Raw genomic sequence first — 72,089 nt, 5'->3', positions numbered from 1 at the left:
AATCGTTTTCCTTTGTAGTGGTTGCCAAAGCAGTTTACTCAAGATTACCTCTCAAACTACATGATTGGTGGGCATGCATATGTTAAAGTATTTCTACTAGAACACAGTGATTATCTAGATGTTTTCATGAAGACCGTGAAGGATGGGCGGTCGGCCATCACAAGGGGTTGGACTAGAGTCGTGCATGCCTTCTGCATGGAGGAGGGCACAATATGGGAATTCCGCTTCACCCTGTTCAGCAACCAGAATATAGTTCGCCTCTTTCTTTACCATCTTTAATAGTACAAGTACACAACTGTGGTTCATAATTCTTTATTTGGTTCTTATGTAATTCTTGAACATATGTACCTATGAATCGAATAATGCATTGGTTGTTTGAACCTGATGGATATGAATAAAGTTGTAGCATACATTCAAATCCAAATCCAAATCCGGTACAATTTGGAAAAGCAACAATTAAATTAGGGTGAAATTATGCTCTCGAGGTTGTTACAGCACACACGGTTGGTAAAACACAAATGTTTGTGATATGCACCATAATCCGAGATGGTTCACAGAGAGGAAACGTGTGCAAGCATGCACACAATTGCCGTTTGCAAACCGTCTGCGATGTTAGACAATATCACAAACGGTGCGGGCAAACTAAATGTTTGTGTTAGTTGCCTTATGGTACACGATTCGCAACCATGAACTGTTTCTAATGAAGTATGCATCGTAAATGTTGCACCATAGGATAGCGTGTGCGATAGTTGTCGTGTACAACGATGTTATGACGGACCGACGTTTCGTAATCCTGTCCAACACTCGTACGACGATTAGCTAATCTTCTTAACGGGCAACCGTTTCTGATGAGCCACGCATCATACACGTTATATAATAGTGAACTGTTTGTGATGGTCCGCGCATCGTAAACGTAGCATCACAGAATACCGACTGCAATGGCTATGCGAGAAGAAACGAGTAGGAGTACTGTAGGGGCCCTATCCCCGACGGTTTCTGGGTCATGTGGGAAGGACCCCTATCGCCCACAAGCACTTGGCGACGGTTCCAAATGCCGTCACAGAAAGGGGTTAAAAACTGTTTGTTTAGGACCGACGCGCACTAGTGTACCCCTATCGAAACCTATAGAAATCGAGCCGATACGCTTTGCGTGTCAGGGATAGGCAGTAATTTCCATCTCGTAGATTTTGGTTTCAGGCGGTTACTATGACTTTCCCCGCTTCGTTCAAATTTTTGCAGAGCAAGAGCACACATTTACCGTGCCAACTCAATTCGAATCTAGTTTGTATTCTATTTTTGTTCGGGCAGGATCCATTTTTGATTGGAATGATATTCTATATACATCATTTTTATATATACTTTCAAAAGCACATCAAAGAATTCTGCTCCTTTATATGTATAATATGATTTACAAATACAATGATCTCAAAATTATAAGGCTTAATTCAAAAAATTTAAACCAAATTATGTTCTACTAAAATGTATGGATCAGTAATATCTACATATTAAATAACATAGATGCACGCGAATTCATATGAGTATGCATGTTTGATAGATCAATTTTGGTTCGAGTATGAATTACATGTATCATCTCGAATTCAAATATTTGAATCCCTTTTATGTTGACTCCCTTCACACCCATCTCTCTCGCATGCTCCTTCACGTAGCTATCACTCTCTTTTCTCCATCTCACCCGCACGCTCACTTCATGTTTCTCCTATCTTCGCAAACATGGTCTCTCTACGTCTCCCTTGAGAAGTGTCACACTCTCCCTATCATTATACATTACACGGTTTTCATTATCTTTCATGTCTCTACCATTCTCTGGTATCACTAGGTACCTAAGCTATCTTTTTCACTGCCACATGCACAGTCTCACTCGTCTTTCACTTTGTCTTTCTCTCTATGGGGTTCTCTCACACTCTCTATATGTCTATAGATATGACTCATACCACTAAAATTACTCTCCCCTACAGACACAACATTTGTTGCGGACTCCTTTCCGTCTCCATCCCAGTTATAAAACTGACATTATTCATTTGTTTACCGATCAGACAAACTCCCACCCCCTTCACACACACACACAACTCCTGCTTCCACTCCCCTTCCCGAGTACCGTCTCTCTCTCACACACAAAACTCTCGCTTTTGCACCCCTGACTTGTATTTCTCTCAGAAACATTGATCGACTAGCCTCCAGATTGGTTTATACACCCGCACACTCATCCTTCCACTATCGCGTACATGTCTGTCTCGCGCTCCTTGTATCTATGTAGATTTTTCGTCCGTTCTTGAGACACGCCCTCTCGATCGTGCACACACACACACTATTGCCTCATTTTAATCTGATACCTCTCGCACACACACTCTTTGTGTCTTTGTCACACATGCACTTTGTCCTCCTCCTCTCCCTCTCTCTCTCTCTCTCTCACAACACACACACATGGGCTTTTTGCCACAACTAGCAAGATGCCCATGCGTTGCACGAAACATCAAGATGCACTTGTATGATTAGTTTATCTTGTGGGAGAAAAGGATTAATGAGGGAAGGCCTTATTTGCAAATGTGGAGAGGGGTGTGGGTATCTTTTTGCAAAATTGCAAATGCGGATCATCACCAACTATGCTTTTTATAAGAGTAGAGATAAAAACAGAGTTGGTGATGATGGTGTGCCTGCCATCCTACAATACAGGCCGTCTGATTTATATCTGATGGATAGGAAGGAAACTATGGCAATTTACCCGCACTCCTCTCCACATTTGCAGATAAGGCCTTCCCTCGTTCATCCTTTTCTCCCACAAGATCGTGATGTTCCGTGCAACAACATTCCTCCCTTATCTCATCAAAACCGCCAAAGGAATATATTTTGAGTGAAACATAACATATTTTTAGTGATATACGTATTTCAAAACTATACTCTTTTTTCTATCAAATCGGTGAATATGTATTAATCTACTTTGATCGTGTGGCAACGCATTGGCACATTGCTAGTAGTTATTACTCCAGTATAATTTTTTGGAGACCAGACAAATGGTGGAGTACATATATGAAGAGAAGAGGCGCATGCACGCAGTCGGTCTCTCGCTGTCTCGCACACATGAGAGTTACATAAAGGCGCCATTAACAAATAAAACCATAAAACCCTAGGTGCACGATTACTGCATGCGCGGGTACCGGGTACGTGGTGGAGCGCACCTTTGTAGGAATAGTCAGCTCATGTGATAATTTCATCCATAGGAGTTGATGGTCGGGACCACAGGTGAATGGCCTGGAGGCGGTGGCTCGCCAGTTGCCACGGATCAAGTAGCCACATTGTAGCGACCCGATCCCAATGGACCATTGTCTTTGTGCTTAAGTGTCATCCCTGGATCGGTATTGCTGACACGCACAGTACTCGAGGATTTATTCTAGAGTTCAATCACACACTTATTACATGAGTGTCTCAGAAAGAGTACTTATTACAATAATATGGCTGAAGGCCATCTAAATAAGATAACTGAGGAAGCTTCGAAGATAAATGAGTCCATCCAACTGCACGGCAAAACTGAGTGCATGACAACAACCTATCGCACCTTACTCTTCGTCTGAAAATTCTGCAAGATGATACATTGTAGCCATGTAGGTCAGCACATGGAATATGCTGGCAAGATAACACCATAGAGCAATGAACAAATAACATCTATCACTACATGCTTATTTGGCTGGTGGAGGCTCTACGGTTATCATTTCCATAAAGCTAATTTTTTCCTACAACAAAGGAATATATTTTATTTAACAAAAAGTTTGATGAAATTATTGAGAAGGTACCCCCAACTCAGTCCCAAATTAACACTTAATAACCCGACAAATTCATTAAGTAGAGTGATGAGATCAACATAATAATTCAAGTACCAGATACTCAAGATGTCCATAACCGGGGACACAGCTAACCATGATTAGTTTATACACTCTGCAGAGGTTTGCGCACTTTTTCCTCACAAGACACGATCTCCTCCATTGTATTTCTCGCACTGCATGATGTTTGAGAAACGGATGACCGAGACACAGTCTTTCCGAAGAGGTCACCTTAACCGATAGATAGGTCGGTACACCTACAATTCCCCTACATCTGCTAGCCCATCATGGAAAGGATTCCCACAACTTACTCAACTATACTATAGCCCATAATGGCTTGTGGCTGCACACGGAAGTTTCTAGCATGAATAATCTTATGATCCCTTTGAGCCCGGGTGCCATCCCATAGGATGATCACACGGGTACCCCGGGATCTCCTAGGACAACACTGGATTCCCGAGGTGCCCACAACCAATCCACCCAGATTTGTATTAAAGTAGCCACCTTAAATCTCCCTTAGTTATAAATAACTCTCTCACATATTTCATGAATCTCACAAACCAATCCACGTCTACAAGCATATCATAGTAATATAGGCATAATGTATAACAATACCCAGGGTTTGATATAAGACAATAGGTTCCTACCTCATCAACTACTTCCGAATACCCACATGTTATCAAAAACCTACCGACGCAATGTTTGAAGGTTGAAACTAATGCATAAAAAACTGGGTAATAAGAGATATGATCAAAGTTTTACTTGCCTTGCTGACGATCGGAAAACCCTAGAGATTCGTAGTAGCAAGCCTTGCACTCCGGAAACTCTATCATGAGCAAACAATAGCATACATAAGCACTCAAGCATAAGATGCAAAAGTAAAACCAAAAGTAAAGATCTAAACTGAAAGTTCAAGTGAAGAGCTTCAATTTGCAAAAAGAATCAATCGAATCAGAGTTACGAAACTCAAACTATGATCAAAAGAATTTGAATTTAAATCTACTTGAAACCAAATTTTAAATTTCCAAAATCATGTTCAAGTTTATTATCTGGACAGAGGGGAATAAGACAAAGATATTGGCGCTGGTTTCACTGGATTTGGATAAACGAGCAAAAAGTAGTGAGGGTTTGAAGATCAGGGACTAATCAGTAAGAAAAGTATTCGCAGATAGGTCCCTGGCCGAAAAATAAAACTAAAAAGAAAAATCTAACAAACGAACATCCGCTAACAGAGACTAACAAACGAATTCGTTCATTAAAAGAGCAAATCGGGTGAACGTTCGCTAATTAGCGAAATAAAATAAAATAAAACGATCTAATATAAAAACCAAAAAACCGAAGAAAATCGATCGTTTTTACCGATTCTCGCGGGTCCAGCCGGCGGCGGCGATGGCGTTCTCCGGCGGTACGATGGCTCCGGCGCGGCAGCGGGGCAGCGACGGGGAGCGGCGTGGTGGCACAGGGAGCGGCCCAGTACGACGCGGGCGGTGCGGTAGTGGGCGGCGGCGCGATGCGGCAGGGGGCAGCGTCGGCTTGGGGCGGCGGGGCGGCGGCTTGAGGAGAGGGGGGTGGCGGCGACGGTATTTAAGGAGGCCCGGGGCGAGGCCGAGGCGGCGGCGGTGCGGACTCCCGGCCGGAGTCCGGCTCCGTCATGCGGCGGCGCACACGGGGAAGGCGGCGGCGGAGCGGGCCGGCTGGGCTTCGGCCCAGTCGGTCGAAGGTTTTTTTTAAATAATTTCGCTGAAAAGGAAAAATCTAAAATAAAGTAAATAAAAATCCTAAAATCCCAAAAATAATTTTCACGGTCCTATACTAATATTTAGGACCACATGAACATTTTTATGGGCTAAAATGTTGTTTTCAAAGATGCAATTTTTCCTAATTTAATCGAATAAAAATCTCAAATAAAATATATATTTTTATTCAAAATTAAATTTCCATTAGTTCCTCTGTTTTGAAGAAGTCATATTATCTTCTCTCATTATTTTATTTTATTTTGAGATAACTAGAAAAATAATTTCAAATAAAAATCACCTTGATCCAATTTACCGATTTTGAAAAATTAAAAAATGAAATTTTATGAAAACCTTCAGCTCTCTCACAAGGTCCTTGAGTTGGTTAAGGTCTCTAGGATCAAAATGTCCTAATAAACCAAATTCAAAAATGCAAAGAATGATGGATGCATATGATGACCTAATGATTAACATCCAAATTGAAAGTTAGAATGTTACAAACCTACCCCCCCTTAAGATGAATCTCGCCCTCGAGATTCGGGTTGGCTAGCAAATAGGTGTGGGTGGTCTTTCCGTAGGTCTTCTTCTTGCTCCGAGTTGGCTTCTTACTCGGTATGGTGACTCCACTGAACTTTGCAAAACTTGATGACCTTGCTGCATGTAACTCGGGTGGCAAACTCAAGAATCTTGACGGATTTCTCCTCGTATGTTAGGTCACTCTCCAACTGAATTGCTTCCAGGGGCATAGTATCTCTCAGAGGAATATCGGCCATCTCTGCATGGCACTTCTTCAATTGGGAAACGTGAAACACATCATGCACTCCTGACAATCCTTGGGGTAACTCCAACTTGTAGGCCACTTCTCCCATATGTTCCAAAACTCGGTATGGTCCTACAAATCTTGGGGCTAACTTTCCCTTGACTCCAAATCGTTTAACTCCTCGAAGTGGTGACACACGGAGATATGCTCTATCTCCGATTTCATAGGCTACCTCCTTGCATTTAGTGTCAGCATAACTCTTCTGCCTGGACTGAGCTACCTTCAGTCTATCATGAATCAACTTAACCTTCTCTTCACACTGTTTGATTAAATTTGGTCCGAACAATTGACAGTCTCCAACTTCATCCCACATCAATGGTGTCCTGCACCTCCTTCCATACAAAGCTTCGAAAGGGGTCATCTTCAAACTAGCCTGGTAACTCTTGTTATATGAGAACTCTACATAAGGCAAATTATCATCCCAACTAGATCCATAATCTAGCGCACAAGCTCTCAACATGTCCTCCAGAATCTGATTGACTATCTTGGTCTATCCATCTATCTGCAGATGAAAGGTTGTACTGAACTCTAGCCTGGTACCCAAAGTCTGGTGTAGTTGATTCTAAAAAATCGAGGTAAAGTGTGTTCCTCTATCTGATATGATGGTCCTCGGAACTCCATGCAGACATACGATCCTGGTCATATATATCTTGGCCAACTTCGCGCTCGTATAAGTGGTTTTCACGGGGATAAAGTGAGCCACTTTGGTCAAGCGATCAACTACTACCCAGATGGAATGGTAGCCTGATCGTGTCCTGGGTAATCCGGTGATGAAATCCATGCCAAGTTTATCCCACTTCCATTCCGGTATCGGCATAGGCTGAAGTAATCCTGCTGGCTTCTGGTGCTCTGCCTTAACTCTCTGACAGACGTCACATACTGCTACATACTCGGCAATATCCTTCTTCATTCCTGTCCACACGAAACATTCCTTCAAGTCCAAATACATCTTGGTGTTTCCGGGGTGAATCGAGTATGGTGAGTCATGAGCTTCCTGAAGTATTAACTTCCTTATCTCTGGGTCATTGGGCACATAAATACGATCCTCAAACCATAAAGTTTCGTGTTCATCCTCACAAAAACCTTTGGCCTTTCCTTTACTCATCTTTTCCTTTATCTCCGCAATCTCCTTATCAGTCTTCTGGGCTTCTAGAATCTTTCCCAACAACATGGACTGAACTTCCAGCGCTGCAACAAAACCTCTCAGAACTATCTCCAAATGAAGTTCTCTGAGATCTTCAGCTAACTCTTGCAGTAATCCTCCGGTCATGAGAGTATTAACGTAACTCTTGCGGCTCAAAGCATCTGCTACAACATTGGCCTTTCCTGGATGATAATGCAACTTCATATCATAATCCTTTATGAGCTCCAACCATCTCCTCTGCCTGAGGTTCAACTCCTTCTGTGTGAAGATGTACTTCAAACTCCTATGATCCGTGTATACATCACAACGGTTTCCAATAAGAAAATTTCTCTAGGTCTTGAGCGCATGCACTACGGCTGCTAACTCAAAATCATGCATGGCATAATTCAACTCATGAGGTCGAAGCTTACATGGGGCATATGAAACAACTCTTCCGTCTTGAATAAGTACACCTCCAAGTACCTGGCAAGAAGCGTTGCAATATACTTGGAAGTCCTTGCATATATCCGGAATAATTAGCGTCGGGGCTGTAACTAAACATTTCTTTAACTCCTGAAAACTGGCCTCACATTCTTTGGTCCATTTGAACTTGGTGTCCTTCTTCAATAACTCCATCATGGGCTTCGCAATCTTGGAAAAATTCTTAATGAATCTCCGATAATATCCTGTGAGTCCAAGAAAATTGTGTATCTCTCCAACTGAGGTGGGTGCCAACCACTCAGTGATAGACTGAACCTTGGAAGGGTCTACTACTATACCTTCTCCAGATATGACATGTCCGAGAAATCCAACTTCCTTCAACCAAAACTCACATTTGTTGAACTTGTCATATAGCTGATGTTCCCTAAGCTTCTCAAGAACTAAGCGCAAATGTTCCTTGTGTTTTTCTTCATTCTTTGAGTATACCAATATATCATCAATGAACACCACAACAAACTTATCCAAGAACTCCATGAACACCTTATTCATCATACTCATAAAGTAGGCAGGGGCGTTAGTCAAACCAAAAGACATGACAGTGTACTCATATAGCCCGTACGTTGTGGTAAAAGTTGTCTTAGGTATATCCTATTCTCGGATCTTCAGCTGGTGGTATCATGATCGAAGATCGACATTGGAGAATACTTTATCTCCCTACAGCTGGTCAAACAAATCATTGATCATCAGTAGTGGGTATTTGTTCTTGATCGTCACCTCATTCAGTGCACGATAATTCACAACCATCCTCAAAGATCCATCCTTCTTCTCAACTAAGAGCACTGGGGCTCCCCACGGCGATGAACTTGGTCAAATGTAACCTTTCTCCAATAACTCCTTAATATGTTTCTTAATTTCCTCCAGATCATTTGCGGGCATCCGATACGATCTCTTAGATATTGGTCCGGTGCCTGGTAACAACTCTACCAAAAATTCTATATCTCGATCTGGTGGCATGCCTGGTGGTTCCTCCGGGAATACGTCGGGATAATCCTTGACAACTGGCACTTCCTCCTGAATAACTCCCAAAAGTGAATTTACATGAGTCCTCCTTGGCACATGCCTAGATACATGATCCTTTTACCCTCTGGGGTGGTGAGGAGAATTGACTTACTAGCACAATCGATATTTCCTCCGTACATTGATAGCCAATCCATGCCTAGTATCACATCCAATCCTTGCGACTCCAAAATTATTAGGTCTAAGGGGAAAACATGCCTACCTATGGTCAATGTTAACTAAAAACATCCTCTGCTAGCCATATACTCCGCTCCAAGTGAGCTTACTAACATAGGTGTCTCAAGGGATATGGTGGGCAACTTAAACTGATCCACAAATCCCCTTGATATGTATGAATGCGATGCAGAAGTGTCAACAAGGACAATAGATGTAAATGACTTAATCAAAAACTTACCAATAACTGCATTGGGATGCTCTTCAACTTCCTCCATGTTGACGTGGTTCACCTGCCCTCTGGTGAAAAGGTTGGGCTTCTTTCCAAAGCTTCCATTTCCATTACCATTCTTTAACTCAGAGCAATCATTGGCGTAGTGTCTAGTCTTCCCGCACTCGAAACAGCTAACATGGCTCAAATCCTTCTTGGCGGGTGTTGCCGGGTTGGAACGGCTCTGACTGTTGTTTCCTCCATTCCCATTCCCATTCTTAGGGCCACTGTGATTATGTGAACTTTCTCCATTGTGAGAATGGCCTCCATGGTTATGATGGGTATGTCCTCCCGAGTTTGGGGTAAAACGATGCTTCTGCTGAGCTCCCAAGTTGTACTTCCCTTTTCCATACTTCTGTTTGCAGTTCTCTATCTGATGTTGCTTGCCTTCAATCATAAGAGCCCTATCTACCAGCTCCTTATAGTTGGTGAATGTTGCCACCATCAACTGCATACTCAGCTCGTCATTCAGCCCCTCCATAAACTTCTCCTGCTTCGCAGCATCTGTGACCACATCATCTGGGTTGTAGCGTGCTAACTTGTTGAACTCCTCCACGTATTGTGCCATAGTACAATTTCCCTGGCGTAAGTTGCGGAACTCACGCTTCTTCATGCTCATAGCTCCTTCTGAGACATGTGCAGTGCGGAAATGCTTGCTGAAACTGATCCCAGGTGACATTGGCCACAGGGAAAGTGATTGTGTAATTCTCCCACCATGAGGCTACTGGTCCATCCAGTTGATGTGCGGCAAACCACACCTTCTCAGCATCTATGCAACCTATGGTGGTCAGCTCCCTTCCAATCTTGCAGGGCCAGTCATCAGTAACAATCGGCTTAGTGCTGCTAGAGAACACCGGCGGATTCAACCTTAGAAAATGGGCTAAGTTGTCCACTGGAGGTGGTGGCAGTGGGTTGTCGTTTTTGTTGTTGCCTTGGTTCTGGACTAGCAACTGCATCAAGGCATTCTGATGTTGGATCAACTGAGTGAGCTCCGGTGGAAAGGCGAATGTGGGGTCACGTCTCAGAGGCATCTGATAGGTTTAGACGGGTGAGATCAGAATAGAATGAGGTCTAAAGAGAGATTTCACTACCCATATGCACATGAGACAAACACATTCATTTCACACCACTCAATTCAAACAAGATGCATACAATTAATCTAAGCTACCGTTACAAAATCTCATAGACTATTATTATATACATGGGAGAATACTAATGGTAATATGGTGGTTGACTAGAAATTTTGATCGGTGGAAGATTCCATGATATCTGCTCCAGCTTCATCTTTATAATCATCATCGCTGTCGGGGTTGGAGTTTGTGTCGTCTAGTATGATGTAATCTTCTGAAAGAATGTCTACTCCAGGTTCAGGATCCCCTTGAATATCCCTAGCTTCTTCAGGTCTTCATTCTTCTCCAGTAGTATATCAATTTCTTCTTCATATCCATCGCATGTAGACTTGAGTTCTTCCTCTAGCTCCATGTTCCGGGTCGTCACCTTCATGTTTATCATGTTGGCACACATCTAGTTCTCATAGCGTCGAATGTGATGGTTCAACTCCTGTATGTAGGCTGCAATGGATCTATCCTTCCTGGTATGAATCATCTCCCATTGCTCATCTCAACGTCCTCATATCTAATAGATGGTGTCCTTAAGATCCTTGTTGTACACCTCTCTGATGTGTCCAATGGCGATGTGCGTCGCCATGCTCTTTCCTAAACTCCGGGTTGGGGCATCAAAGAAAAACTCAATGGGCTCAGTAACTGGCGTGAACGTCCTTCCGGGAACACGAACTTGAATCATCCAGCGCTCCTCTTCTGGTAAAGTGGCGGTGTAGGTCCCGGTAAAGCTTGGTATGCCGATGTTTAGGTACCTAGTGACTTCCTTCAAGTGTCGTCCGAAAGTGGTGTCGTCATCCTATTGAGTGAACTTATTCCTTGGGTCCGCCATCTATAGAGTAGAAATGGAGAAGAGTTAGAAATGATTAGAGAAGAGTATCCTATGGCTTTTCCTAGTGGTTGCGTCCTATAGTCAACCTGGCTCTGATACCATCTTGTAGCAAGCCGATCCCAATGTACCGTAGTCTCTGTGCTTAAGTGTCATCCCTGGATTGGTATTGCTGACACACATAGTACTCAAAGATTTATTGCAGAGTTTAATCACACACTTATTACACGAGTGTCTACGAAAGAGTACTTATTACAATAGTATGGCTGAAGGCCATCGAAATAAGATAACTGTGGAAGTTTGAAGATAAATGAGTCCATCATACTCCACGGCAAAACTGAGTGCATGACAACGACCTATCACACCTTACTCTTCGTCTGAAAATTCTGCAACATGATACGTTACAACCGTGTAGGTCAGCACATGGAATATGTTGGCAAGATAACACCATAGAGCAATGAACAACTCACATCTATCACTACATGCTTATTTGGCTGGTGGAGGATCTACGGTTATCATTTCCATAAAGCTAATTTTTTTCCTACAACAAAGGAATATATTTTATTTAACAACAAAGTTTGATGAAATTATTGAAAAGGTACCCCCAAATCAGTCCCAAATTAACATTTAATAATCGACAAATTCATTAAGTAGAGTGATGAGATCAACATAATAATTCAACTACCAGATACTCAAGATGTCCATAACCGGGGACACGGCTAACCATGATTAGTTTATACACTCTGCAGAGGTTTGCGCACTTTTTCCGCAGAAGACTCGATCTCCTCCATTGTATTTCTCGCACTGCATGATGTTTAAGGAATGGATGACCGAGACACAGTCTTTCCAAAGAGGTCACCTTAACCGATAGATAGGCTGGTACACCTACAATTCCCCTACATCTGCTAGCCCATCATGGAAAGGATTCCCACAACTTTCTCAACTATGCCAGAGCCCATAATGGCTTGTGGCTGCCCATGAAAGTTTCTAGCATGAATAATCTTATGATACCTTTGAGCCTGGGTGGCATCCCATAGGATGATCACACGGGTGCCCCGGGATCTCCTTGGACAACACTGGATTCCCCAGGTGGCCACAACCAATCCACCTAGATTTGTATTAAAGTAGCCACCTTAAATTTCCCTTAGTTATAAATAACTCTCACATCTTTCATGAATCTCACAAACCAATCCACGTCTATGAGCATAGCAAAGTAATATAGCCATAATGTATAACAATACCCGGGGTTTGATATAAGACAATAGGTTCCTACCTCATCAACTACTTCCCAATACCCACATGTTATGAAAAACCTACTCATGCAATGTTTGAAGGTTGAAACTAACGCATAAAAAACTGGGTAATAAGAGATATGATCAAAGTGTTAATTGCCTTGCTGACGTTAGGAAAACCCTAGAGATTCGTAGTAGCAAGCTTCGCACTCTGGAACCTCTATCATGAACAAACAATAGCATACATAAGCACTCAAGCATAAGTTGCAAAAGTAAAACCAAAAGTAAAGATCTAAACTGAAAGTTCAAGTGAAGAGCTTTGATTTGCAAAAACAAGAAATTGAATCGGAGTTACGAAACTCAAACTACGATCAAAATAAGTTCAAATTTAAATCCACTTGAAACCAAATTTTAAATTTCCAAAATCATGTTCGAATTGATTATCTGGACAAAGGGGAACCAACGAAGATTTTGTTGTTGGTTTCACTGGATTTGGATAAACGAGCAAAAAGTAGTGAAGGTTGAAGATCAGGGACTAATCGGTAAGAAAACTATTCGTGGATAGGTCCCTGGCCGAAAAATAAAACTAAAAAGAAAATTTAACGAACAAACGTCTACTAACAGAGACTAACGAACAAATTCGTTTGTTGTAATAGCAAATCGGGTGAACGTTCGCTAATTAATGAAATAAAATAAATAAAACCGATCTAATCTAAAAATCAAAAAAACCATAGAAAACTGATCGGTTTTTATAGGTTCTTGCGGGTTTGGCCGGCAGCGACGACGGCGTTCTCCGGCAAGGTCGGCGAGGCAGAACGGCTGCTCCGGCGCGGCAGCGGCTCGGCGGCTACAGCAGCGGGGAGAGGCGTGGTGGCGCGGTGCGGCGCGGCAGTGGGCTGCGGCGGCGGGGCGGCGGCTTGAGCAGAGGGGGATGGCGGCAGCGGTATTTAAGGAGGCCCGGGGCGAGGCCAGCTTGGGGAAGGGGTGAGCCCGAGCCGGCGGCGGTGCGGACTCCCGGCCGGAGTCCCGCTCGGTCACGCGACAGCGCGTGCGGGGAAAGCGGCGGCGGAGCGGGCGGCTAGGCTTCGGCCCAGTCGGTCGAAGGTTTTAAAAAAATCGCCGAAAAGGAAAAATCCAAAATAAAATAAATAAAAATACTAAAATGCCAAAAATTATTTCCACGGTCCTATACTAATATTGAGGACCACATGAACATTTTTCTGAGCTAAAATGCAATTTTCAAAGATGCAATTTTTCCTAATTTAACCGAATAAAAATCTCAAATAAAGTTCAAATAAAATATATTTTTATTCAAAATTAAATTTCCATTATTTCCTCTGTTTTGGAGAAGTCATATTATCTTCTCTCACTATTTTATTTTATTTTGAAATAACTGGAAAAATAATTTCAAATAAAAATCACCTTGATCGAATTTACCAATTTTGAAAAATTCAAAAATGGAATTTTATGAAAACCTCCAACTCTCTCACAAGGTACTTGAGTTGCTTGAGGTCTCTAGGATCAAAACGTCCTAATAAACCAAATTAAAAAATGCAAAGAATGATGGATGCATATGATGACCTAAATATTAACATCCAAATTGAAAATTGGGATGTTACACACGTTTAAAATATCATTTTATTAGCTGGGTGAGAGTTCTGATTTTCAATGGCGCATTATAAGTACTAAGTAGATTTTAGAACGATTGGTATGGAGTGAAAATGGAATTCATAACTACTACCTCCTTGGCGTATGGTTGTATGGGTTTATGTTGTGAGATGTTGAACCTGGTAGTTCTAGGGAAAATACAATGGTTTAGATGTTGGTTTTTAGTAATGAAAATAGGAAGGGGTAAACCCTTCTTTGATAACAATACTACTACCACTGTTCTAGTTTACTAGTCCCCATCGTATTTTGGGTCAAAGTTTGTCCCCAAATTTTACTTGTAAAATATGAATGGAAAACAATATTTTGTTATACCCAAACAAAAAAGGACTGGATGAAGTGATTGCTATAACACAAACGCGACCTCTCATAGCGCAGGCATTGAACCGGCGCGCCGGCCAAGAGGGCCCCACTCGCTGCAGGCCCGACTGAACACACCTCCTTGCCGCATGCAACCGGCTTCAGACTGCCCCGCCGGCCTCTATTGAATCCGCGCGTGTGCCAGCAACACGTCCTTCCGCGAGCCGGCCGGCATTTTAGAACACAAAAAATGACCAAAATATAATTAATTATGCATGGTCTTGACTTGTTGTGATCGCACTGGTAGCAGGAACTAGAGATTTTTCTTTATTTATAACTCTCCTCACATTTTTTTGGCTTTGAAGTGAATCATGGTTGTGGACATTATCTATGAATGTGCAGATATCTGTGAACATGAGTTTGATGTGGAAGTTGAACTTGGAATGTTGGGCTTGCGCGTGAACTGTACCATATCCAATGCTTGGTCTATTATTGTTTGGAAAGTAATTGTTGTTATTACATTACCAGAAAAAAATATGTTGTGCCACATCAATAGATGCACGGACATCACAATAGGCATGCTGACTGGATAAACATTCGAACTTAGCTGGTATGAAGGAAAATTTGTACTGACAACGGTTTTAGATAGCAGGAGACGCCTAGCCTGCTCTTCTATGCTAGCTTATTTTCTGGGTTCTTCCATCTCTTCTTTGGCTTGGGTGAAGAGAGCATCTGATTGCTCCTTTCGCTTCTTCAGTAACTCAGCTACATCCTCAAGGGCTGCTGCATGCTTTCTTTCAGTATTTACTAGAGCCACGAGGACACGAATAGTTCACGACTCCACCTGGCTTGTGTGTAATTCAGCATCATCTGGGTATTTTCACCTTGTGTCTAATCCAGCATCATTAGGGAACTGGCACCTTGTGTGTAATCTAGCCTCATTTTGGAAACATGATCTCGAGGTTGACCATACTTCCCTCCTCACAGGAACTGCATCCTGACATGAAGTTACTTCTTTTTTAGATCAATACTCAGAGCAACCCAGATCCATTTAGTAGAAGCCAGATAAATAGGACTCGGAGAAGTGAATTCAAAAGGAAAAATATAAAAATAGACTACAAGGTGAGAACACCCACTTCCTAAATCAAGCTAAAACGAAAGCATTAGGACGATTAAGACTCTTCTTATTACACATCGAAGAACACGAGGCTAAGAGAAACTGAAACTACAACATATACACATCGAAGAACACGAGGATAAACGAAAGTAATTTAAAGGGTGTTACTTACCAAAGCTCGTTTTACAGGTTCAGCGCAGCTCCTCTTTAACTTGCCACGCTCCTTGAAGATGTCCCCAATATCCCGTGTTTGGTCTTCATTGCTCTTCTGCATGTTCGCACTCGTGGTTTTAAAATCTCGATATGGAAAGAAAAATATACTACATAGTAATACTCACGCATCTTCTGGGCAACATTAAAGCACTCGTCTGCCATGTTAGAGCACCTCCAACAGAAGCGTAACGCGCGGCACTTTAAAAAAGCGTTTACAGTGCCGGAATAGCCAGTTTTTGCGGGCCTGGAGTGCTGAGATCGAGAAGTAGAGATAGAGAGTAGAGACATAGATAGTTCTCTGCATAGATATTGCATAGATATAAAAAATAGATAGTTCAACTACTCCTTGTCGTCCGACTCCTCCTCGATGATGTCCTCCTCCGATGTCTCAATGTAGGCGTGAAGATACCGATCGTCGTCAGATTCCCAGGGCGACGCTACTCCTAGCCTCATGTTGAATTGAGCGTCCGGTTTTCGCATATGCTTGTCCTTGTGATAGGCGGCTCGCTCCGCCCTCCTCTTCTCCCTCTCCGCCCTCCTTTACGCGTAGAACTAGTGCTTGTTGATGCTGTCCTGTGGGAAGTGTTGGCACCACAGCGCCATGGCTTCCTCGTCCATCTCAGTGATGCCGAGACGGTGCTCCTGCCTCCGGTTGTCGCGATGATCCTTGTCGGTGATAAGCCGCGGCAGAGGCGCGAGCTCCTGCGCCCGCTCCCGCATCGGCACATTGGGGAAGTTCAATGTTCTATGAGGCCATCGGAGGCGCCACACCGCTGTGTGGTACGCGCGGGTGGCCTCGTTGGCGGTGTTGAAATTGTGGAGGCCGAGCGCATCCCACGGAACCGGATCTCGGCGGAGAAGCCGCCGGAGGGGCGCGCGCGGACGCCGCGGTATCCCCAAGTTTCCCGGCGATGCGGCGGGGTGAGAGCGGTGGCGAGGCGCAGAGTGGGGAGAGACCGGTGGCGAGTCATAGAGCAGGGAGAGAGCGGTGGCAAGGCATAGAGCGGTGGGAGCGCGTTGGGTTTTATAAAGTGCGCCGGACGCCGTGCGCCAAAATTAGCGCGTGCCCGGCCGCTTTTTCCCCCATGCGTGCGGTCCTTTCCCGACGTCCCTGCTATCTCTACTCTCTTCTCGACTGTTGTATTTATTCTGTATTTAATATTTATCTCTACTTCTCTACTCTCTACTCTTGTAAAAAACAGAGTTGGTGATGATGGTGTGCCTGCCATCCTGCAATATAGGCCGTCTGATTTACATCTGACGGATCAGAAGGAAACTACGGCAATTTTGCAGAAAGATACCCATAACCCTCTCTAGATTTGCAAATAAGGCCTTCCCTCATTCATCCTTTTCTCCCACAAGATAAAGTACTCATAGAAATGCATCTTGATTTTCCGTGCAACGCATGGGCATCTTGCTACTTCTAAAAAACTTTCCATCATTTGTCACACTACTGGTTGCAGATAAAGAACCTACCCAAGCACAGCGTGATACAGGAGCGACGCACAATTACAAGCTGATATTCTGTTCGATAATGGAGGCTATAACCAATTACTTTTACGGGAACAATAGCAACTAGGAAATTTGAAGGGTAAGTATGAACAAAATTGGAACTGCACATGTACTACTAAGTGATTCAATACACACATTACCAATTGAGGAGGAGGACGATGGTCGCAGCGGCCTCTGTGCATCATGATCGGCAACGGGAGTTAGTTCATTGTCCACGACAGTGGTGCTTCTACGCTTGGCGTCGGCTTTCGGGAAGCAGATCCGAGACCGTGGAAGACAGTGTTGGGAAAGAGGCTCCGTGTACGACGACGGTGGACTGGCTCCAGTGTGGCTTACAAGATCATCGATGAGGCAGATGCGCTGCGGTGGATGAGTGTGCCGATGTAGAAGGGGTGGAGCACGAAGGCTGCAGTCCCATGGAGAAGTCTATTTTGTAGTGGGGATAGAAAACGGCGAGTATTCAGGTGTACTACTCTGGCTGCCGGGGTGGGGTTGGCTGGGTAGGGCGAACCTGAAGTTACGAAAATAGCCCCCTACCAAGCATCATCCGTAGGCCTGTTCCAAAGGCTATGATGGTAACTTCGCACTGCTCGAATCAGGGTCGCGGGAGATTTTCCCGCCGACCTCAAAATTTTGTGACACTGAACTCCCCGTGTGGCGTGTCGGGTGATTGGGTTAAGCAACTAGCGAGTAGTACTAGTAGTTAGTAGTACTGGTAACTACTAGTACTCCCTCCATTTTATTAACTCTGCATATTAGGTTTGACCGAAGTCAAACTTCCTAAAGTTTGACCAAGTTTATAGAAAAATATGAACATTTACCATAACAAATGTGTATGATGTGAAAGTACATTCTATAATGAATCTAATGGTATTTATTTGTTATTGTATATGTTAATATTTTTTGTTATAAACTTTCTGAGAGTTTACAAAACTTGACTTTGACCAATGCTAATACGCGGACTTAAATAAAAACAGAGGGAGTACACATTTGTTTTATTAGTTTGTAGTGAATTAATCATTTGTTGTAATTATGAAATAAATATATTAGGCTACTGACTTCGAATGTAATGGTCTATACAATTCAATAGTTACAATCCTTGCTGAATTCCAAGATGTATACGAGGTCTATAGTACTTCATAATATGCTCAAACTCATATAATCCTAGTGAAATGAGAATCTAAATGCATTTCATAGTTATTACTTTGTAGGATGCAACAAAACCAACCATAACTCTACATCATCCATTATAAAAACAACATTTTGAACACATCCCAATGTGTGAATGAAAGTGTAGAGAGGGATTGCGAAGATGGAGCAGATAGGGCGGGAAAGATTGTATGTATGTGGACAAGAGTAGGAGACAAACCTAACGAGAGAGAGAAAGAGAGAGGAAGAAGTTAGGTCTGTGAGAAAGATGGAGACATGTGATATATATGAGATGCGTGTGCATCCGGATTCTGTACACGTGGAAGGGGAAGAGACAACAGGTTTGATGAGGGAGCTGGAAAAACATGGACGAGAGGGGAAGGATCTCGTGGGTTGAGGAATTGATAAATTTGTGTCGGAGAGAGAAGGATTGGTAATTTTGTGCGGGACAGAGAGGGGGGAGGAGTCAGTTAGCCGTCGTCACATCATCCTGCTTCCAAATGGCCCCGCATTCTCTTGTGCAGTGTGGTCACCGTCTTCGATATCCTCAATGCCCTCTTTGAAGATTGAGGTGTTGTGCATGCTGGGGTGCGAAGAAGAACAAGTGAGAGCAGTCGCCATATAACCTTGGATGGGGATGAATTGTGTGCTCGGGGGAGGGGGAGTGTGTGTGCGGTGTGTGTGTGTGTGTGTCAGATATTGAGAGAAATCAAACCTATGGAGAGAAATGTGTGTGTATGTGACGGAAAGCTACATGCTAAATAGGGTTTTCACGAAGAGATTGTGCATGCGAGATAGAGAGCGATGTGCGGGCCTTGAGGTGGTCAGCGGCCGGGTGAGGGTGTCAAAATGTGTGCGTTGATGCATGTGTTACATGCGATTGTGCGAGGGACGGACGAATCGAGAGAGATGGTTGTTGTGTTACTGATGCTCCCCTCTCTCTCTCACACACACAAGTACAAATAGAAGACTGTTCTCTCATCTATACACAACATATCGGCATCTATCCATGTCTCACTCATGCATGATCATTTGCACATTCACACCTCTCTATTTCTCTATCACACGCACACCGTCTCCACATTGCCCTTCCTCCACAACACACATATGGACACATACACAAGTTCTTTCTCAGTCACACACACAAAATCAGTATTAAAAAACTAGGGTGCACCTAAAACGTCCAAATCCAAAACAACACAAACTGGAGCTAAATTCAAATATATGGAAATATTGTAGCGTCAAAAACTTTTCCAGGAAAAAAAGTTGAGTAATATTCAGGGATTGTTTTCACACACACAAAAAGGTTCGGTGGATGTCCTTCGAGCGCGACACGGTGATGCACCGTTCGATCGACCGCACGGCTGCGGTTCACGCGCTTGCACAGGATTCCGTATCGTGGCTATGGTAACTAATATAAGCGTTGCCTCAGTCTAATGTTTACGTGTACTAGTACGGTTTTCTTTTAAGTTTGACCAACCCTATATAAAACTAAACTAAGCTCCCATATGCACACTCATCAATATGTCGCTGCCGCCGTTGCGCATGCCAGCGCTCGCTTGCAATGGCCAACCATTTCTCGCCCATCACTGCCGTGTCGCCGCCATCCCTGTGCCATGAAGCCGAAGGCTCCCTCTCTCACGTCGTCTGCAGTCCCTCATCACGATGCCGCCGCGCTGCCAAGCATGCGAGCAGCTAGTGGAGCCGTGTCTATGCACGCAACATACGAAGAGGAGGATGAGCGCGTGCTCCAGCACGTCAGCGAGGAGGAACTAGCGTGTCATTGTCGTCTCCGCCCATGTGGAGGAGGCGCACATGGTGGCTGTCGCGGTGGAAGCCGGTCGCGCCCGCGCCAAGCCCGCAAACCAGGTGTGGACGCGAATCTACCTTCAAGACCTTGAATGCCACCTGGATCCTGCAATTCGAAGGAGCAATTTGGGCCAGTCGACTCTTGTGAGCCATTGGATGCAACATGGATGGCCAGAAGGGCTTCCTCAACCTTCGAAATTGATGCACTGTTCATCTTCTCTCTCAGGCATCGAGCCGTCAGCCCGCCACATGCCTAACCGCCTGTAGCCGCCGCCCCGCCTTCCCCTGAACCGCCTGCGACCGCCATGCTCCCCCCACCCCCGCCATCCGTTTAACCCCGGGCATGATCCATTTTTTCTGGCGAACTACATTCCATACCACTACTGCAAGATGCTGCTAACGCGGCACTACAATCAGAGACCCTTCGATAAACTATGTGCGATGCAATAATCACAAACGGTGGTGTATGAAAACCGTCAAAAAAGGTGCAAAACATTTGCGATGGTGGATGCATCAAACACGATTCAGATTTTAGTTGCGTGTGTGATGAAGGGCATATGGTTAAGTTCAATTAATTATTTGTCATGAGGAGGGACAAAAGAAACAGGCAGCAAGATGAAGGCGTGTGCGATACACAGCATACGGTTCACTCAGATGAACTGTTTGTGATTAGGCAACACAAAAGAAACGGGCAGCCATCTGAAGGTGTGTGCGATACACAACATACGGTTCACTCGGGTGAACTGTTTGTGATGAGGCAACACAAAAGAAATGGTCAGCTAGATCAAGGTGTGTGCGATATACGGCATGCGGTTCACTCACATGAATTGTTTGCGTTGACATAAGAGAACAGAAATGGTTCAACTTAACAAGATGTGTGTGTTGTGCGATGGGATTTCATGCGGTTCACTCGGCCCTTGTCGTCAGTGTGTGACCTCTGTGGCAACCGATCGCTCCCCAGGTGCCTCTTCGTGTACCGTGGCAACCGTCCACTGACTCTTCACCTTTCCCTCTCGATTTGGAACTGTTGTCGCATGCTAGCTATTCCTCCCTCCTCCATTTTCCTTCACCCTTCCTTCTGCCATGGTTTGATCGTCTTCTCCATGGAGGGAACAAGCCGGAAACGACCCCGTTATTCTTGCCCAATCTGAATGATGACGCAGTGGAGGAACTCATTGATCGATGCGATGTTGTTGTGGTTTTGTCACGGCAGATGTCCTCGTGAAAGGACTTAGTCATGGAGACATTGCTACGGGTTAGCTTAAAGGGGTTAAAGTGGATAAAGTATGCAAGAGTTTATACTGGTTCGGATACGGCCACGTGTAATTTAAATGCAGAGATCGTCCCGGTTTCGACTGGAGCTGATATGGAGCGATGTATATGGAAATACTCACAGTTAAGTTACGAATATGAGCAACCACTAGTAGATAGATGCATGCATGTTGAAGCTTTGCAAGCGATGTGCGTCAGGAGAGTAGAGAAGCCTGTTCAGGTTGGGATGATAATTGCTTCAGTGTTAGACTTTCATGCATTAAGAGGAAACAAAGAAAAAGAATATTTCAATTATCTTGGTAAGCCTGATTTAGATGGAGGAAAGGAGTCCATGATGGATCTTGTTTGTTGGCTTGCCAGGAATAGTTGCTACGTGAGAAGCAAGTACATAAAATATTTTATATTCCTTTTTTTTTACCATGGAAGGAACGTGTGTGGAAGGGATGCTTGATACGTGACCGATCTTCCTTGAAAGAATGTGGCTGGGGTCCACCTGTAGAAGACATGAGCACTTATTTATTACATAGTAAAGTCTTAATGCAGGGGTTTTCTAGGGTGTGTCGTTCGGTTGTAAATATTATATTGCTAATCTATAAAGCAAGAAATATACTAGGTAGTTAAGAGTCCAAATACTATTGTACACGTACGAAGAGTTTTCTTGGTTAGTCAGCTTGCTTTCCAAGGTATGCCATTTGGGTCGGCTATTAAAGCCTAGGTTGTGCGTCATGTAATACAGGTTATTTTTATATGAAATAGACACCATGTGTTTTTCAGGGTGGACACCCGTATCAAGTTTTGGAGGGATCTTTAGAAAACCTCTCTGTTGCGATTTCTGTTCGTGGAACTTGTTTTGCGCATGAGTACCTTCATCGAGATTGGTTTTCTCATGCTGGGCTGCAAGGTTCAAACCCTCTACTTCGTGTACATCACGTGCGCGGGCGAGAGGTTGCTACTTTTAGTGGTGGAGTGTCGTGAAAGATCGGGCCGCAACAACAGACCAGATCTCGCAACGAGGTTAGGTCTATATCAGGTGGTATTCAGAGCAAGGTTGTTCACGGCACTGTGCGGAAGATGACTGGATTATCACTGAAGCTAAGCTATGGATTTCAACTAGAGGAGGAAGGTCGATGGGATGGACTTTTTCATACTCGTGTTGTGGTACAGGAGATATCGTGTGCCATGACAATCGACCACATGAGTTTGATCAACGCGGTAAGCATTAAGATGGTGGAGAAGCTAGATCTATCGGTGACACCACGAGCACAACCATACTTGTTTCGTTGGGGTCATGAAGTGCTCACTGTCACGCACCAAACCAAGGTACCGTTTTTGTTGGGAAATTATTTTTGCGAGATTTTCTGCGACGTGATTCCGGCACCTATGATTTTATGTCATTTATTATTGGGCGAGCCATGGTACAAAGAGCATGATGTGGTGTATGATTGTAAAACACACATATATACTGTCAAGAGGGGTAAGAAGTACAGCATCGTGCCAATGGATGAGGAGCGTTTTATTTCTTGGAGAAAAGGACATCTTGAGAAGATAACAGAGCATGAAGAAGAAGAAGAAAAAAGGCCGAAGTTCCTGAAATTTTTGCGGCCGTCGTTCAATCCACAGATCAAGATATTGCAAAAGAGATAGACTCAAAACCGGGGATGGTTTCATTTCAAGGGGGAGAGGATGATACGGCCACGTGTAATTTAAATGCAGAGATCGTCCCGGTTTCGACTGGAGCTGATATGGAGCGATGTATATGGAAATACCCACAGTTAAGTTACGAATATGAGCAACCACTAGTAGATAGATGCATGCATGTTGAAGCTTTGCAAGCGATGTGCGTCAGGAGAGAAGAGAAGCATGTTCAGGTTGGGATGATAATTGCTTCAGTGTTACACTTTCATGCATTAAGAGGAAACAAAGAAAAAGAATGTTTTAATTATCTTGGTAAGCCTGATTTAGATGGAGGAAAGGAGTCCATGATGGATCTTGTTTGTTGGCTTGCCAGGAATAGTTGCTACGTGAGAAGCAAGTACATAAATATTTTATATTCCTTTTTTTACCATGGAAGGAACGTGTGTGGAAGGGATGCTTGATACGTGACCGATCTTCCTTGAAAGAATGCGGCTGGGGTCCACCTGTAGAAGACATGAGCACTTATTTATTACATAATAAAGTCTTAATGCAGGTGTTTTCTAGGGTGTGTAGTTCGGTTGTAAAGATTATATTGCTAATCTATAAAGCAAGAAATCTACTAGGTAGTTAAGAGTCCAAATACTATTGTACACGTACGAAGAGTTTTCTTGGTTAGTCAGCTTGCTTTCCAAGCTATGCCATTTGGGTCAGCTATTAAAGCCTAGGTTGTGCGTCATGTAATACAGGTTATTTTTATATGAAATATACACCATGTGTTTTTCAGGGTAGACACCCGTATCAAGTTTTGGAGGGATCTTTAGAAAACCTGTCTATTGCGATTTCTCTTCGTGGAAATTGTTTTGCGCATGAGTACCTTCGTCGAGATTGGTTTTCTCGTGCTGGGCCGCAAGGTTAAAACCCTCTACTTCGTGTACATCATGTGCATGGGCGAGAGGTTGCTACTGCTGGTGGTGGAGTGTTGTGAAAGATCAGGCCACAACAACAGACCAGATCTCGCAACGAGGTTAGGTCTATATCAGGTTCGGCCCCTTGCGGTGAAGGTAAAAGCCTACGTCCAGTTGTGATGGAATTGCTTGGGTTTCGATGACCAGGGAGCGAACCCGCTTTGCCTGGTTCTCGAGTTATTGTTTGTTGTCCCTAAACCGCCGCCGGGTCGTCCCTTTATATACAGAGGTTGATGCCCGGCGGTCTACAGAATCCCGAGGCCGGTTCATAAACGTGCCGGGCTCGGTTTCTACCTTTCCTTGCCTTACAATATAAGTTACATATCATATGGCGGTTCACATCTACGGGCCCTAATCGCCTTTGGGCCCTAGGCCTTCATGTTAGATCTCCTCCGTAAAGCGCCATCTATTTCATCTTCATGGGCTTCTAACATGACTAACTCCATGTGAACATAACCCAGCCCTCATGGCCGGTTTATACTTAATAGTAATATCCCTAACATTAGGCCCCAGATTGATTTGAACTTGTTCATGTCAATCTTCGACACTTAGAAAAATTACTCCTTTTGCACCTTGGCATAGATCTTGTAAACTGGCGTGACGTCATCCTCCAGATTTGCAGTAAACCGTCGTGACGTCACCTGTTCATTAAAGCCGAAGATACCCTTTATTAATGAGTATCCAACAATCGAGGCGGCAACCTTGTTATATATATATATATATATATATATATATATATATATATATATATATATATATATATCCATTTTTGGGCTCCTCGATTCCCGCGTCTGTCACTTATCTCTTTGCCTTATAAACAGGGTTGAGGGTCCCTTTCTTTTTCCTCCTATTGCCTCTTCATCTCTTCTTCCACCTCGCGACGCCTCTGCATCCGAGCGCCGCCGCCGTCGTCGAGCTTCGCCTCTGCCTCACCGTTGGCCACTGCATCAACCTGATCGCACCAGAAAAACATGGCGCACCTCCGCTGCTTCAACAATTTCGGTAAGTCTTTCCCTCTTTCCTCTGTAGATCTACTTAGGGTTCACACGGGTTCATGGTGTTATTCTCTTGTTCTTTGTCAGTTCATACATAGCAGACTTCAACTTTGATGTGTTCCGTCCAGTAGCTAGAGAGGTCTTTTATCTTAGCTATCAAACCATGCCTTCTATGTATAAAACCGATCTGGACTGTTGCAAACTACTCCAGAACCAACTTTTTAGGTCTAAATCTTTTTCTTTTCCTGACCTATGGTAGATCCAAAATGCCAATGCGAACTTGTAAAACCTGTTTTTCCTCACTTAGTCATTTTTGCCTCAGATCTATACCTTCCTCATCTGCGTAGGCGGTTTATCCTTTTAGAAAATAATCCATCATATGCCATTAGTCCCCTTGTAAATCGCTCGTCGCTTTACCATTTATAACAGCATCAGCCTCCGGTTTAACAATTTTGCATGCTTGAATTCCTTTTTCTTAACCTGTTGCACTTTATGCTTTGTCAATCCTGAATCATAAACCGGCATTAATCTTTTCCAGCTCTTCACTTGCAATGGCCAAACAATTTTATGCCTGTAACTGGGTCCCCTCCCGGGTTACTGAAGAGCAACTGGATAGATTTGTCAAAATTGGCACCCTACTGAAGCGGAGTGTAATCCAATGGCAACTTCCCAGTCCAGAAAACCCTCCTACCCCCAGAGATGGCGAAGTAGTAGTATTTGTTGATCACATGAGTCGTGGCTTTAAACCGCCCGGGTCCAAGTTCTTTCGTGATGTGCTTGCCAATTTCCAGATCCATCCAACTCTGTGTCCAATGTTTGCAACTTTCAAGTATTTTGTGAATCCTACCTGCAAGAGGAGCCAACTATTGAGCTATTCCGAGACTTTTTCTATTTGAACCGCCGTACTGAGTTTGTAGACGGGCCCAATACCGAACTGGGCGGCGTTTCAATTCAGAAGAGGAAAGATGTCAGTTTCCCTCATGCCAAACTCCATAGCCATCCTAAGGACTGGAACCAGACTTGGTTTTATTGTAAAGATACCTCTCCTGACGATGAGAATCCTCTGCCAGGTTACCGTCCTCACCGGCTTACCAACACACATTCATTTCCGCAACAGTTGACCACCAAAGAGCGGGCTACATATGCTCCACAACTCTCCAAGCTTAGAGCCTTCATGGCCAATGGTCTAACAGGAGTTGATTTTGTTCGCTGCTGGATTTCATGGAGTATATTCACTTTAAGCCGTCGCCCCAGTTTAATGTGCGAGTATACTGGTGACTCAAAAGAATCTCAACGTCATGTTGATATTCAGCTGACAGAAGCTGAAGTTACTGAAGCTGTGAAGAAGATACTGAATGAATCGGAGGCTGCCTGTAGCAGGACCGGGTTAAGTCCCTACTACACTTTGAATAAACCGCCAGCTATAAGCATTGCCTCACTCCTACTTGTACTTAATCTGTGTAATCTCCTATAACTTTTGTCAATTCTTTTAACAGGGTGATGACCCATTTTGGAAGAAGAAACCTCAAGAAAAACTGGTTAAAACTCCTCGACCTAAGACGAAGGAGGTCAATAGGTCTGCCAAGAAGAAGGTGGTTGAATCCCCCGGGATGAACCTCGACGAAGACCTCGCTAATCCGGAGTCATAGGTAGAACTTGACTCTCTTGGTTCCCTTTTCATACACCTCATTGACAATGATTATTATAAGGATGACGCTGAGGGCAGCCAGGCTGACGATGCAGAGGTAATTACTCTTCCCTCCAGTTCAGACACTCCGCCAAAACAGAAACAATCCGGAAAATAAAATTTTCTCACCCCCTTGCTTACTTGGACCCAAAATTTCTTTTGAAGAAGCAGCAGCACGAAGCTCGCCGCACAACCCGTCACAGCGGCCAAGTAGTCACTTCGGCCGGTTTACCGAACACTCTGGTTCGGAAACGTCGACCTGAGGTCTCACCCACTTTTGATACTTCTTATCCCAAGGCAGGTTATTTCCGACAACCTCTTAATCCATCCGATTCAAATTATCACAGAACACCTCATTCATCATCTGCCGAGTCGACGGCCACACAACTCCCTCCTCTTAAGACAGTTGCTGGGTAAGTATTTTAACTGAATCTTTTGATGCTTTTATACTTGCATGCTATATTAAACCTTACATCTTTTCCTTTCAGAGCCAAGGCTAGACCCAGCAAAAAGGATCAGGAAAATAAACCGTCTGACGACCATGTGGTTGTTGAACCAGAGAAAATTTGAGAACCGGAAGGTCCAAATGTTGACATCATGTTTGATGATCCGCCCCCTTAAGATCATGATTCTGATGAACAAGTGGAAGTTGAAACAGCAGACCATGATGATAAACCGACGAGCCTGGTCCGTACTAATGATGGACCGTCTAGTCCAGTTAAGGCTGCTGATATCCCGTCAACTCCAGTGAAGGCTACCGGTGATAAGCAAGATGATGTTATCATCACTGGCGTTGGCCACACCTCCCCCGGCAACCCTGTTGCGTTATCAAAACACGGCGCCAAGGAGGAACATTCTGCTATGGGAAAAGGCAAATGGAGCACCGATTTATCAAGCTATGCCCACCTCAACGCCCAGGAACTCCATTCTGGTTTTTTAAACCGTCTGTACACAAAACGTGACTACGAAGCCGGTTTAGTGAATCTGATGAAAGAGCATTATGAGGTAATTACATAACCTTTTTCTCTCTTAAGTCGAATTGTAAGTACCTACTCTAGTAGCCCCCAAGGGCGATTTATGATGGCAATCAAAAACCGGGACTTTGTAATATCTCAACTCTGCATACTTATCCTCCAAGGGTTGGTTGATCCTTTAAAAATGAATCGGTACTTTAGCATTGTAATCCTGTAACTTTCGCCTCTGTAGTCCCCAAGGGCTGGTTTATTTTTCCAAGGTAAACCGGGAGTGTAACCACTGTTACTTTGAACAGATGTACATTAGCCCCCAAGTGCCAAGAATAATGCTTGTATTACATTTGGGACTTCAATTTTTTTCTGATAATGAAGAAAATAGGCATTAGCCCCCAAGAGCAAAGTGCATAACTTGTTATGTGCTTGCTACTTCAAATATATACAGGCCACTGATGATATGTCTTTTCTTTGTAGGCTGAGCTGAGCAAAAAGGACACCCAAACCGCTGATCTTCAAGAGAACATTAAATCTCAGTAAGAAGAGGCTTCTAAAGCAAAATAGGAACTGATCAATGTCTTAGCAGCCATGGAGAAACTGAAGGAGAACTTTCAGAAGGACCAGGCGGATTGGGACACAGACAAACCCGCTTTAACAAAGAGAGCCGAGGACGCAGAAGCAGCTCTTAAACCGGTGGTCGAAGAGCTGACCGGTTTAAAGTGGCAAATAAACGCTATGACCTCTGTTGTATTTGGTAAGTATCCTCAACTGATGTTTTCCAATTCATTTTATCTCATCAGTTACCGGTTTACTGATGCTTGCAATGTCACAGGAACCCGCATTACCCATCTGGGCTCTGACATGCGGATGAAGCTGAAGGCTGCCTATACATTGATAGAGCAGTTATATTCTGGAGCCCAACGGGCTATTTGCACCGCTGCTCATAACAAGCCTCCTCCAATGTTAATAAAAGGAAGTATTGAGAAACTTTCAATGTTGCCTGCCTGGTTGGATGACCTTAAAAGATCAGCTGCAAGGTCAGGCGCGCTGACTGTGCTAATCCGGGCCAAAGCATGGATTCCAGATCTTGAACCGTCGGATATTGGCAAAGGCTATCCTGGCGTGAAGGACGATAGTGCATAATTTAACAATGATGATCTCAGAAGGCTGACAAGGGAAATGCGTCCTTTAGTGAGCAAATTGGCGGAAGAAACGGATCTCTCTCACTATCAGCCGGTTTATGATGCTGATCAGAAAAAATATCCTGCACTCACACATGATGTAGAAGATCTTGTTCCGCCAATTCGTAAGCACACTTATGCCCCTGACATTGATCCTTCCAACCTTATAAGTGAAGAAGCCATGTTCCAAGCCTTAACTGGAACCGATTGGGCAACCATTGATTTCCAGCCACTGGGTAGGGAGGAGCAAGATGCCCCAACACAAGATGATCCCCAATCTTGAAGTCGTCCTGGTGATGAATCCTAAACCAGAGGCCGGTTTAGCCAGTTGTAGCCTACCCCTCTTGCTGGAATAATTATTCTGTATGGGAATGAAAGCGCCTTGTAATAGGCTAGTTCAAACACTTGTCTGTTATGCCATCAAGCATACTTATTTTGCTTGATACTGATAACTCGCCATGCTTTTGGGATCTATTATGTGCGTAATTTTCCGTGGCTGTATTTTAACTTATTCCTGCATACAAGAGATTGAAACTGTCCTGGCGGTTTACCGCTGGACGGGTCATGATGCCCAAATATATAGCCTAGGTGTAGAACCAAGGCTATATTTAAAAACAACCAGATATAAAATAGATGATACCTGTTACATTGAATCACCTCGTTGGTTGACCAATCTGTTGTTATAATAAGGGTGATAACACCAATCTGGAGTATTGATGACTCCTTCCATGTTTGCCGATTTAAGATAAAACTGTGTCGGGTTATGATAAACACCGGTTTATCCATATAATACTGGTGACTTGTAGTCAAAACCAGACCGGATCAACAAGTGCCGGATTATAACTGATCATGTACTGACAACTTAGCGCTGAAAGCCATGCTGGGTTTTAATAAACGCTGGTTTATCAGAAAATATTTATGAATCTTATCAAAGGAAAGAAAACTTTGCAAAAAACACAAGAAGAATATGCAAGGCTTTTCATGGGATGCCAGACCCTAAATCGCGGCTTTTCATGGGTTGCCAGGCCGCTGAGTTAAACCATTTTTAAAAGCCTTTTAAGATGGACCTCAATCTTTAACCAATCATCATTTTAACTTTGACAAGTTCAGGGTCTATGAGATTGACTTGTCAAACATTCGACGGGTCATTCCAGGTTTACCTGGATGGAGTGGCTTACTTAAAGAGGCAGGATAACCCGGGGTTTTAGGTGAATACACCTGGCTTTCAAGCCTGGCTTCATAGCCTATTGCAAGGGTGCAAACTCTTTGTTCTTTGAGAAGCAAAGAGCCCCCAAGCAACATTTGAGCTGTGTTCGGTGGGTGCCTATGTTTGAGTTGTGCTTTTGCAACACTCTCTTTGGCCCCACATAATTTCCTTTTGTCCTGAAGCCTGTCAAGAGGTGTAGCTATGGTGTGAATACAACCAAGCCCCCTAGTGATTTCCCTTTGGCCTTAAGCCAATCAAGAGGCGTAGCTATGGTTCGAATACGACCAAGCCCCCTAGTGATTTCCTTTTATATGTGTGTCTTTATAAGCCGGATCAGTAGAACTCCAATTTATAAATAGAAGCCCCCATGTAAACACACATGATGTAAAAATAACAGAGACCCCGCTTTAGCTGAGGCTCCGGTTCATTATGTTGATCATAATATATACATTGTCATAATTATGTACATAAGAAGAGCCTGTGGCTCAGGTATAGTAAGGCCGAAGATGAGCCATATTCCATGACCGCTGGGTCTCCTCCTCCGATTTACATGAGTCTTTGTGCTCTCGAACATCGATAAGGTAGTATGATCCATTGTGCAGATTTTTGCTGACCACAAAAGGTCCTTCCCAAGGTGGGGATAACTTATGGATATCAGTCTGATCCTGGATGAGCCGGAGCACCAGATCGCCTTCTTGAAAAGTTCTAGTTTTAACCCGGCGGCTGTAATAACGTCGCAGATCTTGTTGATAAATCGTCGAACGTGCTACTGCAAGATCATGCTCCTCATCTAACAGGTCCAGTGAGTCCTAACGTGCTTTCTCATTATCAGCTTCAACATAAGCCGACACACGGGGCGAGTCATGACGGATGTCACTAGGGAGAACCGCCTCTACTCCGTAAACCATGAAGAAAGGCATGTAACCCGTAGATCTGTTTGGTGTGGTGTTGATACTCCATAACACGGAAGGTAATTCCTCCACCCAACAACCCGGCGTCCGCTTTAAAGGAACCATAAGCCGGGGTTTGATACCTCTCAAAATATCTTGATTGTCCCTCTCTGCTTGACCATTAGATTGGGGGTGAGCCACTGATGAGACGTCAAGCCGGAGGTGCTCACGTTGACAAAATTCTTCCATAGCACCTTTGCACAGATTAGTACCATTATTAGTTATAATGCTGTGTCGAAAACCAAACCGGAAGATCACCTTTTTGATGAATTGAATCGCCGTGGCCGCATCACACTTACTGACTGGCTCTGGCTCTACCCACTTGGTAAACTTATCAACCGCCACCAGTAGGTGGGTATTCTTATCCTTGGACCTCTTAAAGGGTCCAACCATATCCAGCCCCCAAGTTGCAAACGGCCAAGTGATTGGAATCATCCTTAATTCTTGGGCCGGAACATGGGTGTGGCGTGCAAACTTCTGACAACCGTCACACCTTTTTACCAAATCCTCAGCATCAGCATGAGCCGTCAACCAATAGAAGCCGTGATAAAAAGCCTTAGCCACCAAGGATTTTGAACCGGCGTGGTGAACACAATCTCCTTCGTGGATCTCATGCAAAATCTCACAGCCTTCTTGAGGAGACACACAATGCTGAAACGCCCCTGTTACGCTGCAATGATGCAGCTCCCCATTGACAATGGTCATGGACTTGGATCGCCGGATTATCTGCCGGGCCAAAGTTCCATCGTCTGGTAACTCGCCCCGGTTCATGTATGCCAGGTATGGGACCGTCCAATCTGGAATAACATGAAGAGCCGCCACCAATTGAGCCTCCGGGTCAGGCACAGCCAAATCCTCCTCCGTAGGTATCTTAACTAACGGATTATGCAGTACATCTAGAAAGGTATTAGGTGGCACCAGTTTACGTTGAGAGCCTAAGCGACTTAAAGCATCTGCCGCTTCATTCTTTCGCCGGTCTATATGGTCAACCTGATAACCCTTGAAATGACCAACCACTGTGTCCACCTCTCGTCTATACGCCGCCATGAGTGGATCCTTGGAATCCCAAGTACCAGACACCTGTTGAGCTACCAAGTCCGAGTCACCAAAGCACTTAACCCGGCTCAAATTCATCTCCTTGGCCATCCAAAGACCATGGAGCAAGGCCTCATATTCAGCTGCATTGTTAGTGTAAGGGAACATTAAATGGAGAACATAACAAAACTTATCACCTCATGGGGAAGTGAATATGACTCCAGCCCCCGAGCCCTCCAATTGTCTGGACCCATCAAAATGAAGAGTCCAATAAGTGCTGTCTGGCTTTTCCTCCGGTGCCTGCAACACTGTCAAATCATTGATGAAGTCCACAAGTGGTTGGGATTTGATTGTTGTGCGAGGCGTATATTTTAATCCGTGAGGTCCAAGCTCAATAGCCCATTTGGCAATCCGGCCAGTTGCTTCTCTGTTTTGGATGATATCTCCCAAGGGGGCTGAACTGACCACTATGATAGGATGACCCTGAAAATAATGCTTGAGCTTCCGGCTTGCCATGAAAACCCCATACACCAGCTTCTGCCAATGTGGGTATCTCTGTTTGGATTCAATAAGCACCTCGCTGATATAATAAACCGGCTGTTGAACCGGATACTCCTTTCCGGCCTCCTTGCGCTCTACAACAATAGCCACACTAACAGCCCGGGCATTAGCAGCCACATATAGCAATAAGGGCTCTTTATCGACCGGAGCCGCAAGGACATGTGGCTTGGCTAACTGTCTCTTCAAGTCCTCGAATGCTTCATCAGTAGCATCACTCCAAAAAAAGTCATCCGTCTTTTTTAGCATCTGATACAAGGGGATAGCCTTCTCCCCAAGGCAACTGATAAACCGGCTTAAGGCTGCAATCCGGCCCGCCAAACGCTAAACATTGTTGATACACGCTGGTTTAGCCAGGGATGTGATAGCCGTGATCTTCCCCAGATTAGCTTCAATGCCCTTGTTAGATACCAGAAAACCCAAGAGCTTGCCTACCGGTACACCAAAGACACATTTGGCCGGATTAAGCATCATCTTATAAATCCGGAGGTTATCAAAAGTTTCCTTCAAGTCAGCTATCAATGTTTCCTCCTTACTGGACTTCACCACAATATCATCCACAAAAGCATGAACATTGCGCCCAACCTGTTTATGAAGACAATTCTGGACACAGCGCTGATAAGTCGCCTGGGCACTCTTGAGCCCAAAGGGCATAGATACATAGCAGAAGGCTCCAAAGGGAGTTATGAAAGTTGTCTTCTCCTGGTCCTTAACTGCCATTTTGATATGATGATAACCAGAATAAGCATCCAGAAAACACAAATGGTCACAACCTGCCGTAGCATCAATAATTTGATCGATACGAGGGAGGGCAAAGGGATCAGCTGGACATGCCTTGTTCAAGTCTGTGTAGTCCACACACATGCGCCAAGTACCATTTTTCTTAAGTACCAGCACCAGATTAGCTAGCCACTCAGGGTGAAAGACCTCCACAATATACCCTGCTCCCAAAAGTCGGGCTACCTCCTCACCAATAGCCTTACGCCTCTCCTCATTGAAGCGGCGGAGAAACTGCCTGACCGATTTAAACTTAGGATCTATGTTAAGAGTGTGCTCAACGAGTTCCCTCGGTACACCTGGCATGTTAGAAGGTTTATATGCAAGGACGTCCCGGTTCTCATGGATGAACTCGATGAGCGCGCTTTCCTATTTCGGATCCAGGTTAGCGATGATGCTTAACTACTTGGATGAATCGCCAGGAACAAAGTCAACCAGCTTAGTCTCCTCAGCCGATTTAAATTTCAGCGCCGGGTCATGCTCTGTAGTTGTCTTTTTCAGAGAAGTCATTTCTACAGGATCAACGTCGTCCTTATAAAAATTCAGCTCCTCTGTGGCACAAACCGACTCGGCATAAGCCGCATCACCTTCTTCACATTCCAAAGCAATCTTCCGGCTCCCATGCACTGTGATCGTCCCCTTGTGACCCGGCATCTTAAGCTGCAGATAAACATAACAAGGCCTTGCCATGAACTTAGCATAAGCCGGCCGTCCGAGCAGGGCATTATATGGACTCTTGATTTTCACCACTTCAAAAGTCAACACCTCTGATCCTAAATCATGATCATCTCCAAAAGCAACCTCTAAAGCTATCTTGCCAACTGGGTATGCCGATTTACCAGGCACCACACCATGAAAAACGGTGTTCGAAGATTTAAGATTCTTATCTGTCAACCCCATGCGACGGAAGGTTTCGTAGTAAAGGATATTGATACTGCTTCCTCCATCCATAAGCACCTTGGTGAACTTATACCCCCCCCCAACCTGAGGTGCCACCACCAAGGCCAGATGACCCAGATTAGCAACCCGGGTGGATGGTCCTCTCGACTCCACAAAATGGGTTGTTCAGACCAGCGCAGATAACGAGGTACCGCCGGTTTTTATGAAGCTTCTGATCGCGCTTACATAATCTAGTGGTGGAGATATGGTACTGCCCACTATTCAACTACTTCGGATTGCTCTGATAACCCGATTGTTGCTGCTATTGATTCCCCTGATGGTTATAACCTCCCTGATTGCCATGACTGCCTTCACTGCCATTTCCGGTTTGGTTGCCTTGGAATCCTGAACCGGAGCTGCCACCACCATAACCCGGCCCATGGAAACCGCCTCCTGAACCGCCGGGCGGTCCATTGTCGTATTGAAAGAGATTTGAATTTTTGAACTCCCGCATAATGAAGCAATCCTTCCAAAGATGTGCAGCTGGCCTCTCCTTCGATCTGTGCTTTGGGCAAGGCTGATTTAATAGGCGCTCAAGATTGGGGCCTGACCCTCCACCCAGCTGGGGCGGTTTACCCTTACGCCTCTGACCGTTATCCTGGGTGTTGGTGTTAGCCACAAAGTCCAAGCTATTATCCGCCTTGCGTTTACCGTTGTTCCCATGACCTGCCGGGTTATGCTGCTGCCCTTTGGTGCTGCCGCTCTTCTTTCCCTTCCCTGTCTTGTCGTCATCAGACTCGGGGTCCTTGGTACTATCAGAGTCGGCATACTTCACCAGAGCCGCCATAAGTGTTCCCATGTCATTGCAATGGCATTTGAGCCATCCTAACTTCAGCTTCAGAGGTGCAAACCGGCAATTACCTTCGAATGTTAAAACTGTTGGGTCAGCATTAATGCGGTCTGATGAATGCAAAATCTCTGAAACCCGACGCACCCAGCGGGTTGTTGATTCTCCTTCCTCCTGGACACAGGCAGCTAAATCCACAATTGGCATGGGCTGCTTGCACGTATCCTTGAAATTCTGGATGAACCGGGCCCTTAACTCGGCCCATGACCCAATGGAGTTGGCCGGCAGGTTTTTCAACCATGTGCGAGCTGTTCCTTCCAAAATCATGGCAAAGTATTTGGCACACGCCGCTTCATCCACATCCAGCATCTCCATTGCCATCTCATAACTTTCCACCCATGACTCGGGGGATAAATCGGCAGTGTAATTCGGCACCTTGCACGGGCCATTGAAATCCTTGGGTAGCCGTACATTGCAAAGTGATGGGACGAGACATGGTACCCCGAAAGAACTGGAGGTAACCCCTGGTTCCACCGACGTTGTTGGACGAACCGAAGTGAGTTGGCGGGCCTCATGATGTGCTGCTAACTCGGCCTCTCGACGTGCCCTAGCGTGATCCACTACATCCTGAGCATTACTGCCGCCACCCGCCGGGTTATGGCCACGGGGTGGATTACGATTCTGCGCACTGCTTGATACGGCTGGTTCATCGATATGCCTGTTGTAGCTCTGGCTCGGGCGGGGAGTAGAATGAATCCTTTCACGGCTATATGACTAAGCCTGCTGCTGAGTCAAGGCCGTCTGAAGGAGCTCCCTAGCCCGTTGTGTTTCAACTACTACTTGGTACTCGCCATCAATCGGGAGAGCCACCAATCGTGAAGCGGCAGCAACGATGTTATCCAACGGGTTAGAGTAATGACCCGGAGGCGTCGAGACATGTCGTGATGGGACATTGTTCTGACGAGGCTGGGGGGTGGATCCATCGCGCGCGGCTGAACCGGTGCCCCGGTCCCAGGCGCCTCCGCCCGGGTTACCACTTGCTGGTTGCTGGTGCCTGCTCCTGGCGTGTTAAAGAGATTTCTTGCCTCAAAAACCGGCGGAAGGTGCGACCGGTATCTTCTCCTCATGACATCATCTGACGCACTCTGATCCAGCATAAGCCGGTAAGCCTGAGCCTCTAACTTGGCCCGCTCTGTAGCCATCCTGGTGTTCTCTGCCGCCAGGTCTGCTTTAGCCTGAGTTATCTGATCCATCACCTTTGCAATCTCCGTGTTGTGTTGATCCCAGTTTACCCCGTCAACCTCTACGGCCAGTAATGTTGCCAAAGCATCGAACAAATCGGAAAAAACCTGAGCCGTAGGCGGCGTAGAGCCCCCTGCTCCTGCTGGTGTTGCGGCTGCTAAACCAGAAATCACTGCTGCGGTGGTAGAAGAGTGCGGTGCTGCTTGTGTACCGGCCATGAAGACCGCGACCCGACTCGGCGGATCAAGGGGGTCCGGAATACTATCGCCATCGGAACCACCACTAATCCGACCATCCTGCAGCTGATATAGTGACTCTGTCTCTCCGGTTGAAGACTTGTCATCAGAGGAGACAATAGTTTCGCCACCAGATGCCAATCTATCCTCATATTCTACTCCATGGATGACACCTACGAAGGCGCACTTTACGGTGGGCTGAACCTGGGCAGATCTTGCATGCTGAGCCGTCTCGATGATGTTGGTGCAGATGTCTGGCTCAGGGCCCGATTCGCCGATCTTGCCGATGAAGACGTGAATCCCGCCAAAGGGGGCCCGGTACCCATACTCAATTGAACTGGCCTCGGGGCTCCATCCTGCATCATCGATGTAGACTTGGCGCGACGACTCTTGGTCATCCGGCCCACAGCGTATCCCTTGAGTCCTTTGAAGCTTCCCTTCAAGAACTTGAAACCATCGTGTGATGGCCCCATGGTGGGCGCCAACTATCGTGGTTTTGTCACGCAAGATGTCCTCATGAAAGGACTTAGTCATGGAGCCATCGCTACGGGTTAGCTTAAAGGGGTTAAAGCGGACAAAGGATGCAAGAGTTTATACTGGTTCGGCCCCTTGCGGTGAAGGTAAAAGCCTACGTCCAGTTGTGATGGAATTGCTTGGATTTCGATGACCAGGGAGCGAATCCGCTTTGCCTAGTTCTCGAGTTATTGTTTGTTGTCCCTAAACCGCCGTCGGGTCGTCCCTTTATATATTGAGGTTGACGCCCCGCGGTCTACAGAATCCCGAGGCCGGTTCATAAACGTGTCGGGCTCGGTTTCTACCTTTCCTTGCCTTACAATATAAGTTACATATCATATGGCGGTTTACATCTACAGGCCCTAATCGCCTTTGGGCCCTGGGCCTTCATGTTAGATCTCCTCCGTAAAGCGCCATCCCTTTCATCTTCATGGGCTTCTAACATGACTAACTCCTTGTGAACATAACCCGGCCCCTCATGGCCGGTTTATACTTAATAGTAATATCCACAACAGACGTCATCATCTCGGCTAGCATCGCAGGTTCGTTCAAGACCATTCTGGACTCAACTAATAACATCCTTACAAGGAATCCAAGGGTCCAGGAGCGGTTTGATGTCCCCTATCTTCTTCGTCGTGACCCTGCTGACTGGCGCGGGGACCAGGGAAGCCTCGCCTTGTGTAAGTTGATGTCGCTTGATAATGATACGTATGATGTTAAGATGACATCGCTTGAGGGCAAGGCATGCCAGGCGCAAATTAAGATCAGGTTGTTTATATTGTGTACAACTGCGAGTTGGAACTTGTGAATGTGTACACTCATCACCGGGTTCCACTTCGAAAAATCTCAGACGACTGCCCAGAGGTTGAGTACACCGGTATTCTATGTAAGTTCAAATACGATCATGCTGACTGTCGTTGATGGAAGATAGCAATTTGTCGATTTCCCAACCGCTCTTGGGGTTATAGGAATGTTTGTGTTGTTGCTATTTTTGACAAGCTTGTTGTCGTCCTTCATGGTTCGACTCGATGGATATTGCTCAAAATTCAGTTTCTATACACGAATGAGTACTGTGATGCAATTCAATATGAGGGTCTTGTGTTTTCTGCCACCACTCGTGGCACTATTTTTGCATGGAATCCTTATGATTTCGATACGTTTGTCTTCCACCATAATTATAATTGTTTGATCCACATGCATGCGGGTTAGCTAGTTTCCCTTTACTAATTAACCTTCTTGTGTTTCCAAGGTCCTGTGAACATTCCACCACCTATACTTGAAAATTTTATTCACAAGCATGAGGACGAGCAGGACCCATATACTCAGTGGAGCCTGACAACTTATTCCGATGGATCACCTCTTCTTGTCTGTATACAGGGCACTATTGATGTTACTGAGGAAGCATTTGTTGTCTTGTATGGTCGCACTCTCCGGACCTATTCCAACATCCGTTGCAGGGTATTCAGGATGAGTACTAGTGTACTAGTGCCAACACCTTCTCCCTGGTTCAGTATTGAAAGTCTTGGAGGAAACTCGCTCTTCCTTGGACAAAACTATCCAATGATGGTGGAAGGGGATCCAGCTCCTGTTGACACAATATTACTACCATTTATGAGAAGCGACTATATCTATACCTCGGACATTACTATGCTTCCCTACCATCCCAATATGGGTCCTGACATAGGCCGCTTCAGCCTCGATGATCAGTCATGCGTTGGTCTCGAGATTGACAGTAGCTGGCCCTTCCCAGAGAATCACTTCTGGTTCAATGCAAGCATTTCCCACGCTGACGAGTGGTTGAGCTGAAGTTCATTTCATCGCTTTGTTATTTGTTGTGTGAAAAAAAACTTTACTAGAATGTTTTGTTGGAAATGATCTATAATCCAACGTGTATCCTCGTTGTCGTTGTGGGTTGATGACTTGTTGTATGTAATCAATGGCACATTTGCATATGCGTCCATGAACTCATGCCTGCTAGTGGTGTCCATATGAACAGTGCTAGTGATTTTAGTTGCAAAAATTAGATAGTGCTAGTGATTTGTAGCTGCATATTTTCACAAATCGCAGTGTTACAAGGTTGACTAATGGCAATGTTACTAGATAAACAAATGTCAATCTTTCTAGTTTGACAAATGGAAACATACCCAAAATGACAGAATGCAAATATTACCCAATTGTTTGTACGTGGTTGCACACGGGTCATGCAAAACAACCGTTTGTGTTGAAGGGATGCAGAAATCCTGCTCGGCACATTTTCCCTTGGCTTCCTGGGGAAGCTGTCGGTTTGCATACGGGTGTTCTAACTAAAACATTTGCGATGAGTGTTTTATATTTAATAACCATTGACGTTTTTTCAAAAGAAAATGGTTTGACAAGTATGTACATTAAGAGAGAAAAATGCAAGTTTTTCAAACCATATCTTTCATTTAGTCACACTGCGAATTTATATTCATATGATCAAGAATTTGAGATACAGTATTAAACCCCAAAAAACTATTTCTGGCGGTAGCGGAGGCGGCGTGTCGCGTCGTCGTTATCGTTGTCGTCCTCCGGGACGCCATTGTTGAAGTCTTCAAGGCAGCACAAAATGTTCTTCACTTGTAAATCAAACATCATGTCATCGCGCGATCGACGGGCGGGGCGTGGGAGGATGAAAACTGGCACCGCTGAGAGGTAGCGGTCGATGGCAGCGTTCCATGCCGTTGAGGGGGGGCGCACGGGCACGGCCATGGGCGCAGCGGGTGCAGCCAAACGCACGGGGACTGGCACCGCGGTGGGTAGAGGGGCGCGCACGGGCGCGACGGGTGTAGCCAAATGCACGGGGCGGCGCCACGGTGGGTGGAGGGGCGCGCAGTGGCACGGGCGCTGGCGCTGGCATGTACACGAACTTGCACGGGTCCGCAGAGACCTCGCGGACGCCCTTGGCTTCCAGCTCTGCGATAGTGCTTGGCGACCAGCCCGTCAATGCTGTTGGGATGGTCGCTGGCGCGGGAGCGGGGATGGGAGCTGGGACGGGAGAGGGGGTAGCAACCGTTGCGGCCACCTCGTTCTGGGCCATGTACATGAGGCCCCATTCCTCCTTATTTTCTATCTCCTCCGGCTCAGATTCGACTTCACCAAACTTGAAGGCTAGTGGCAGATGATCATTCTGCATCATGGCGTTGGTGGAGGTCTGCGGGGGGAGGGGAATGGGAGGTGAACAGTAAGGCCGCCCGTATTAAACAACGGCTCGGGCACCATTAATGCAGAGGAAGGCGGGCGGCCATGGAAGTCAAAGGGCTCTCTTCCCAGTGAGCCTGCGCAGCATACAGCTCGCACACTTCCCGGTGAGCATGTGCATTGGAGGACAGCTTGCACGCCTCTCGGTCAGCCTACGCACCGGACTGCGCTCGCACTGTTGGGGAACGTAGTAATTTCAAAAAAATTCCTACGCACACGCAAGATCATGGTGATGATATAGCAACGAAGGGAGAGTGTTGTCTACGTACCCTCGTAGACCGAAGAAGAAGCATTGACGCAACGTAGAGGAAGTAGTCGTACGTCCTCCGGTTCAACCGATCCAAGTACCGTTACTCCGGCACCTCCGAGTTCTTGACACGCGTACAGCTCGATGACGCACCCTCGATCTCCGATCCAGCAGAGGCGCCGAGGGGGAGTTCCGTCAGCACGACGGCGTGGTGACGATCTTGATGTTCTCCTGTTGCAGGGCTTCGCCTAAGCACCGCTACAATATGACCGAGGTGTAATATCGTGGAGGGGGGCACCGCACACGGCTAAGGAACGATCAATGATCAACTTGTGTGTTCTAGGGTGCCCCCCTACCTCCGTATATAAAGGAGGGAGGGAGGAGGTGGCCGGCCCTAGGGGGGGCGCGCCATGAGGAGGGGGAAACCTACTCCAAGTAGGTTTCCCTCTCTTTTCCTTATCTTATTTGGAGGGGGAAGGAAAGAGTACTAGTATTAGGAAGTAGTACTAGTAGTAGTAATAGGAAGAGGGGGAAGGAGAAAGGAAAGGGGGGGCCGGCCCCCCTCCCCAATTCGGATTGGGCTTGGGGGGGCGCGCCCCCCTCCCTTGCTCCTTCTCTCTTCTTCCTACATGGGCCCAATAAGGCCCATATACCTCCCGGGGGGTTCCGGTAACCTCCCGGGGCTCCAAACTTCTCCGGAACCTTTTCCGATGTCCAAATATATCCGTCCAATATATCAATCTTTATGTCTCGACCATTTCGAGACTCCTCGCCATGTCCGCAATCATATCCGGGACTCCGAACAACCTTCGGTACATCAAAATACATAAACTCATAATATAAATGTCATCGAAACCTTAAGCGTGCGGACCCTACGGTTCGAGAACGATGTAGACATGACTGAGACACATCTCTGGTCAATAACCAATAGCGGGACCTGGATGCCCATATTGGTTCCTACATATTCTACGAAGATCTTTATTGGTCAAACCGCATAACAACATACGTTGTTCCCTTTGTCATCGGTATGTTACTTGTCCGAGATTCGATCGTCGGTATCCAATACCTAGTTCAATCTCGTTATCGACAAGTCTCTTTACTCGTTCGTAATACTTCATCTTATAACTAACTCATTAGTTACATGCTTGCAAGGCTTAGGTGATGAGCATTGCCAAGAGGGCCCAGAGATACCTCTCCGACAATCGGAGTGACAAAACCTAATCTCGAATTATGCTAACTCAACATGTACCTTCGGAGACACCTGTAGTACTCCTTTATAATCACCCAGTTACGTTGTGACGTTTGGTAGTACCCAAAATGTTCCTCCGGTAAACGGGAGTTACACAATTCTCATAGTTACAGGAACATGTATAAGTCATGAAGGAAGCAATAGCAGAATACTAAACGATCAAGTGCTAAGCTAACGGGATGGGTCATGTCAATCACCTCATTCTCCTAATGATGTGATCCCATTAATCAAATGACAACACATGTCAATGGTTAGGAAATGTAACCATCTTTGATTAATGAGCTAGTCAAGTAGAGGCATACTAGTGACTATATGTTTGTCTATGTATTCACACATGTATCATGTTTCCGGTTAATACAATTCTAGCATGAATAATAAACATTTATCATGAAATGAGGAAATAAATAATAACTTTATTATTGCCTCTAGGGCATATTTCCTTCAGTCTCCCACTTGCACTAGAGTCAATAATCTAGATTACATAGTAATGATTCTAACACCCATGGAGTCTTGGTGCTGATCATGTTTTGCTCGTGAGAGAGGCTTAGTCAACGGGTCTGCAACATTCAGATCCGTATGTATCTTGCAAATCTCTATGTCTCCCACTTGGACTTGATCCCGAATGGAATTGAAGCGTCTCTTGATGTGCTTGGTCCTCTTGTGAAATCTGGATTCCTTTGCCAAGGCAATTGCACCAGTATTGTCACAGAAGATCTTCATTGGTCCCGATGCACTAGGTATGACACCTAGATCGGAAATGAACTACTTCATCCAGACTCCTTCATTTGCTGCTTCAGAAGCAGCTGTGTACTCCGCTTCACATGTAGATCCCGCCACTACGCTTTGTTTAGAACTGCACCAACTTACAGCTCCACCGTTTAATAAAAACACGTATCCGGTCTGCGATTTAGAATCGTCCGGATCAGTGTCAAAGCTTGCATCGACGTAACCATTTACGACTAGCTCTTTGTCACCTCCATATACGAGAAACATATCCTTAGTCCTTTTCAGGTATTTCAGGATGTTCTTGACCGCTGTCCAGTGATCCACTCCTGGATTACTTTGGTACCTACTTGCCAAGCTTATTGCTAAGCATACGTCAGGTCTGGTACACAGCATTGCATACATGATAGAGCCTATGGCTGAAGCATAGGGAACATCTTTCATTTTCTCTCTATCTTCTGCTGTGGTCGGGCATTGAGTTTGACTCAACTTTACACCTTGTAGCACAGGCAAGAATCCTTTCTTTGCCTGATCCATTTTTGAACTTTTTCAAAATTTTGTCAAGGTATGTACTTTGTGGAAGTCCTATTAAGCGTCTTGATCTATCTCTATAGATCTTGATGCCCAATATGTAAGCAGCTTCACCGAGGTCTTTCATAGAAAAACTTTTATTCAAGTATCCCTTTATGCTATCCAGAAATTCTATATCATTTCCAATTAATAATATGTCATCAACATATAAAACTAGAAATGCTACAGAGCTCCCACTCACTTTCTTGTAAATACATGCTTCTCCAAAAGTCTGTATAAAACCATATGCTTTGATCACACTATCAAAACGTTTATTCCAACTCCGAGATGCTTGCACCAGTCCATAAATGGAACGTTGGAGCTTGCACACTTTGTTAACACTTTTTGGATCAACAAAACCTTCAGGTTGCATCATATACAACTCTTCTTCTAGAAATCCATTCAAGAATGCAGTCTTGACATCCATTTGCCAAATTTCATAATCATGAAATGCAGCAATAGCCAACATGATTCGGACAGACTTAAGCATCGCTACGGGTGGGAAAGTCTCATCGTAGTCAACCCCTTGAACTTGTCGAAAACCTTTTGTAACAAGTCGAGCTTTGTAGACAGTAACATTACCATCAGCATCAGTCTTCTTCTTAAAGATCCATTTATTCTCAATGGCTTGCCGATCATCGGGCAAGTCAACCAAAGTCCATACTTTGTTTTCATACATGGATCCTATCTCAGATTTCATGGCCTCTAGCCATTTTGCGGAATCTGGGCTCATCATCGCTTCCTCATAGTTCGTAGGTTCATCATGGTCTAGTAACATGACTTCCAGAATAGGATTTCCGTACCACTCTGGTGCGGATCTTACTCTGGTAGACCTACGAGGTTCAGTAGAAACTTGATCTGAAGTTTCATGATCAATATCATTAGCTTCCTCACTAATTGGTGTAGTTGTCACAGGAACCGGTTCTTGTGATGAACTACTTTCCAATAAGGGAGTAGATACAGTTATCTCATCAAGTTCTACTTTCCTCCCACTCACTTCTTTCGAGAGAAACTCCTTCTCTAGAAAGGATCCGATTTTAGCAACGAAAATCTTGCCTTCAAATCTGTGATAGAAGGTGTACCCAATTGTCTCCTTTGGGTATCCTATGAAGACACATTTCTCCGATTTGGGTTCGAGCTTATCTGGTTGAAGTTTCTTCACATAAGCATCGCAGCCCCAAACTTTGAGAAACGACAACTTTGGTTTCTTGCCAAACCATAGTTCATAAGGCGTCGTCTCAACGGATTTTGATGGTGCCCTATTTAACGTGAATGCGGCCGTCTCTAAAGCATAACCCCAAAACGATAGCGGTAAATCGGTAAGAGACATCATAGATCGCACCATATCAAGTAAAGTACGATTACGACGTTCGGACACACCATTTCGCTGTGGTGTTCCAGGTGGCGTGAGTTGCGAAACTATTCCACATTGTTTCAAATGTAAACCAAACTCGTAACTCAAATATTCTCCTCCACGATCAGATCGTAGAAACTTTATTTTCTTGTTACGATGATTTTCTACTTCACTCTGAAATTCTTTGAACTTTTCAAATGTTTCAGACTTGTGCTTCATCAAGTAGATATACCCATATCTGCTCAAATCATCTGTGAAGGTGAGGAAATAACGATATCCGCCACGAGCCTTAACATTCATCGGACCACATACATCTGTATGTATGATTTCCAACAAATCTGTTGCTCTCTCCATAGATCCGGAGAACGATGTTTTGGTCATTTGCCCATGAGGCACGGTTCGCAAGTACCAAGTGATTCATAATCAAGTGATTCCAGAAGTCCATCAGTATGGAGTTTCTTCATGCGTTTTACACCGATATGACCTAAACGGCAGTGCCACAAATATGTTGCACTATCATTATCAACTCTACATCTTTTGGCTTCAACATGATGAATATGTGTATCACTACTATCGAGATTTAATAAAAATAGACCACTCTTCAAGGGTGCATGACCATAAAAGATATTACTCATATAAATAGAACAACCATTATTCTCTGATTTAAATGAATAACCGTCTCGCATCAAACAAGATCCACATATAATGTTCATGCTCAACGCAGGCACCAAATAACAATTATTCAGGTCTAAAACTAATCCCGATGGTAGATGTAGAGGTAGCGTGCCGACCGCGATCACATCGACTTTGGAACCATTTCCCACACGCATCGTCACCTCGTTCTTAGCTAATCTTCGCTTAATCCGTAGTCCCTGTTTCGAGTTGCAAATGTTAGCAACAGAACCAGTATCAAATACCCAGGTGCTACTGCGAGCATTAGTAAGGTACACATCAATAACATGTATATCACATATACCTTTGTTCACTTTGCCATCCTTCTTATCCGCCAAATACTTGGGGCAGTTCCGCTTCCAGTGTCCAGTCTGCTTGCAGTAGAAGCACTTAGTTTCAGGCTTAGGTCCAGACTTGGGTTTCTTCACTTGAGCAGCAACTTGTTTGCCGTTCCTTTTGAAGTTCCCCTTCTTCTTCCCTTTGCCCCTTTTCTTGAAACCAGTGGTCTTGTTGACCATCAACACTTGATGCTCCTTTTTGATTTCTACCTCCGCGGCTTTCAGCATCGCGAAGATCTCGGGAATAGTCTTGTTCATCCCTTGCATATTATAGTTCATCACAAAGCTCTTGCAGCTTGGTGGCAGTGATTGGAGAATTCTGTCAATGACGCTATCATCCGGAAGATTAACTCCCAGTTGAATCAAGTGATTATTATACCCAGACATTTTGAGTATATGCTCACTGACAGAACTATTCTCCTCCATCTTGCAGCTGTAGAACTTATTGGAGACTTCATATCTCTCAATCCGGGCATTTGCTTGAAATATTAACTTCAACTCCTGGAACATCTCATATGCCCCATGACGTTCAAAACGTCGTTGAAGACCCGGTTCTAAGCCGTAAAGCATGGCACACTGAACTATAGAATAGTCATCAGCTTTGCTCTGCCAGACGTTCTTAACGTCGTCAGTTGCATCAGCAGCAGGCCTGGCACCCAGCGGTGCTTCCAGGACGTAACTCTTCTGTGCAGCAATGAGGATAATCCTCAGGTTACGGACCCAGTCCGTGTAATTGCTACCATCATCTTTCAACTTTGCTTTCTCAAGGAACGCATTAAAATTCAAGGGAACAATAGCACGAGCCATCTATCTACATACAAACATAGACAAGCAAAATACTATCAGGTACTAAGTTCATGATAAATTTAAGTTCAATTAATCATATTACTAAAGAACTCCCACTTAGACAGACATCTCTCTAGTCATCTAAGTGATTACGTGATCCAAATCAACTAAACCATGTCCGATCATCACGTGAGATGGAGTAGTTTCAATGGTGAACATCTCTATGTTGATCATATCTACTATATGATTCACGCTCGACCTTTCGGTCCCCGTGTTCCGAGGCCATATCTGTATATGCTAGGCTCGTCAAGTATAACCTGAGTATTCCGCGTGTGCAACTGTTTTGCACCCGTTGTATTTGAACGTAGAGCCTATCACACCCGATCATCACGTGGTGTCTCAGCACGAAGAACTTTTGCAACGGTGCATACTCAGGGAGAACACTTCTTGATAATTAGTGAGAGATCATCTTAAAATGCTACCGTCAAACAAAGCAAGATAAGATGCAAAAAGGATAAACATCACATGCAATCAATATAAGTGATATGATATGGCCATCATCATCTTGTGCTTGTGATCTCCATCTTCGAAGCACCGTCGTGATCACCATCGTCACCGGCGCGACACCTTGATCTCCATCGTAGCATCGTTGTCGTTACGCCATCTATTGCTTCTACGACTATCGCTACCGCTTAGAGATAAAGTAAAGCAATTACAGGGCATTTGCATTTCATACAATAAAGCGACAACCATATGGCTCCTCCCAGTTGCCGATAACTTCGGTTACAAAACATGATCATCTCATACAATAAAATATAGCATCATGACTTGGCCATATCACATCACAACATGCCCTGCAAAAACAAGTTAGACGTCCTCTACTTTGTTGTTGCAAATTTTACATGGCTGCTACGGGCTTAAGCAAGAACCAATCTCACCTACGCATCAAAACCACAACGATAGTTTGTCAAATAGACTCCGTTTTAACCTTCACAAGGACCGGGCGTAGCCACACTCGGTTCAACTAAAGTGAGAGAGACAGACACCCGCCAGCCACCTTTAAGCACGAGTGCTCGTAACGGTGAAACCAGTCTCGCGTAAGCGTACGCGTAATGTCGGTCCGGGCCGCTTCATCTCACAATACCGCTGAACCAAAGTATGACATGCTGGTAGGCAGTATGACTTATATCGTCCACAACTCACTTGTGTTCTACTTGTGCATATAACATCAACGCATAAAACCTAGGCTCGGATGCCACTGTTGGGGAACGTAGTAATTTCAAAAAATTTCCTACGCACACGCAAGATCATGGTGATGATATAGCAACGAAGGGAGAGTGTTGTCTACGTACCCTCGTAGACTGAAGCGGAAGCATTGACGCAACATAGAGGAAGTAGTCGTACGTCCTCCGGTTCAACCGATCCATGTACCATTACTCCGGCACCTCCGAGTTCTTGACACGCGTACAGCTCGATGACGCACCCTCGATCTCCGATCCAGCAGAGGCGCCAAGGGGGAGTTCCGTCAGCACGACGGCGTGGTGACGATCTTGATGTTCTCCTGTTGCAGGGCTTCGCCTAAGCACCGCTACAATATGACCGAGGTGTAATATCGTGGAGGGGGGCACCGCACACGGCTAAGGAACGATCAATGATCAACTTGTGTGTTCTAGGGTGCCCCCCTACCTCCGTATATAAAGGAGGGAGGGAGGAGGTGGCCGGCCCTAGGGGGGCGCGCCATGAGGAGGGGGAAACCTACTGCAAGTAGGTTTCCCTCTCTTTTCCTTATCTTATTTGGAGGGGGAAGGAAAGAGTACTAGTATTAGGAAGTAGTACTAGTAGTAGTAATAGGAAGAGGGGGAAGGAGAAAGGAAAGGGGGGGGGGCGGCCCCCCTCCCCAATTCGGATTGGGCTTGGGGGGGCGCGCCCCCCTCCCTTGCTCCTTCTCTCTTCTTCCTACATGGGCCCAATAAGGCCCCAATACCTCCCGGGGGGTTCCGGTAACCTCCCGGGGCTCCAAACTTCTCCGGAACCTTTTCCGGTGTCCAAATATATCCGTCCAATATATCAATCTTTATGTCTCGACCATTTCGAGACTCCTCGTCATGTCCGCAATCATATCCGAGACTCCGAACAACCTTCGGTACATCAAAATACATAAACTCATAATATAACTGTCATCGAAACCTTAAGCGTGCGGACCCTACGGTTCGAGAATGATGTAGACATGACTGAAACACATCTCTGGTCAATAACCAATAGCGGGACCTGGATGCCCATATTGGTTCCTACATATTCTACGAAGATCTTTATCGGTCAAACCGCATAACAACATACGTTGTTCCCTTTGTCATCGGTATGTTACTTGTCCGAGATTCGATCGTCGGTATCCGATACCTAGTTCAATCTCGTTATCGACAAGTCTCTTTACTCGTTCTGTAATACTTCATCTTATAACTAACTCATTAGTTACATGCTTGCAAGGCTTAGGTGATGAGCATTGCCGAGAGGGCCCAGAGATACCTCTCCGACAATCGGAGTGACAAAACCTAATCTCGAATTATGCTAACTCAACATGTACCTTCGGAGACACCTGTAGTACTCCTTTATAATCACCCAGTTACGTTGTGATGTTTGGTAGTACCCAAAATGTTCCTCCGGTAAACGGGAGTTACACAATTCTCATAGTTACAGGAACATGTATAAGTCATGAAGGAAGCAATAGCAGAATACTAAACGATCAAGTGCTAAGCTAACGGGATGGGTCATGTCAATCACCTCATTCTCCTAATGATGTGATCCCATTAATCAAATGACAACACATGTCAATGGTTAGGAAACATAACCATCTTTGATTAATGAGCTAGTCAAGTAGAGGCGTACTAGTGACTATATGTTTGTCTATGTATTCACACATGTATCATGTTTCCGGTTAATACAATTCTAGCATGAATAATAAACATTTATCATGAAATGAGGAAATAAATAATAACTTTATTATTGCCTCTAGGGCATATTTCCTTCACGCACACCTCTTGTTCAGTCAAGTTCAAGCAGCTGTCCGCACGGCACCTCCTACAACCATTAAAACAAAGACACGTGGCATCACGTGAATGGTTAACAGAACGCACACGGTTTGAATTATACAAACGTTTGAGATATTAAAGTGGCAGCTATATTTTCAAAATGCCTTTGTTGGCTGTCATTATTCGAGTGCACCTTCTCTCAAAATAGACACGAAAAATACCATATCATGTCGGTGCCATTCCATGATAGCAGGCCAAGTTTCATGAATTTTAGACTAGTTTTGGATTTACTAGAATTTAAAAACCAGGCATCTCAATGTTTTGCCGGCAATAAACGGTGCCCTGGTGTTTGAAATTCATTCCCATTTCTTGCATGGGACCTAAGCATGCACCCAAGGACACAAATTTGATTTTTCAACCAATTTATATGCACTGGAGCATGTGCATGTAGTTCAGATTTGAATTATGCACATAAATGCATTGAAAACTCAGTTAATGCATAAAAATGTCCAAAAGAACCCCGAAAAATCACAAAAATTGCCACAACACTCCTGTTGTTCTATGTTGACACGAGAAAATTTTTGGAAGCAATAAGAGGCAGTGGATATTGTTTCGTCCCCAAAGGTGGGACGTTCCCTACCGAAACCATGATGCTTGTTGTGAGAAGCTCTGGTTTGTGAGAAGCATATACCCAAACCTGCCCCAAACGGGACAAAAATTTTACCACAACATGTTGATGCCGCTTCATGAAAGCATGCCAAGTTTCATGAATTGCAGACGAGTTTTGGATTTACTAGCATTTAGAAACGAGGCATCTCAATGTTTTGCTGGCAATCAACGATGCCCTGGTGTTTGAAATTCATTCCCATTTCTTGCATGGGACCTAAGAATGCACCCAAGGACACAGATTTGATTTGTCAACCAATTTATATGCACTGGAGCATGTGCATGTAGTTCAAATTTGAATTATGCACATAAATGCATGGAAAACTCAGTTAATGCATAAAAATGTCCAAACGAACCCCGAAAATCACAAAAATTGACACAACACTCCTGTTGTTCTATGTTGACATGAGAAATTTTTTGAAAGCAATAAGAGGCAATGGATATCATTTCGACCTCAAAGGTGGGACATTCCCTACCGAAACCATCATACTTGTTGTGAGAAGCTCTGGTTTGTGAGAAGCATAAACCCGAACCTGCCCTAAATGGGACAAATTTATTTAACACGACATGTTGATGCTGCTCCATCATAGCATGCCAAGTTTCATGAATTTTAGACGAGTTTTGGATTTACTAGAATTTAAAAACCAGGCATCTCAATGTTTTGCCGGCAATAAACAGTGCCCTGGTGCTTGAATTTCATTCCCATCTCTTGCATGTGACCTAGAAATTCACCCAAGGACACACATGTGATTTTTCAACCAACTTTAGTGCATTGGAGCATGTGCTTGTAGTTCAAATTTGAATTATTCACATAAAAGGCCTAGAAAACCTAGTTAATGTATAAAAAAGGCTAAACGAACCCCGAAAATTTCCAAGATTGAACACAACACTCCTGTCGTTCTATGTTGACACTAGAAATTTTTTGAAAGCAATAAGAGCCAACGGATATCGTCCCGTCCCCAAAGGTGGTACGTTCCCTATCGAAACCATCATGCTTGCTGTGAGGAGCTCTGGTCTGTGAGAAGCTTATACCCAAACCTGCCCCGAATGGGACAAAATTTTCACCACAGCATGTTGATGCCGCTCCATGATAGCATGCCAAGTTTCATGAATTTCAGACGAGTTTTGGATTTACTAGAATAAAAAAACTAGGTATCTTAATGTTTTGCCAACAATCAACAATGCCCTGGTATTTGAAATTCATTCCCATCTCTTGCATGGGACCTAGAAATTCACCCAAGGACACACATGTGATTTTTCAACCAACTTTAGTGCATTGGAGCATGTGCTTGTAGTTCAAATTTGAATTATGCACATAAAATGCCTAGAAAACCCAGTTAATGTATAAAAAAGGCCAAACGAACCCCGAAAAATTCATTCCCATTTCTTGCATGGGACCTAAGCATGCACTGAAGGACACAGATTTGATTTTTCAACCAATTTGTTTGCACCGGAGCATGTGCATGTAGTTTAATTTTGAATTGTGCACTTGAAATGGCTAGAAAATCAGTTTAATGTATGAAATGTCCAAACGAACCCTGAATAATTCCAATTCTTTCCGACACCGTGTGAGATGTAGTACAAAATATCTTGGAGCACCGTTGGTGTATCGTACGCCTATGGCTTATGCAAGAAGGTGCGTCGACTACAGTCCACAGCCGGCGTGTCAACACACTAGCTCGCTCCCCCAAAACACCCACCTCTGCATCCCTCGCAATCTCGAAAATATCTACCGCCTAGAATGTTTTAATTTTTGATAGCACAAGATTAGTATGTGCGGACCGTCTCCCGCTCTGCTTCAGTCCCTTGATTCAAATTTTCAGTAGCCCCGGCATTTTACTCCCGCCTCTGCATCCCTCGCAATCTCAAAAATATCTGCTCGTCCTTGATCCAAATTTTTAGTAGCCCCGCCTTGTTAGTCCCGCCTAGTAAAATTTTCAGTTGCCGTAGTATTTCCTCAAACACAACCTTCGCTCACACAGACACACACAACCCTCGAAACCATTGGTAGGTCGCCACCATCGCCGGCGCCTCCATCCTCAACCTCTGCCTATGTGCCGGGGAGCTCGAGTAGACAATGGCCAAAAATAGGTTTATCACGGCCTTTTCGCCCGACGCTGGCGAGGTGGCCGCCGAGGTGTCCCCGTCGTCCTCCACGGGCCCGATCTGCCGTCGCCGGTCCCCTGATCCGCCCGCCGCCGCGCCCCTACACCGGTCGAGGACTTCCCCGTCCTCCCCCGGACCCGGCAGCCGACGAAGTCCTAACTCGGGGTCCGGCAGCAGCGGTGGGGGAGTTGGGTCGCCGAGATTACAAATCGAGAGACCCACACCCGCCGGTGGATCGGTAGCTTCCACACGGCCGAGCTCGCAGCCATGGAGTACGACCGCTGTCAGGTCCGCTACCATGGCGCGACATCTAGGCTCAATTTCCCCTTCGGCACACGTCCGGTCCACCTCGTTCCACTGGAGCCAGGGGTGGTGAGCTCAACTATGGTGCGGGAGGACTGCGAGGCGTGGCAGCGCCTCGAGGCCGATGCCGCCGACGAGGCCTACATGCAAGAGCTCCGCCGGTAGCACCCGGAGCTCGTGGAAGCGGAGCGAGCAGTCTTTTCCGGCGTGGAGGGCGGCGAGGTTATCGCGCTCTCCTCAGATGACGAGGTCGAAGGTGGCGAGGACAGCGGCGCAGAGGGCGGCGAGGTTATCGCGCTCTCCTCTGATGACAAGGTCGAAGGCGGCGGCATGGAGGGCATCGAGGTGGGCCCCGAGGACGAGGAGATCGACGTCGACGAGTGGAGGAGTGCCTTCCCCAACGACCCCGATGATGGTACTGGCCCGGGCCCGGCTCGCGACACACCGTACATGACGACGAAGGATTGGCTAGACCTCTACTTCGACCGAAAGTAGTTTAGCTTAGTTTAAATTTATGTTTTATGTTTGGTAATGCAAAACTATCTATGTTTATGTTTGAATGCATGCTACTTTCGGTTGAAGCTGCTTTGAACTTGATCAACTTGAAGTTTACAACCTTAAGTTTAGGGGATCGACTAGAAAAGGCCAAAAATTGTTGGAGTATATATATATATCCACTAAGGGTTTTTGTCCTTTAACTTTTTAAGGATCGCCTAGAGATGTCCTTATGACTTGTTTATTTTTAGTTCTTCACAATGTGATGCTCTATATGTGCAACTATTTGTCGTGCAGTTTAATTTCATCAATAACAGTTTCAACAATACCACTATGGATTACGATATTTGGTTGATGTTAAGGATATTGCAGGTAACATGCCTTTTCATTTTTCAATTGTTGTTTAGCAACATGCATTGTACTGAATGACTGAATATGCAATCCCAGGCTACATAGCAACAAGGAAGAGTGTTACCTTAATGTTCTGATGATGTCTAGATATACATGTAATAAATCTTATATAATGGGATGGATGGAGTGTTGTACTACATCATTTTTCAATTATTGTTTAGCTTCTAATATTAACTTGGTGCTTTTAGGTACATATATCATTGCCAAAGATCCACACTTCGACCCTTTCTGCGTATGGGGCAATGAGATATTCATGAACCAGCATCAAGCGAAGAAACTGATAAAGATTGTTATTAAAATGGGTCAAAAGATGAAGAATGAGGAGTTTCCTGATAATTTGAGTCGGACGAGTTAAGTGGTTGGCGTATAAGATCCACTTTTGGATAAAAAGAGATTGGGTTCTGTGGCACCTCTTTCCGGCACTTGCGGGGAACCGGTTTGTTGGGTAAGCCGGAGGAGAGAATCCCACTGCCACTGTTCCGGGTTGTGCGGCGAGCTTCATGTTGTTGTTTCTTCAAAAGAAAGTTGGGATCCAAGTAAGCTAAAGGGTGAGAAAACCTTACTTTCTGGCTCGCTTGATGAACTTTCTGTCTTGGCAGAGGTTCTGAGTCAGAGGAAAGGATAGTTACCTCTTCACCATCTGCATGGCTGGCTTCCGCATCATCTTGATAGTAACCAATGTCAATAAAGTCAACAAAGAAAGAGCCAAGGGAGTCAAGTTCTACCTCTGACTCATCATCCAGAGTAAATGGGTCAATTGGACCTGCCTTCTTCTTGGCAGGTTTCTTGTTTGCCTTGGTCTTATTCCTGGTCTTCTTGGCTGGCTTATCCTAAAGTTTCTTGCTCCAGAAGGGGGAGTCAGCCTATAGAAAGATCAAGTAATAATGAGAAGATAGTTTGACAAATAATGAGTTTGTGAAAATTACTTGAAAATACTTACAGCTGGCGGCTTGTTGAGGGTGCAGAAGGGGTTCAGGCCCACTTTGTTGCAAGTCTCTAAGCTCTCATTGAGCAGAGTCTTCGTCATATCATTGATTTGTTTATCCTCAAGACGGATTGAAGAGTAGCACAGCAGATCTTTGATGTCACCGGTATACTCACACATTAAGCCGGACCGGCGACTTAAGGGCAAGATCCAACATGAAACCCAGCAATGAACCAGATCAACTCCAGTTAAACCGTTAGCCATCAGAGCTCTGATTTCTGAAAATATGGGCATATATTTGGCCCACTCTTCTGTGTTGATCCGCTTTTGGAGAGGATGTATGTTGCTAAGCCGACTTTCGCGGTAACCCGGCAAAGGGTTTTCACCGTCTGGAGAGGTGTGTTTGCAGTAGAACCAAGTCTAGTTCCAGTCCTTGGGATGGCTGGGAGGTGCAGTGGCAGGAAATGTGGCTTCTTTCCGCCTCTGAATTGAGATGCCACCTAGTTCTAAACTGGGCCCGTCCGTTAATTTAGTCTAGCGGTTTAAGTAATAAAATTCCCTGAACTATTCTATAGTGGGCTCCTATTGAAGGTACACTTTGCAACACACTTGGAAATTGCAGATGTTCGAAACCGAGTTGGGCCCAATATCTTGTGGATGGAGTTTGAAGAAGTGAAGCACATCATGAAAGAATTTGGAAGCTGGTGGAGTGAACCCCCTGAGCATGTGCTCGGTAAAGACTACTACTTCACCTTCTTTGGGGTTAGGGGTGGTCTCATTTCCTGGGACCCTCCAGTGAATGACATTCTTGGCAGCTAGAACGCCCACCTGAACATGCTCGTTCAGTGTTTGCTCAGTAATCCAAGAATCGACCCAGTTACATGAGGTAACAGTTTTTGTCATTTTGTCGCGGAAAGCCTAAAAAGAAAGATATTGCCGGTTTAAGATTATGTTGTTAAGCCGGTCAGTGATCAAAAAGTAAGTCTGTTATGCAAGGCCAGTAAGTAAGGTGGAAGAATAAGTGTTATGAAGATTAACACAGTTAAACCGGAAAACAGTCTCGGGTTATATGGATGGTGAACATATACTGGCGGCTTAACAAGGGGACTAATGCTATATGGCGGGTTACAGCTTATCTCATGAGCCGCCTGCACGTTTTCAGTACAACAGGTCTGTAAGTGATTTTTTTCTAAGTGATGGACAAACAGATTCCACAGATTGGTGATGTGATTTTGGATCTACAATAGTTCAGAAAATAAAATAAATTCTAAGCCTAAGGTGGCGGCAGCAGGAGAGCTCGTGCGCTTAGATGAGATTTACTACAGAGGGGGTGTCTTCTACTATTGAAAATGAATGCTAAAACTACTATGCATAACTTTGATGTTGCGATTAGATCTAACTATGCAGTCTAAAGAAGCCAGAGGAAGAATGGCGAAGAACTCCGATGAACTGAGCAAACCCTAGTGCAGATCTGATATGAGTCAAAGTAAGTACCTGAAGATGCTGATGAACAGCAGAGGGGCGCTGCCGTTTTCTGGTCGACGTCAGGTTGATGCAGCGGCCAAGGCTGATGTAGTCAACGGGGGCGTCTGTCGTCGCGAGGAAGGAGAAGAAGAGGCAGAGGCAGGGGAAAAAGTGAAAAGGAGGACCCCCTGGCCCTATTTATAAGGAACTGGATAGATGGCATGCGCGGGAATCAAGGGAATATAAGGAAGTGATTATGTGGCTGTGTGGACGCCTCAATTTGCGGGAGGTCCATTAAAGATAAAAGATTTGTTGAGATGTCCAGGGCTTTGTGCGAAGTTAATGCGAGATGATGTCATGGCGGGTTAACACAATTCTGAGATGTGACGTCATGGCGGGTCATAATGAAATGGTAAAGAATTGACGATGGAAGATTCTACTAAGTCAAGTATTGAAGATTGTTGTGAACAAGTTCAAATCAACCTGGGGCCTAATGTTGGGGATATAACTATTGGGTATGACCCGCCTAGGAGGGGCTGGGTCATGCCGCTGGCGGCTTAAATATGAAGAAGCCTGACGAGGCTTAAGAAGACAGGAAGATGGCGGTTCATGAAGCAGGCTTATTAAAGGCCCAAGACCCAGAGGCGACTTAAGGCCCAATGGGATGATCCGCCATATGTTTAACTTGTATTGTAAGGCAAGCTTAGTAGAAACCGAGCCGGTCATGTTTGTGTGAGCCGGCCGGACTTTGTAAGCCGCCGAGCATCAACCTATATATAAAGGGGTGACCCGGCGGTGGGTTAACTCAAGAAACAACTGATCAAGAACTAGGTCAAGCGTATTCGCTCCTTGGTAATCGAAACCCAAGCAATACAACCTAAAGAAGGAGTAGGCTTTTACCTCATTGAGAGGGGCCGAACCTGGATAAACTCTATGTGTCCTTTGTCCCGTTTAACCCCTTCGAGCTAACCTAGCTGCGATGGCTCCATACCTAAGTCCTTTTGATAGGCAATCTGGCGTGTTAAGTCCACGACATCAAGTATTTCATTTTTCTTAAGAGGATGATCAGGCAAAGCATTCAACAAATGGAGAAGCCTCCTCCAAGCTTGTGGGAGACTCTCTTCTTCAATTTGCACAAAGTTAAATACTTCCTATAAGGCATCTTGTTTCTTATGAGCGGGAAAATATTTTTTAGAGAAATAGTAAATCATATCCTGGGGACTACGCACACAACCAGGAGCAAGAGTATTATACCAAGTCTTACCATCACCCTTTAATGAAAATGGAAATAACTTAAGGATATAATAATAGCGAATTTTTCTCATCATGAGCAAAAAGGGTGGCTATGTCATTCAACTTAGTAAGGTGTGCCACAACAGTTTCAGTTTCATAACCATGGAAAGGATCAGACTCAACCAAAGTAATTAACTCTGGGTCGACAAAGAATTCATAATCCTTATCATCAACAAAGATAGGTGAAGTAGCAAACTTAGGATCACATTTCATTCTAGCATTCAAAGCTTTTTCTTTCAGTTAGCATAATAATTTCTTAAGATCATCCCTATCATTGCAAGCAAGAAAGTTTCTATTTGGCTCCTCATCCATAACATAACCTTCCGGTATTTTAGGCAATCCATATCTAGGAGAACTAGATCTAATAGGTATTTCAAGATTTTTAGTTTGAAGCTCTTCATCAGTTTCGGTAATTTCATCACTTTCAGCATTCTCAAAAGCTTTAGTTCTAGCAAGTTGTTCATCAAGAAATTCACCTAGTGGAACGTTATCATCAAGCAACGTACTAGCATCATCATGAGTATCATTCCTAGAAGAAGTAGCATCATCAATGACTAGCGACATAATAGGATTAATAGCATGTGGTGGTGTTGCAAGTCTACTCAAAACCAAAGGTGAATCAAGTGCAGAGTGTGATGGCAGTTCCTTACCTCCCCTCATTCTAGAGGGAACAATCTTGGTTTTAGTATCATTTAGGTTCTTCATAGTGATAAGTTGATAATAATCCCAAGTGACTCAACAAATATAGCTATGCTCGCCAGCAATGGCGCCAGAAAAAAGTCTTAATAACCCACAAGTATAGGGGATCACAACAGTTTTCGACGGTAGAGTATTCAACCCAAATTTATTGATTTGGCACAAGGGGAGGCAAGGAATATTTGCAAGTATTAGCAGCTGAGCTGTCAATTCAACCACACCTGGAGATTAACTATCTGCAGAAAGGTGATCAGTAGCAAAGTAATATGATAGTTTTGATAGTAGTAGCAACAGCAATAGTAATGGTAATAGTAATAGCAATAGTAACTTACCAAGAACAATATAATAGAAATTCGTAGGCATTGGATCAGTGAATTCGTTGGATGATATTCATCATATAACAATCATAACCTAGGGCGATGCAGCACTAGCTCTAGTTCATAAATATAATGTAGGCATGTATTCCATAAATAGTCATACATGCTTATGGAAAGAACATGCATGACATATTTTGTCCTACCCTCCCGTGGCAGCGGCGTCCAATTGGTAACTAAGATATTAAGGCCTCCTTTTAATAGAGAACCTGAACAAATCATTAACACATGGTGAATACATGAACTCCTCAAATTACGATCATCACCGGAAAGTATCCCGACTACTGTCACCCCGGGGTTTGTGAATCATAACATGTAATAGGTGAATATAACTTGCAAGATCAGATCTAGAACATAGATATAATGGTGATAGCATAAACGGTTCAGAACTGAAATCATGGCACCCAGGCCCAAAGTGACAAGCGTAAGCATGGCAAAGTCATATCAACATCAATCTCAGAACATAATGGATACTAGGGATCAAGCCCAAACAAAACTAACTCAATTACATGATGAATCTCATCCAACTCCTCACCGACCAGCGAGCCTATGAATGAATACTCACTCCCGATAGGGAGCATCATGGAATTGGCGAGAGAAGGGTTCATGATGACGAAGATCGAAGATCCCCCTCTCCGTAGCCCCAAATGGACTCTAGATCTGGCCTCCCGATGAAGAACAGGAGGTGGCGGCGGCTCCGTCTCATGAAACATGATAATTCTTTCTCCTTGATTTTTTTTCTAGAAAAATAGGTATTTATGGAGTTGGATTCAGGGTCTGCAAGGCCGCCAGGTGGAGACAACCCACCTGGGCACTCTAGGAGGAGGGGCGCGCCCTGGTGGGTTGTGCCCACCCAGATGCCCCCTCCGATGGTTCTTGGCTCCATAAATTCTCTTTTATTGTATAAAAGATCCTCGCAAAGTTTTGTTCCAACCCAAGAACTTCCATTTCTGCACAAAAACAACATCATTGTAGTTCTGCTGAAAACAACATCAGTCCGGGTTAGTTTCATTCAAATCATGCAAACTAGAGTCCAAAACAAGAGGAAAAGCGTTAGGAAAGTAGATACGACAGAGACGTATCAGTCTTGAACCCTTACGACAAAGCAGCAGCCAACGGCCAGGGGTCACCCCTGGGCCAAACCAACTCGATCTCGAACCCCGACGGGGAAGCCACAAGCAAGGACCAAAGCCCGTCCTTGACCTCTAGTGACAGTCCGGACCCCTTCAAGGATCTGGCTCTGCACCCCAAGCTTAGCACGACCAGCGGAAATCAAGGACCGGCCAGGGCACTGACTGCCCCCACCCCGTTACAACGGAATTCGGCCCGGAGCCCTCAAGTTCGGCGACCCTCGCAATGGTAAACGAGGCGTTAGACCGAATTCAGAAAATGACCATCCAGGAGGACCTGCCTGTCGGTGTCAAAACCGGCCGATCTCGGGTAGGGGTCCCGAACTGTGCGTCTGAGGATCAAAGGTAACAAGCGACACAGGGAACATGATGTTTTACCCAGCTTCGGGCCCTCTTAATGGAGGAAAAACCCTACGTCATGCTTGATTATATTTGATGAGTATAGGGGTTACAAGAGTCGATCTACGTCGAGATCGTAATGACTAAACCCTAGATGTCTAACCTGTATGAATTCTGATAGCCTCTACGGACTAAACCCTCCAGTTTATATACACACCGGAGGGGCCTAGGGTTGTATAGGGTCGGTTTGCGTAGGAAGGAAATTACATATCCGGACACCAATCTTTCCATCCACGCACAGGAGAGTCCGACCCAGACACAGGGGAAAGCCTTCTGCTTTGTACCTTTTACGAGCCATCGGTCCATCCCATAGCAAATAGCCTGGACACCCGAGGACCCCCTAATCCAGGACTCCCTCAGTAGCCCCCGAACTGACCTTCAAAACGATGATGCAGTATTCGGCTTATGTCTTCGGCTTTTGCAAGGTTGGTTCTTTACTGTATACTGGGCAGATAATAGTTCAGCCCTGACATCTTCGTTCCGTCTTTATGAATCCTTCCATGTCGCCTCGATTTGCCCAAGCTAGGCGAATGCGAACGGTCCACAATTTTTTATTAAAAGGAAAACACCCGGCCTCACAGGGACGGCGCCTATATAAAGAGGTCAAATCCTTCAAGTGGCATCCACATCGTGCAGAAAAACGCCAAGATCAGCCACGAAAAAAGCTTCCAAACATGGCTAGCGCCCCAGGCTCTTCTTCGCGCCCCCATGGCCCTCAAGAGGGTGATTGGCAGAGCTACTCACTACCTCATCTCCAGTTCAGTCGACTCCATACGCAGGGATATCTTCCCCTCGCAGATCTAGTCTCCATTCGAGCGGGATTAACCTCAAACGGCAATGATGTGATGGCTGAAAATTTCCCCAACCCCAATAAGGAGAAGAGGGTGTCCTTCGTTCCATTCCTTTTGTGGGGCTTAGGATTTCCAATCCATCCCTTTCTCAGGGGTGTATTGGAATTTTATGGCATCCAGCTGCACAACCTCACCCCAGGTTCGATTCTACACATCTCAGGTTTCGTTGCCCTTTACGAACTGTTCTTGGGCATCAAGGCCCATTTCGAACTATGGAGAAAGTTCTTTTGCCTCGTCCCCCGCCATCGAGGAGGCTCTATATTTGAAGTGGGCAGCGCCGAAGTATGGCATATAGCCAGATCCGGATACCCCGTTGGAACTCCCAAAGAGATATATCAGTGGTCTTCGGAGTGGTTTTATATGGATGACATCCTACTCCCAGACCCAGTTCGGCGCGTCCTTCCTGAATTTTCCACTGCTCCCCTAAAGAAGTGCCTCAACTGGCGTCCCCGAAGCCCCAAGGAAGAATACAGCGCAGAAATAAAAAGGTTGGTTAGCAAGGTCAAATTATTGTCCCATACCGTGCTTTCAATAATTGAAGTTATGGCCATTGCAATAAAAATATGTGTCCAGCCTCTTCAGTCCAGAGTAACTCCCTTATGGTGTTATAACGGAGAAGACGACGCATCCCGTTACATACGCAAGGGTCCGGACATCCCAGCCAAACTGGCCATGATCTTGGTCGATCTGTATAAGGGCGAAAAGAAGGACTCCCTCCGCTTGAACTGCCGGGAAGGTTACTCCATGTACGACCCCATTGAATGGGTAAGATTTCAATTACCCGTGTTGCTTTATTGCTGTCACAACAAGCTAATCAAGTTGTTTTTTGTTGTTATAAAACAGTCATGGAGGAAAATGATTGTCACGACCGGTTTTCCAATAAAAATATTTATTGAGAAACCAATCTTTTGAGTCTAGTATGAGAGAAATCCTCCTCACTTGTAGACAATTTCTTGATACAATAAGCCAGTAGCTTAAAATATATTACAGAGTCGAACTACGGTTGCTCAACCAAATTATTACAAGCACACCAATAATTATACATAATGGCGGACATGACACAGTGGTGTGGAGGCATACTACTGACTCGAGGATAGGGCGGTGGTGGAAAAACACGGCGGGGAGAGAAATACAAGACTCTAAGTCTATCATATCATCGAGCGTCGAGGTGAGGCTCGATGAATTTATTTGGTAGCGGAAGCGGATATAAAACAGTGACCAAATCCAGGGTCGCACGAGACTGACTGGGACTCCTCTAGGTGTCGGACTCGCTATCAAACTCTTCATCCATGAGATCGCCTTCGTCAGCATCTGGCCAAATCAACAAGCCAGTGAGTACTTTGAAAGTACTCGCAAGACAGTTCGGACGTAAGATATAACAAATGCATGCATGGTTGCGTCATGATTAATTCACCGATGTACATTCAAAAATTAGCATGACAAGGTAAGTAAAAGGGAAACGGCGGTAGTCCGCCTGAAATCCCAACAGAACATAAATAACTACCGATCGGGTGTCTGAAGCGACGCCTCGAAAGGTCAACCAATAAATATAAGGAAATGATGCCACAGTCGGGTGTCTTAGCAACACCACATAAAGGGCTTAAAAAGAAATACCACAGACGGATGTCGGGGCGACATCACAGAAAGGGCTTTAAAAGAAATGCTACAGTCGGACGTCGGGGCGACATCACAGAAAGGGCTTTAAAAGAAATGCCACATTCGGACGTCGGGGCGACATCACAGAAAGGGCTTGAAAAGAAATGCCACAGTCGGACGTCGGGGCGACATCACAGAAGGGGCTTGAAAAGAAATGCCACAGTCGGACGTCGGGGCGACATCACAGAAAGGGCTTGAAAAGAAATGCCACAGTCGGATGTCGGGGCGACATCACAGAAAGGGCTTTTATTCACAGGTAAATAATACTCATAATAAACATTTAATTCATAAGAATAAATGGGTTAGTCCATCCACAGGAATATCATTTAACCGGAGTTAGCATTCGAGCGAATCACCGGAGTCTCTGCCATCAAAACTGACATTTGATTAGGATAAGATAATATAGATCTGGGACAGGGAATAGATGATTTGGAGGAATATATGACTCTGCAAAGTTTGTACAAAATTGTTTCCACAGCCAACGGATTTCCGTAGTCACGAAGGACTAGTTCCGTTTACGGTGTTTCAGAAGAAAACACAGCTAACCAGTACACACCCATCCTACCTCTCGATGCTAGGAATCACCCTAGACATCGTCCAAGAAAAACTTTTGAGACGAGGAGATCACAATCTCGAATAGCATGGGATCAAATTTATATACGCGCGCTCTAAGGGGTGCCCCCCTCTCGGTCCCAACCGGAAACACCCATGCCCCCTGACCGGATGACTGGCTTTAATCCAGGGCCATGGAACCATCATCACGGCCTCTCCTTTTGGCGTGTACTAGAAAAGCGGTTTGCGACTTACTAAACCATATTCCTTACGGAAAACATGTGGTAGTACAGGGAAGGAAATGAGAGGAACTGGACTGATACGGTTTGACACTGAAGTCACATAGTCCGGCATAAGACTGGCATGCTACAACACTGCCGTCTCACCCATCCTCATGCCAACACATGGCCATTCATACTCACATCCATCCACTTATGGATCATCGAACTCACTTACCTCTTTATCGCATAAAATAACATTCATCGATATGCTTCTCAACATGCCATAAAACTAACTAAATGCAAAACATGCCAAGACACTCATCATATCAAAAGTTCAAACATGCTTGCCTGGTTCAGAGTAGTCGGAGCCTAGTTCGGTGAAGTTCGCGGCTCCGTCACCTCCTTCGGTATCTACGGTATAAAGAAAATATATGCGCTATCGTAAATACCAAGGAGTGCACAGAAAGTATACCAAATATTTTTCAAATAAATATGATAAAAAACTAGACAAAATTTTAAAGAGAACAGAAAAAGAATCAATCAAAAATACTTTTCTGTTTAAAAGTTATAAGGGTTTTTGTCCAGGGACTCATCTGTAATGAAACAGAAGATTTCCAGGGGCTAGCTTGTAAAAACAGAAAACGCTTCGGTAGAAACTACGCCAGCCCAAAGGGAAAACGTACTTTGCCCGAAGGCGCTTCCAGAAAATGTTTCAACAGAGAGAGCAGAGAGGCTGACGGTGGGGTCCCACGCGTCAGGTTTGAATTTCAAAAAGGGGGGAACGAAGCTCGTCGGCGCCCGAGAGCCGCGGTGGTCGCCGGCGGCGATCCACGGCGAGGCAGGGGGATCAGAGGGTACCTCCGTGCTCAGGGCGCCATTCCGCGTCGGTTGGTGGTGGTGGTGGTCGCCGGCGAGTACCACGTCGACGGCGAGCTTTGCTCCGGCGGACGGCGGCTCGGGTGGTCGAGGGGCTCGTCGGAGGGGGCTGCAGAGGTCAAATTGGAGAGGGGGTTAGGCTCCTGGTAGCTAGAGAGGGTAACGGACGGGGTTTGGGCGCCGGAGATGGCCTCACCGGAGCGAATCGAGGTGGAGGCCGAGGCGGATCGGGGCGGCCGGAGTTGGGGGAGGAGACCTCCTCGAGGTCCTCCGAGTGGCCTGGCGTGGTGTTGGTGAGGAGTGGGGATGAGGCGTGCACGAGGGTGAGCTTGGGGGCCCTTTTTATAGGCGGCCCGAGGCGGTTGCCATGAACGGGGATCTCCGGCGAGTGATTACGGCGGTGCCGGGGATGTGCAGTGGGATTAGGGGCTTGGGCATCGCCGTTGAGGTCCACCGGTCCCATTTAGGCGCTAAACGGGCTGGGACTAGGTGCTAAGGGTGAGCTCGACGGAACGGGGGTGGCGCGGCCCGTCGGCGGCAGGGAGCACGTTCCGTGCTTGCCGGGCCACGGCGACGGTGCCACGGGCGTGCGCTGGCACGGCAGGGACACGCGGAGAGCCAAGGGGCTTTGGGCGGCGCTGAACGGCGTTCTGCCGTGGTGTGTCTTCTGTCGGCCGCCACGGGAGGTCCCGACGCCGCAGAAGACGCCGGCGAGGGCGGGCCAGCGTGCCACCGACGCCAGGAAGGCTCCACGCACGCGTGTGAAGCTCCGGACAAGAGGGAGAGGCTGCGAGGAACGTGCCAAGCGCACTGTGCGCTTGTGACTGATCTCTGAAGAAAATGACACTGTAAATCTGAATTTTACTGAAAGTGCAAAGAACAGTGCAACTCAGGTGTTCGACAGAATGCTTGTGGCATCTAGGGATTTTTCCTTGAGCTGATTTTTGGTGGAGTGGCTTCTCATTGCTCAAATAGGTTACCTGAATTTTGGTGGAATTTTTGGAGCAATGTAGATATGAATTTTATCAAATTTGGCAAATCTGGTCCAAACTTGCAGAGACTGAATTTTGAAAATTTTGAAAAGAGGAGGAGTGGATCAAGATGGTTCTGAGTTGTGGGTACAAAGGACTATCCAGGAGAGTTGGTTTGAGGTCAAAACTCAAATGCAATAGGGTACTTGCTTTGAAAATCACTCAGGCTCCAAATAATTTTCAGAAATGATTTGAGAGGAAAAATAATTAGAAAAAATCCAAAACTTGTTTGGATTAGTTGGACAGAGAACTTAGGTGGATCACAAGGTGTAGGGGAGGATTTGGAGGGGTTTTACCACATGGGCAAAAATGCCAAGTCAAGGATGGTTCCAAGATATGAAAATCCCCAAATTTTCATAGAGCTTCATTTTAAAATAAAACAAATTAAACTCCAAAAATGAATTTGAGAGAGAACCAACAGAGAAGAAGTTTCAAAAGATCAAACACCAAAGTTTGAAAAAAAAATAAAATCCTTGCTAAAGCAAAAGGGAGTTTTTAAGAGGACGGTTTTTCTGAAAAAGAAAAATTTTGAAAAGCCTCTCCTCAAAAACCACAAAGTTTTTGATAAAAACCAAATAAAAAATTTTGGAGTGTCACAACACCTACCCCCTTAGGAAAAATCTCATCCCCGAGATTTCAGTTGATCCTTAAATAGGTGTGGATGCTCTGTCCGAAGAAAATCCTCGCTTTCCCAAGTTGCTTCACTGTCGGTGTGATTGCTCCACTGGACTTTGAAAAACTTGATGGTCTTCTGTCAGGTCCTCCTTTCAGACTCCTCTAATATTCTTACGGGACGTTCCCGATAAGTGAGGTCTGGTTGCACGTCAATGTTTTCATGGGATACTTGTTTCTCTGGGTTGCTTATGCATTTCCTTAACTGAGAGACGTGGAACACGTCGTGAATGTCGGACAAGTCTTCGGGTAAGTCTAGCTGGTAGGCTACAGTGCCTCTTCGTGCCACTATGCAGAATGGTCCAATGAATCTTGGTGCTAACTTTCCTTTAATCTTAAACCGTTGCAATCCTCTCATCGGGGACACTCTCAGGTATACGAACTCACCGGGTTCGAAGCTGACCCTACGATGTTTCTGATCATAATAACTCTTCTGTCGACTTTGAGCGGTCTTAAGTCGGTCTCTGATTAGCTTGACCTTTTCCTCGGCTTCTCTGAGCATGTCTGGTCCGAAGATGCGGCAGTCTCCGGTCTCTGACCAATTTAACGGGGTATGACACCTTCGTCCGTATAAGGCCTCAAATGGTGCCATTTGTAGGCTGGCCTGGTAGCTATTGTTATACGCGAACTCGGCGTATGGCAGGCTTTCTTCCCAACTAGTTCCATATGTGAGGACACATGCTCTCAGCATGTCTTCTAAAACCTGGTTTACGCGTTCTGTTTGTCCATCAGTCTGTGGGTGGTATGTGGTACTGAAGGCTAGTTGGGTTCCCAGAGCCTGTTGTAAATGCTCCCAAAATCTTGAGACGAACTGGGTGCCTCTGTCGGATATTATAGTCTTCGGGACACCGTGCAGACAAACTATACGGGAGAGATAAATCCTGGCAAGCCTCTGTGTGGTGTGGGTCGTCTTTACTGGAATAAAGTGTGCCACTTTGGTTAACCTGTCAGTGATGACCCATATGGCATCATTCCCGTGTCGTGACCGAGGTAGTCCGACAATAAAATCCATCCCTATTTCATCCCATTTCCACTCAGGTATTTTGTTAGGTTGCAGTAGTCCGGCTGGTCTCTGATGTTCAGCTTTTATGCGTTGACATGAGTCGCAACATGCAATGAAGGCGGCTATGTCCCTCTTCATACCGTGCCACCAAAATCTTTCCTGAATATCCTTATACATTTTGGTTCCTCCAGGGTGAATTGAATATGGAGTGGTGTGTGCTTCAGCTAAAATTTGCTGCTTAAGGTCTTCTATGTTTGGCACGCAGAGCCTTTCTCCGTACCATAATATTCCTTCATTGTCTATTACGAATTCCGAGGCCTTGCCCATACTCAACTTTCTTTTAATTCCTTCAATGCTGGGGTGACCGGGCTGAGCTTCTTTAATTTTCTCCACAAGGTTGGGTTGTATTTCCAAGTTTGATATGGTGCCTTTTGCTACCATTATCAAGTTGAGCTTGGCAAATTCTTGATGGAATTCGGGCCTCAAGCTGTGCAGATAGTTTTCATCGGAGCTGGGGTTCCGACTCAGGGCATCGGCCACTACATTTGCTTTCCCTGGATGGTAATGGATACCAACATCATAATCCTTTACCAATTCCAACCAACGTCATTGCCGTAAATTTAGTTCTGGCTGCGTGAAAATATATTTGAGACTTTTGTGATCCGTATATATTTCACATCGATTCCCGAGTAAGAAATTCCTCCATTCCTTGAGTGCATGAATAACTGCTGCCATTTCTAAGTCATGAGTGGGATAATTTTCCTCATGTTTGCGAAGTTGCCTTGAAGCGTAGGCGACAACCTTGCCTTCTTGCATCAACACGCATCCGAGACCCTTTCTGGACGCGTCACAATATACTTCAAAATTCTTGTGTATGTCGGGTACAATTAATACCGGTGCTGTTGTTAACTTCCGCTTTAGCTCTTGGAAACTTTTCTCGCAGGCTTTTGTCCATTCAAACTTCTTATCTTTCTTGAGCAACTGTGTCATAGGCTTGGCTATGGTGGAAAATCCTTCAATAAATCTGCGGTAATATCCTGCCATTCCCAAGAAACTCCGTATGTCCGTTACGCTCGCTGGTGACTTCCAGCCGAGTACGGCCTTGACTTTCTCTGGGTCCACTGCGATACCGTCTTGAGTCAGTACGTGGCCTAGAAAGCCTACTTGTCTTAGCCAAAATTCGCACTTGCTGAACTTGGCATACAATTGGTGTTTTCTTAGCTCTCCTAGCACAATCCTGAGATGTTCTGCATGCTCTTCTGGTGTCTTGGAGTATACCAGAATATCGTCGATGAATACCACGACGAACTTGTCCATAAACTTCATAAATACTTTGTTCATGAGGTGAACAAAATATGCTGGGGCGTTAGTTAATCCAAATGGCATCATTGTGAACTCGTACAATCCATATCTGGAGGTGAAGGCTGTTTTGGGGATATCTTCCGTTCGTACCTTCAATTGATGGTATCCTGACCTTAAGTCAATTTTTGAGAATACCTTGGCCTAAGCAAGTTGATCAAACAAATCGTTTATCCTTGGCATCGGGTATTTGTTTTTGACTGTGACCATGTTAAGTGCTCGATAGTCAATACACAATCTCAGCGTTCCATCCTTCTTTTTGGCAAATAAAATTGGTGATCCCCAAGGTGAGGAGCTGGCTCGAATGTATCCTTTTTCCAGTAATTCCTTTATTTGCTTCTTCAACTCGATCAACTCGGATGGTGCCATTCTGTATGGTTTCTTGTATATGGGGGTGGTTCCTGGTGCTAGCTCAATGCGGAATTCTATTTCTCGATCTGGTGGCATGCCTGGTAGCTCCTCAGGGAATACATCTGGAAATTCACACACTACTGGAACCTTGTTTAGCTCAGAAACGTCCACCTTATTTAATCTCGGTTGCCGGGGTATTTTTCCTTCCTTGGCTGATACTCTTATTGTCTTCCCTTGGTGGTGTGTGAGGATTACGGTCCTGTTGAAACAGTCGATAAAACCCTTATTGGTGGTTAGCCAGTCCATCCCTAGGATGACATCCAGTCCTTTATTTTCCAACACAATAAGATTTGTGTGAAACTTCAGTCCTTCGAACTCAATGACCACATTCTGACAGTAATTCTGAGTAATTTGCTGAATCCCAGGGGACTTGATGGTCATGGATTTCTCCAAAGGAAGCATCGAAAAATTATTTTGCAAAGCAAAACTTTTCGAAATGAAGAGTGAGAAGCTCCAGAATCAAACAAAACCATTGCAGGTATTGTGTTGACAGGAAACGTACCGAGTACGATATCCGGAGCATTTTGTGCCTCCTCTTTGGTTACGTGGTTCAGATGACCCTTCCTGTGGTTATTGTTGGGATTGAAATTGTTTCGCTTGGGCGCGGAATTGTTGCCGCCGTTGTTCGGCTTTGGGGTTGAATTCCTTGGCTTGGGGCACTGTTTGGCATAGTGCCCTTCTTCTCCATAAGCGTAACAAGTAACACCGGGGCGATAGGTGAATTCCTTGTCCCTTGCATGAAAATTCCTGATTGGGCGTGAGACATTGGATGAGGATTTGTGTGTCCCACCCTTTTGAAAATCTGTCTTGCTTCGGTGATTGCGAGCATGATTAGTCTGGTCCCTTTTTCGCTTGCGGATATCTTCCAGACTGCGTCTCTCATTTTCCAGAGTAATGGCTTTGTCCACCAGTGTTTTAAAATCAGGAAAAGTGTGCACGACCAGTTGACATTTAAGCGCGGGCGCCAGACCGTCAAGGAATTTCTCCATCTTCTTGCTTTTAGTCATACGATCTTCATTGGCGTAGCGGGACAATAGGGTAAATTGACTGTTGTAATCTGACACTGTCATGTTCCTTTGTTTGAGGTCATCGAATTCTCTCTTCTTGATTTTCATAATACTCTTAGGAATATGTGCACCACGGAAACCTTCCTTGAAATCATCCCAGGTTATGTCATTTTCGTTGGGATGCATGTGCAGAAAATTCTCTCACCACGATGCGGCTGCTCCTGTGAGATAGTGTGGAGCATATAGTACTTTCTCGAGATCTGAACATTTTGCAATAATTAATTTCCTCTCCATATCTCGAAGCCAGTCCTCGGCTTCAAGAGGCTTGTCAGTGTGAGAAAATGTTTGAGGACGTGTCTTCTGTAGCTCAGATAACTTGGAATGCTGCTGATACTGTCCATGATGATTCCCCATGTTGATGACTTGGTTCATCATCTCACGATGTTGTTGCTAACTCTGCTCATAAAGGTGACACATTTGTGAAAGTGCCGATTCACTGCCTTGTTGGTTTGACTGCCCTGAGTGAACTCGTTGCTGGGTTGTGTATCATAATTTTCCTCTGGTGGAGTTGGCATGGAGCGTGTCCAAGGACGAGACATTTTTCACTCTGGGGATATATTTTTGTAAAACTCATAAGAAAAGCGGAAAGAGTTGCAAAAACAAATCCATAAATGCATAAAGCTGGCAGATATAATTAAATACCCAAGCTTACTTAAAAAAACAAATCGACTTGCGCACGGAGAAGGACTGCTCATTACATATCTTACACGCGGGCGGTAATTATACAATACATCACTCAGGATATGCGAACATAATCCTGACATGTTATTTAGGCTAGTGCACTTCTCCAAATCCTACATGATGCGCAAACAGGCTACTTCTCACAACCTACGTACATATCTTACAAAGCGGTACAATACATGGCAGCTAGGCGTACTCAGGCAGAGATGTTGACGACCTCCTTTGCCCTGCCGAGGGCGAGGCGTAGCGAGGTTGGGGACTCGACTTCCTCCTCGCTAATGGGCTCCATACGCGTAGTGTTGCGCAGAGCGGACGGAGCGGTTGCCAGGGGCGGAGCAACACGTACAGGAGTGGGCGCGAAGGGTGGTGCAGTGCGCGCTGAAGTGGGTGCAATGACTTGGTTGAATTCTTCGGTAGAAGGCAGGCGACGAGTAGGCGTATAAGATGCTGAGGACGAGACCAAAGTCAGTGGCGGTGCGATGGGTAGGAGCTCCCTCCTGTTGGCAGCACAGCCATGAACTGAGTCCATGCGGGTAGCTACGAAGTCGTCCACCAAGTTGTCGAAGGCTGCCTCTAGGGCCCGGAGATACTCAATGAGCATCTCAAAAGCCTCGTCTCGTTCTCCTCTGGGGCAGGAGTATGCGTAGTGACAGGTGTAAGGCACATGGCACGGAAGATAACGGTAACGACGAGTCTTCATCACGGGAAGGACATCCCGGAGACGAGCTATCGCCTCGCGGGCTGCCATCTGCATAGCATGCCTCTCCGTAGGCATGGCTCTTCCCACGAACCGGAAGCGGCGTAACTCACCACGCCCTCCCTTGAACTGCACCGCGGCCTGGTGCATGGTCAGACTGTCGTTGACTCGGTGCTGGCAGAGTGTGAAGACTGGGCGCACGGATGGCCCCATCGCGATCTGAACGATGAAAGAAAGAAGCTTGACGAACCCATCAGGCACGTTGGCGAAGGTCTGAGACTCGCAGCTATTGTCGGCCATCTACAAAAGTAGGCAAAAATTCTGCAGGGTCAGATCATAAATTTATGCTGACTGACAGAAAATGACTACAATTGCAAAGATATAATTTAGCTCTATCATACTAATAACCAATTAGCGATCGCACCTAGTGGCTTCCTACAGTCAGCCTGGCTCTGGTACCAAGCTTGTCACGACCGGTTTTCCAATAAAAATATTTATTGAGAAACCAATCTTTTGAGTCCAGTATGAGAGAAATCCTCCTCACTGGTAGACAATTTCTTGATACAATAAGCCAGTAGCTTAAAATATATTACAGAGTCGAACTACGGTTGCTCAACCAAATTATTACAAGCACGCCAATAATTATACATAATGGAGGACATGACATAGTGGTGTGGAGGCATACTACTGACTCGAGGATAGGGCGGTGGTGGAAAAACACGGCGGGGAGAGAAATACAATACTCTAAGTCTATCATATCATCGAGCGTAGAGGTGAGGCTCGATGAATTTATTTGGTAGCGGAAGCGGATATAAAACAGTGACCAAATCCAGGGTCGCACGAGACTGACTGGGACTCCTCTAGGTGTCGGACTCGCTATCAAACTCTTCATCCATGAGATCGCCTTCGTCAGCATCTGGCCAAATCAACAAGCCAGTGAGTACTTTGAAAGTACTCGCAAGACAGTTCGGACGTAAGATATAACAAATGCATGCATGGTTGCGTCATGATTAATTCACCGATGTACATTCAAAAATTAGCATGACAAGGTAAGTAAAAGGGAAACGGCGGTAGTCCGCCTGAAATCCCAACAGAACATAAATAACTACCGATCGGGTGTCTGAAGCGACGCCTCGAAAGGTGAACCAATAAATATAAGGAAATGATGCCACAGTCGGGCGTCTTAGCGACACCACATAAAGGGCTTAAAAAGAAATACCACAG

Source organism: Triticum dicoccoides, chromosome 2A, assembly GCF_002162155.2.
Source record: "Triticum dicoccoides isolate Atlit2015 ecotype Zavitan chromosome 2A, WEW_v2.0, whole genome shotgun sequence".
Taxonomy (NCBI): Eukaryota; Viridiplantae; Streptophyta; class Magnoliopsida; order Poales; family Poaceae; genus Triticum; species Triticum dicoccoides.
Note: the sequence above shows the minus strand (reverse complement) of the source record.